This window comes from Ixodes scapularis, unplaced genomic scaffold (genome assembly GCF_016920785.2).
Source record: "Ixodes scapularis isolate PalLabHiFi unplaced genomic scaffold, ASM1692078v2 PGA_scaffold2__306_contigs__length_199485367, whole genome shotgun sequence".
Lineage (NCBI taxonomy): Eukaryota > Metazoa > Arthropoda > Arachnida > Ixodida > Ixodidae > Ixodes > Ixodes scapularis.
This window is the reverse complement of record NW_024609857.1, coordinates 47,675,502-47,747,590: the sequence shown is the minus strand read 5'-3', so window position 1 is coordinate 47,747,590 and position 72,089 is coordinate 47,675,502. Positions and strand designations below refer to the sequence as shown.

At 43.2% G+C, this 72,089-nt stretch overlaps 2 protein-coding genes across 2 annotated transcripts in view; both read right to left on the bottom strand.

Annotated features, from left to right (window-relative positions):
* Nucleotides 1-22,523: 22,523 nt before the first annotated feature.
* Nucleotides 22,524-47,266, bottom strand: LOC120850545. Its single transcript, XM_040223068.3, has 5 exons — nt 47,073-47,266; nt 31,257-31,411; nt 25,564-25,634; nt 24,294-24,371; nt 22,524-23,485 (listed from the first exon to the last, which is right to left on the bottom strand). The coding sequence occupies exons 1-5, from the start codon at nt 47,205-47,207 to the stop codon at nt 23,352-23,354; spliced, it is 573 nt and encodes a 190-aa protein (XP_040079002.1). The 5' UTR covers nt 47,208-47,266; the 3' UTR covers nt 22,524-23,351.
* A 17,660-nt stretch (nt 47,267-64,926) lies between these two features.
* The window catches only part of LOC8038413, an 18,949-nt gene continuing 11,786 nt past the window's right edge, over nt 64,927-72,089 (bottom strand). The window contains exons 4-6 of the mRNA XM_029982138.4: nt 70,498-70,568; nt 69,082-69,159; nt 64,927-65,061 (exon numbers count right to left, since the gene is read on the bottom strand). Of these exons, the coding sequence (XP_029837998.2) occupies nt 64,928-65,061; nt 69,082-69,159; nt 70,498-70,568 (283 nt within the window). The 3' untranslated portion in view covers nt 64,927. The remainder of the gene's footprint in view (nt 65,062-69,081; nt 69,160-70,497; nt 70,569-72,089) is intronic.

Sequence of the window (72,089 nt, the reverse complement as noted above, 5' to 3'; positions counted from 1 at the left end):
AATAAGTAAAAAAATACCACTACCAACTCTGGCATATGTGAGTCGTTGGGTACGTCGACAAGGCCTACGGGTGGGTCACGTAACACCGTAAAGACTGTGGTTCTTCTTGGGGCCACTGCCTTTGGGAGTACCACGTTCGCGGCGAGACACTCTACCGCGAAGCGGGTTCGTACTCGCGTGGCATGCTGCTCGCTGAGCGCAAACAGACACCAGTCACGTTAGTCACGGTGATAATCTTGGTTTATTTACAGTACAAAACAAATAACAAGAAGACAGTGGCTATAAGCTGGTAAACGCCGTCGGTGTGGAGATCGCCCACGGCCGAACGGTCATTCACAAAGATACAAGGGACGGCGTAAACGCTCACTGGTGCACCGGAAGGTTCCCCGTTTTCGCCGCCGCCGAAATTCCAAGAAGAGAGACGAGATCCCGCTGTCCGCTGGTTTCAAGATAACCGCGGGGGCGAAGCGGCCAATCAAGGGGCGACACGTCGACCTCCTCTCTGCGGGGATTCGTAACGAAAATCGCCCCAAAGGGTGAAAGGAGGAAGCCAGCGCCACCTCTCGCTACGTCAGCGCGGCCCCCACGGCGCGCCAAAACGCTGACGCGACAGAATGTCGAGGGATCACAAGACAGACTGGAAGTATTTGTTGAATTATTCCACAATTGCAGAAAAACAGGAGACAACTTCATTATTGAATAACACGAAATTTCTTCCTTCGGAGTAAAGAAAACACCCAAAGTTATGTCGGGATTCCCCCAAGAACCGTGACAGCACATTACCCCAGTAGCTTTCCTTAGCTTGTGTCACAAGATCATTTAACTGTCGTCCTAAATTTGATATCTCAGTGGTGTTTCTAACTTTGTTTTTTCTTCGGCGTTTTATCTTTTGTTTTAGTTGCAGAATTTCCCTCGTTACCCCAAAATGCCTCCTTTTTGCTCTCCCTTTCCTTGAAGGAACAAAATGACATATACAGTAGGATAAAATATTTTGAACTTCCTCCACAGCTTGTTGACATAAGATAAATGGCTGAAATAATAAAAATGCTTTTCTAAGTAGTCAAGAGCAGACACATCATCCGCGTTTTGGAAATCGTGACCTACGTTTAAGGGACGGCTGTTTCGTGATGTTTTTTTCGAGAGTTGCGATAAAAATACCAACATCTTATGGTCTGACACTCCACCTATAATACGAATTTCGTCCACTTCAACCATATTGCTAACCAAAATTAAGTCTAATGTTGTTAGACCAGTATTTGTTTCTCGGGTCGGATTGTTCACTAACGGTCTCAGGTTGAAACAAAAAGCAATATCTAGAAGTAGTTCTGGGGACAATACCTCATTTGTACCCTCTTGGCTAGTTGTCCTATTAATACCAGGCAGGTTAAAGTCCCCTGTAAAAACAATCTTAGCTTTGTTGCTAAATTGTAGAGCCATGGAGTACTATAAATCTTCTAAAAACTTTGGTGGGGTATTTGGGGGCCTATAAACGGCGCCTATAATAAATGTATTTCTGTGGATTGTTAGTTTACACCACAATGCCCCGCCGTTGATAGGGCAATTTATTAAAACCAGATCTACCGTGTTTTAAAAATGATACCCACATCACCGCCTCTTAATCCGGTGTCTTTCCGAATAATTTTATATGGAGGTGGGACAATTTGATTGTCCCCAATACCATTGTGCAGCCATGTCTCCGTAATAGCAAAAAATTTGGAGATCATAAAAAACAAGATCATTTCCAGTGCGTCTACTTTATTTAATATGCTTATAGCATTGAAGCTCAAGATCTTAAATATTTTGAGGGCGTTCTTACCAACTGATTTGTGGCGTCATCTATTGTAATGGTGAGTTCGCTGTTCGTTTGCTTTAGACATGTGCCCAATGATGTCGTCCCAAAAAAAAAAAAAAATATTGTTACCAATCTTTATCTTGTCATGAATCAAGAAATCGTTTTCTTCGTTATCACGATGCCGCTTGCTGCATTCCCACAGCTTCTTGCGCCTTTGAAGTGTCATTCAGAAATAGTAGTGTTCAATTGTTATCTTACTCCCTTTCAGAAGTCTGCGTTTATTTATAAGATTATCTTTTCTGCGGAATCAAAGAATTTTACGATGACGGGTCGATTCCTGTTCGTTCTTCGCCCAACGCGATGCAAGTGTTCGACAGTGCTAAGACGAATTCCCAAGTGTTTCTTCAACCAACACCATCTAGTACCTTTGATTTTAACGTATCTACCGTTTCATTAGACAGTTTTAGTGGATAAGGCAATTTATTAATTCCCTTTCGTACGCAAAGCTATAGCTTTGCGTACGCAAGGGAATCGCGGGTCGCGGCTGCGCATTCGCAGGACGCAATAGGAGGGTTAGCGTATTGCGTACGCACGCAACGCTGGGGATTTTGCGTTGCTGGCTCGCGGGCTTTGCGGGACGCCCTCGAGAGATTTCGGGCTCAGCGCCAGCGCAAATTTCAAGATGGCGGTTACCTCAAATGGCGCAGCAGGGGGGCGACGTGGTGTTCTCGAAGTTCTGTGTTACGTGAAATTGCGTGGTGTTCAGCTCGGCAATTCTTTCTGGGACGTACCGCGGTCGAATCAGATCGCCGTGCAGCTGAAGGAGTGCACAGTGAAAACGTTCACCGCTCGGTATGTGCGTCAACGCTGCGATCTGCTCAACGCTAAGAATATTCGTGCAGTTCATCGCCGACGGACGAACGACTCTAAAAGAAATCGCCGAAGTTCTCGCTATGCCCTGGACATCAGTAGGTCATGGATTTCATTCCGCTATAGCATTGATAAAAGATGCCGTTTCCACGGGACGAGTGACGGAGGCTTCGTGATCGAATTTGGCTACGCACCCGTACTCGCATACCCCGCAGAAAAGCGCGCTGGACGAGCCAGCTGCGGCTTGGTTTAACTTGGAATAAAAGGTTTAGAAACGTTTTATTTTCAATATTTATTTTCAGGAGCATGGTGGCGCTATATGCACGCGGAATTCTGTGGCTCTGGCAAATTTAACCAAAAATCATGCGAGGTGCTCACTCGGAAACGTAACGCACAACTAAAATTGGTCCGAGCGGGCCGTTTTTAGCGTACGCTATACTATTGCGTATTGCGTACGCAAGAACCAGCAACGCTATACTAAAACTGCCTATTGTCGTCTTCCGCAATCACAAAAACCATAAAGCTATTGCGGCTATAATCTTCTAGACTGCGAAGCTTCCTTTGAAATTCAAAAGGTTTTCTTGTATTGAGGTGACACTTTGTTGAAGACCTACGAATTGATTTTTAACCCCTTTAGTTTATTGGCTCATTACTTCAATCTGTTCAACCCTTTTAGCTAAGCTGTTAAATTTGCTTTCAAAGTGTTGTTGGCTAGTTTTTGTTACTCCGAGATAATTTATAATCACGTTTTGTGTAACCAGAATAGCTTTCATTATCTCCTCCATCGCAAGTGGGGTATCAGTGCCCCCCTCATCAGCTCCCGGGCTCCATTCGATGTCTCCGCATAACAATACGCCAAAGGTGACATCAATACACACCTGCAACAGCAACACACACGTCCGAGGGAATGGCAGCAAAAAAAAAAAAAGGGACATGTTGCTTGCACGTATACAATAAAAAGAGCGATCATTACTCACCCGCATGAAAAACGTTAGAGGGTTATCCATCGCTCCCGGTGAAGTGCCACCATGCCCTCTGGCACTGAACAGCCAACGCGGCCTTTTTGTAGTTTCGTAGGCGGGGGCGGGACATGCTGTCGATGTTGCTCCGGTATTTGCGATGCCGCCAAGCACCAGTGGCTTGAACGTGTGGCCAGTGTCTCTGTTGATATGTGAATGAGCAACGCTGATTCTGTGAGGCTGTGACCACAATCGTGACGAGGCGGCTAGGTTATCCGTTGAATCAATCTGCGCTGTCGGCGTTGCGCTGACCAAGAGCTCCGCTGAGTCGAGCTGCCGCATCATGGTTTCGCTGGCCGAGCATTCCGTTGAATCGAGCTGCAGCATCAACGAGCCCGTAAGTCCAGCCAGGAATATTAGACGCTGCAAGAAAAACGTTAGAGGGTTATCCATCGCTTGCGGTGAAGTGCCACCATGCCCATTTTAGTTAAGTGCCCCTTTCACTGTTCCTTTCAGAAGCCACGATGAGAGCAGTGTTTTCCAGAACACACCTTTGTTACCCGTGATTTCAGGCCTTTTTGCTATGCTTGTTGGACGCCAAACAAAACCCTGACAAAATATGATACAATAGACACTACGGCGGTTTTATTTAAGGTTTTCTATCTCACCCAGGCAGCACACGATATTGGGCCAACATTGGAATTGATGGGACAAAGAATGGCCCAACAATGGCCCAACTGAGCCATGTGTTTACCAATATTGGAATTACCTGGGCCAATAATGGACTATCATAGCCAATGTTTTTCCAATATCGGTGATGCACTGGAATAAGCTGTCCAATATTGGACTGTGAAAGCCAATGGCTTGCCAATATTGGATAAATGCTGGCATAACCTGTCCAATATTGGATTGTCAAAGCCAATGGTTTTCCAATATTGGATATATGCTGGCATAAGTTATCCAATATTGGACTGCCAAAGCCAATGGCTTTCCAATATTGGATATATACTGGCATAACCTGTCCAATATTGGACTGTCAAAGTCAATGGTTTTCCAATATTGGATATATGCCGGCATAAGTTATCAAATATTGGACTGTCAAAGCCGATAGGTTTCCGATATTGGATATATGCTGGCATAAACTGTACAATATTGGACTGTCAGAGTCAATGGCTTTCCAATATTGGATACATGCCAGCATTAGCTGTCCAATATTGGACTGTTAGAGCCAATGGCTTTCCAATATCGGATGCATGCTGGCGTAAGCTGGTCAATATTCAACTGTCAAAGCCAACAGCTTTCCAAGATCAACTCATGCTGGCATAAGCTGGTCCAATAGTGGACTGTAAAAGCCAATTTGGATTTCCAATTTTGGAAGTATGCTGACTTGTGCTGGTCATATTGCACTGCCAAGGCCGAGGGCTTTCTAATATTGAATGTATGCTGTCATATGCTGTTCAATATAGGAGCGTTAAAGCCACAATTTCCAGTATTGGAAATACAGGGATGAAACTGGGCAAAGCAGCTTTGGAGAAATTTTGGGAGCAGAAAAAAACTATTTTCATGCAGGCTAGCAGCAAAAACGAGGTCTTGGAGCAAGTTGGGACCAGCACTCGTCAGTTTTAAGAATTAAAATAGAGGCTAAATGTCACCTGGTTTTCAAAACTCAATGAAATATGGCATATAGATAACTTAATCAATGGGAACTCAACAGTGGTTTAATTAACCTTTTATTTGAAACATTTTTCACAAACTTACATGAAAATTAGACAAATCATATAAAGCAAAACTGCACGACAGTGCGACACGTGATGGAACCAACTTGCAAAGTGGTAAAAGTAAGCAAACAGATACATATATACTGCGCCTCGATCTGGCCGGCCGCGCTCGCTCTGCGGAAATGTGAGCGTGGGACTCTCGAGCCCCGTTAGCTTACTGATGCTTCAAGACGCTACTTTGTTGTCGCGAATCATTTGCCCTTTGAACGGTCGCGAAGCCGTTGCGCCCGGCGTACCCTACGCAGCATATTTCAGAAACCGTTCGCGCAGCATCGCAACCTTCTTACTGCGAGCGTCGGTGATTCATCGTGTGTTGAAAGTCGGACGATGTGCTGTTCGAGGTGTCTTTTATGTGCAACTCTTTCGTAAAAAAATTTGAAGTTTAAAAACGCGAACCTAACAGTGTACAAACAGTTTTAAATTTATTGATAAAAAATATATATATTTATAGATATATTTGTGTACATCGTGCGCAAAAAATAGTCGCGCTTAGTTCTTCATTCTAAATTATAATATAAGTTATACGACGCAAAACATACTGTCGTCGCACTTGCCCGGTTTAGAACCACTTTTGGACTGGACAGTTTCTTTAGAAGTTCGAAAGCTGACCTTCAAAGAGCTGTCCTGTTAAATCGGTAATGACAGCAAGGTAGACGCCATGCGTGTTTAAGGCCAATCCTCTCTCCGGTTAGGGTCACGTGACTACTGTCTCAAAGCTGGCGATAAGGCAGAGCACGGAACCTGCCTAAAGCACAAGGTCACGCATAACTTCTACTGCACTATCAACCTTGGGTAGGAGTGACAAATTCTCTCGCTCCGTTCATTGTTGAGATGCCCCTGAAGATAAGCCTTTGTAAGCGCACCCCACCCCCGTTCTGGCCTGCTTGCTTTGTACTCCTTCTCTCTTTTTTCTCTCTCTCCCTAAGCTGAAGGCGCGGTTGCTGTGCGTACTCGCCGGACTTGAATCCGCTCTCTGTGCGCGGGTAACGGCAGAAGTGTGATCATGTGGTTTGACGGATGACACATTACCCGTTGACAAACTCGGAATGCCTGCGTCGCAAGGACCGGACCTAGTTTCGCGCGTGATGCGGCCTGCGGGGTGCAGGCCCGCTGTGGATTTCGCTTCTGTGGCAAATGGTATCTCGTTCGAAAAGTCCTATCCGTGTCGATTTCTTCAAAGAGGCCCAAGACATTCTTGTGAACAGTTTAGTGTCCGGTTCGGCAAATGGCAGCGTGTGCTACATTGTGTTGAATCTTCACGGATCACTTCCTTGTAGTTTTTGTGTTTGAGTGGTTGTTCTGCAGTGCCCGTGTTGACATATAAGTCGGATTACATCTTTCAAGTCCAGTATTTTCAACGTAAGTGTGCTGCAACCTACTTGATGATCATTGTCCGTTCTTGTATGGGCAATCTTCCGGATAACCTCTAGAATTGGGCATTGCCTATCTCCTGGCAGCTGGGAGAATAATTTTCCCGCAATCTTACCGACAGTCGCCTGCCATTATCTGTCTGAAATAATGTCACAACCGCAGGTAGAATACTGACTTTTTTATTCTATCTGCGTTTCGCAAAAACACGTTTCGTTGCCACCTTTCTGGTCGACATTTACGTTTCATCGACATTCGTTACGCGAATGGCGCGCTGTAGGGGCATTTCGTCGCGCGTGTATTCTTGAGGCGCGTGCTCACCGAACCAGCCCACCCTTTCACGCCGCTTCATGCTAATCTGAAGCGGTTCATTGCAACAAAAAAAGAAGAAAATAAAACATATTTTGAATTTTTTTATGAAACATCGCGTGTTGATGAAACGATCTGTCTATGAAATGTAGTTCGATGAACTGATAGCACCGCCAATGAGGGGCGACTAGTGGTAGAATTTTGGCGAAACAATTCTGTCAGCTGCCGGGAGACTGGACACTACCCAAGAATTACCCCGGTTGTTGCTTGCTTTGCAGTCTTTTTAATTGTATCACAGCTGAGTAGTACCTCTTCACATATTACGAATTGCTGAGATTGTGCTTGTCTACAGAATAAGCTGTGCGTAATAAACTGTTAGGAGATTTCAAAACAATCCCTTGTGTCTGTTTACCTTCCTTTTTGCAAACAACTTGGCGAGGGCACTTGCAAAGAGCTGGGCGAGTGCAACGATGGCCAAAAATCAGCATGACGGCCAACATTGGATCGGGTCGCGCTTCCAGTGTTGTCCAATATTACGCCGGTCTTCGCCAATATGGGGGCACCTTGGCTGGAACCATGGTTTAGCGATGGCCCAACATTGGCACCAATGATGGGGCCGACATCGGCTGGAACGATGGCTGAACATTGGCCCAACATTGGCACCGATCACTGGGCCAACATTGGAAAGGGTAGCGCTTCCAATATTGTCCAATATTGAGGCCGGTCTTTGCCAATGTTAGGCCAATGTCGGACCGACATTGGTGTGCTGCCTGGGCAGGTAATAAAGCATCATGTATGATCTTAGCTTAGCTTGCACGCTTTGCAATAGAATGCTTCAAATATTATCGCCCCTGCTTGCCCAGGGTCAATGCCATTGAATTCTTAGGGAGTCACCAAATTTTATACACTTTCAATGCAACAATAAGGACGCGGTTGCCTTTATCGTTTTTCTTCGCAGCCTTCCCTAGTAAACTTGATATTTTGCGGAGGGGGGCCCGCAAGGCAAATGGAAGACAAAATCACAGAAGGTAGTTTTCCCCAGCTGACTCACCGGAACCATGACGCTTCCAGCGGGACCTGCTGTAAAAGCAGAGAAAGAAAAAAATCCAACAAAAACAACACAATTACACTACTAGAATTTCGGATTTGCGCTGATAAAAACAACAGAGGCATTTGCGCTGGTCAATAATTGTCACAAGTACAGTTTACATATTTTGCGACCTTAACGAGTTTGTAATGAAGAGCCCACGTGTAAAAACTAACAGCATGCACTCTTCATAATTATACAACCTTGATCCTGCTGACACGACCTGAGACTGGTAGCACATAATGTGCGAGAGGCCTTCCAGGGAAGAATAGAAGTGCGTCTGTACGGCGGCCCCTACCAAAGATTCCCTTTCATTTCCTACGGCCCGTTCACACACTTGCGACTCCTTAGAACTGAGTGCCTTGAAACCTCTTAAAATTTCTTTGGGCGAAAGTACACATAGGCACGCTCGCACCCTCTATGTGATGACCCTGCAACTGCATTTCACAGGAGCGAAGACTTCGCGGGATTCCCGAAATCAAATGCGCGTAATACCTAAGATAAAGGCTCGTTTATAACGTTGTCAACAGATTTTCGAGCCAAGAAATGAAGGATTATGCGCGAGAGAAATAGAATATATATTGGACCGCCAAGTTTCAACTGCTACGCAATAGATTGCGCCAGTCCGTTTTCTCTCGCAACAGATTTTAAGAGGTTCCAAGTCGCAAGTGTGTGAACGGGCTATTACACACGCCGTGAGATACCGCTAGAGGACTGGAAAGGCAGGGGAACGCACGAGCTGATTACGGGTTCGCTCTTTGCGTGCCCGTACCACTGAGCCTTGATAACTTATACAAAACAAGAAAAAAAGAAAGAGCCTGAATAGCTCAGTCGGTTTTGTTTTTTATTACTTGGGTCCCAATTTTAAGGTAACGAGTTTAAGTTCTGCCGCGAGATTAAAGTATTTTAAATGGTATACTATGGCTGTAACACCTTTCAGTGTCGTTACAGCCAGCTGTTACAGCCGGCTATTAGAGTTGGCTGTTTCAACCAAACTTTACAAAACTCCATGAAATTCGGCTGATAAAACACATTCTTTAAAAGCCTAAATTGTATACTGCATATTGTTCACTTGAACATCAATCATACGTTTTAACGTGAAACGTTGTTTGGTGTGGTTGCGACGTTCCGTGAAGCTACATTTTGTGAAGGCACATTTCGAGACGGCAAATGACGTCACTACGTGGCTTCATTTTCCTTACTAATTTTAGCAGGAAAAGTTGACATCACTTGGTTTTATTTAACGTGACCTATATAGAAAATCAATTTTCCCGCTGAATTTAGCAGAAAAATAGTCCTTACGTGACATATAGTCACGTGACCTGTACGCAAATTTAGTTTCACGCCAGATGTAGCGGGAAAGTTGACGCCACGTAACCTCAACACCACTTCAGTTTTCCTGCTAAATTTAGCGAGGAAAAGGATGTCATATGATTCCATGCCACGTGACCCATATCCAAAATCAATTTCCCCGCCAAAATTTAGCAGAAAAATTTACGTCACGTGACCTATACACAAATTTAAGTTTCCCATTAAATTTAGCGCGAAAATTGACGTCACGTGACCTACGTATAAATTTAGTTAAACCTCTACGCATCATTCCCCCTACTCTGGGGACACGGGCGATCCAACGGGGAAAGCCAATGGGCGAATGAGTGAATGAGTCAATGGGTTGGGGATGAACGGGTGAAGTCAATGAAGCGGAGTAAATAGTGTGAAGGGTAGTGGAGGGACCTGGAGGGCAGAAGGGTGAGGAGGGGCATACCCTCCGCTCCTCCTCCTCAAGAGCTGCGCTCTAATTTCGCATTACAGTAATCTGTAAACGCCTTTCATTTTTTGATGCACTAACGCTTCACGTATCCGACACGATTGCCCAGCAATCTGCCGTACGATGTTTAATAAATCACGTTAATAAATTTGCGATAGGTACCATGCGCCAACGGCCGTGTGATTTTAGATGCAAAAATCAGCGAACACCTTTTGGCCAGTAAATATGCACGTCATTGAGGCGTTATATTGGAAGATCATCTTTCCGGTAAGCGGTTTAGAGCACGACCGATCATTGGTGCTTCCCGGGCAAAGGGCTGCAACGTGCTCGCAGGAGCTCATAAGAGTGAACGGTGAAATTGTACCTCACTCTTATAATGACGTCCCATGCACTCTGGTTTGCGGAGAAGACAACGTTCACGGAAAATTGGCTTGGAATTTCCCTTGGTAGAAATTGAAACGAAAATGGCAAGACACATCATCGTATATTTTTTACACATGAAATAATAAAGAAATAAGACGAAGCACAGAACATTACATTTTTCAGCTAGCAACAAACTAAAAGAGAAATGTCAGATTTGAAAAAAAAAACAGAAAAAACTATGACTAAAATACATGAAATTTATGTTTGAAAAATGAGATCAAAGGATTAAAAACAACGTATCACGTCGGTGTGTGAAGCAGTCTTGAAGGTTCACGTTTAATTCTGTTTTTGTCCGTGAGAGTGAAGGAGCAGGAATATTAGTGCACCCGACACCCATACCAAATGACTCGATGATTCCGCCTCCCCCTCCCCCCCCCCCCTTTCCCCCAAACGTGTTCTTGAGCTTTTTAGAATCCCTGTATCGCGAAAGGAAGGTGTGCAATCATCAGACGTGCGGCCATGAACAACGATGGGATGAAAGAACTCACCGGAGGCCTTTGAAGCCTCCAGGTAATGATCCCTGAGTCGGTGGTTGACACATCGACCTGTTCGACCGAAGTACTGGCTCGCACAGCTCGGGGAATCGAGTAGGCATTCTTGTCTTTAAACTTAATAAACTTGCTAGCGTGTGTGACACTGTGCCTTTTTGAAACGTCACTTATATTGACTGTTTGGCATACCTGTTCGAGGCGCATGCGGCAAGAAAAGACAACACGCGTGCCGAACTTAGCAGCGAGAAATCTTAAACGGTGCGGAGAGTTATGCGTACAGACCGTTCCACTAGGAAGAGCGGAGAGAGAAAAAAGTTCCCTCTCCCTCTCACCCCGCGCGTCGTCTGCTCCGCCGAGTGGGCTGTACCTAATGCCTCGTTCACACTTGGGAACCGGCGGCCGGATGCGCGAGAATTCTGACGCCCGGCGACGAAAGCAGGCAGAATTTCCGGCGGAGAACAAGATTGCTATGGGACCAATTTTGAACGCCGGAAAAACGTTTTCTCTCGCCGCAAGCCAATCAGAACGCACGGGAGAAGTGGCGCTTGCTGACGTCAGATCTCCGCTGACGAGCTGGCGACGACGGCGGCATTGTTTTCGCATCCGGGACCCCGTCGACGGCACCGCATTCCGAAGCGTCGCCTGGACGCGTACCCTGGCGGTGGGGTAAAAGGTGGTGGGGGATAGAGGCATCACCAAATAAACCGCTCCAGCAAGGGTGGTTTATGGCGCGGCCGTCGTTCTGTCTCGTGCAAATGAGGAGAGTGCCCTGTATTCCCCTACTAAAGTATTTCATGTGCGGATCAGTATCCACCATGCCGGAACTGCATGCAACTGGTTATTATGATACATTTTCCTTTAACTCACTTGTGCATGACTCTACTTTTGTTAAAAATGGCAGTATGTCGGTCTTTCATGTAAACGCCAAAAGTCTTAGAACAAATGGCTTGAAACTGAGACGTGTTAGGGTTCACTGGATCACAAATTTGATATATTGGCATTTACAGAAACATGGTTTCTGAGTGATCGTGATATAGTCCATTTTACAGGATATAAATCTTAAGGTTTGTATGGAACAAACCGCAGGGGAGGGGAGTTTCTCTTTATCTTAAGGATAATCTTCAGTATATGATCCTTTCTGAATTTTCACACGTTACTGATCATTATGAATCGATCGTCATGAAATGTCTTGATACACTAATCGCTTCAATTTATCGCCCTCCGTCGAATAAAATTGAAAAAAAAATTCAATATTTTTACGAGGTCCTTGATTACGCGTCATCTTTGAATTTGCCAGCCATTTTAGTCGGTGATTTACACATTGATATGCTATCATCAAACCCTATATGCCGACATTTTCGCGATATCATTGAATCTTTTGGCTGTGCTAATGTGATTCATTCACCAACCAGAATTACTCTAGAAAGTGAGACTCTGATCGACGTATGTATTACCAGCTATGACTCGACTGATATTTTTTCTGGTATTTTGACTTTTGATCTAAGTGATCACCTTCCAGTATTTAGTTTTTTTTCAGCAAGCTAAAAAGGAAAAGAGACGCACTTGGAATACGCCCATATTCCAGCGGAGATTTTGTATGGATACCCCAGCTACTTTCCGTTCTCTAGTTCAAGGAATAAGTTGGGATGATGTTTATAGTGAAGCTATGACAGTGCATTCCCTCTACGTCTTGCAACAAGGCATAAAAGGTCGAGAAAACCATGGACCAGCCGATAGCTTTATAAACGAATTACAGAACGAAATAAATTATTTGACAAGTTCATCCGATCGAAAGACCTGACAATATTAACTGAACATAAACAGAACAAAAAGAAATAAATTAAACGCAGATCTAAGGAAAGCATGGTTAGAATGCTATAAGAACAAGTTCATAGCCGTATCGCACGATCCTAAGAAAATTTGTGAGGAAAAGGGAACGCTTATTGGTAAATCGAACAACAAAATCCCCAATACTCTTATTTTTGAAGGTCATCACTATAGCAATGCTTAATTAGCGGAAAAATTAAACTCTATTTTTTTCGGCTCCGGCGCTGCATTAGGAACAGCCGATTCGATGCACGACTTGGGCAGATATGTTTTTCCTAGAGTCACAAGTTCTATATTTTTGATCCCATGCAGCGAAAGTGAAATATTTGTCTTTCTGAGATCCTCACGGAATAATACTGCGGCAGGAAACGATTATATCAAAGTTGAACCAATCAAACCTGTCGCAGATTTATTGTGTTCCCCTTTACGACATATATGCAATAACGCTTTGGCTACAGAACTTTTCCAGATGGCATGAAGATCGCCAGAGTAGCTATTTTACACAAAGGAGGGATTCTTGATAACATTAACAATTACAGGCCCATATATGTCCTTCCACTGTTTTCAGATGAACTTGAACATGTGATAAAAACTTGACTGAGTAGAGTTCTTGATGAACAACGTATATTTGTAAAAGAACAATACGGATTTCAGAGGGACAAATCTACGGAAATGGCGCTTGTAAATATTAAAGAACAGTTGGTAAATAATTTTGAAATGAAAAAATTCACTGTTGTAGTATTTCTTGACCTTAAAAGGCATTCGATTCAATAAAACACGATATCCTGTTTCACAGACTTCCTTTTTCCGGAATCCGAAGTGTGGCGCTTGAACTGATCCGTAGCTATCTATCGAATGGAATGCAGTATACTTGTCTAAATGGCTACCGATCAATGCCTGAACTAATCACGTGTGGGGTTCCGCAGGGGTCTATTCTGGGGCCATTGTTATTTATTATCTATATAAATGGCATTGTAAACATCCCACAAACTCCGGATATAATTTTATATGCGGACGATACGAGCTTGTTCTTTTCTGGTAATCATTTGCGGGGCCTTGAAACTGTGGCTAACATGTGGCTAAGGGAGCTGTGTTCCTGGCTGGGATCAAATCAGCTACAGTTAAACGTGAGCAAAACCAAATATGTAATTTTCAAGCCACGAAATAAACTTGATGACTGTAATATTATTTTAAAGTTCCAAAACAGCGTAATTGAAGAAGTCTTCGTTTATAAATGTTTAGGTGTTCTTTTTAAAGAAAACTTATCATGGACCGCTTATATAAATAAAATTCTGAAGAAGATCGCTCGATCCATTGGCATCTTATACAAAGTTAGATCTTGGATTCCAAATTGGTTAAAACTGCATTTGTATTACTATTTAGTGCATCCTAATCTTAATTACTGTTTAATAATCTGGGGATTGATAACTAGGACCAACCTCGAAAGGCTTTTTATCATGCAAAAAAAGGCAATACGCTGCATAGATAATCTAATTTTCATGGACCATACTGCCGCGTACTTTTTAAAGCACCATTTGGTTAATGTTAACCAAATGTTTTATCTAAAACTTTTAATTTACATACGAAACGACATAATTAACGACCAAACGACTTTTCTGAGAGATTCCTTTGGAATAATACCCAGTATGATTTAAGGCATGAATCCTATAGGATACATTGGTTAAGAACAACCTATGGAAACCAGAAACTAGAAACCATGATATCTCAATTCCTAAACAAACATCCAGATGTTATGGGAACAATACTAAAAAGTGCTTCACGTTGCAGCTTCAAATACGATTTAAAAAGGTATCTTGTGTCATGCTGTTCGGAATAAATTTGAACGTCAATTTGTCTTTACATACACTGTGTATAGCTTTAGGAACAGGCCTATTTTAGCTACAGCATAAAATATGACGTGTAGTATTCATCCTTGTGGAGCTAATGGGATCAATGATATTGCACTCCTATTTCCTGCCGATGTTGTTTTTTTCTGATGTTTTGTATTTTTTTTTCATTGACTTCTGATGCAGTGTACTGAGGGGACTGGGCCTCGTCAGGCAGAGCTTATCTGCCTTTTGTCCTTCCTCCTTCTGAGCCTGTGTCCGAAATAAAACACACAAACAAACAAACAAAGTAGTAAAGTTATATGAAACACCAACACAAAAGTAAACGTAGTTCTTGATTTTGCGCTGGAAAAAATGTGACACTTATACGCAGTTAAGTTGCTACAGGCAGCCCTTACAGAAATGTCATATCTGGACTTATATTAAAAAATAAAGATATGGATATATAAGGAATTGGGCAGATATGGCCAGATATGCATACTCAGGCCATATCTGGACTGATAAAGCCATATCTGCCCAATTCCTTATATACCCATATCTGCCCAATTCCTTATATGCAATATATGGACTGCTTTATATGATCCCGTGTTTGGGCCTGGCAAATAGGGTATCCACCCCATATAAAGCAATTTTCATGTGATGCTCCTTCTAGCGTCACATGTAAATTATCGCCATGGGGCAGGTACCATACTTTCGAGGTCCACACATGGATCATATAATGCATTTCTATAACTATCCACATAATATACATTTTACTGCTATCCCACACTGCCAAACGTGTGTTTACGTAGATATATCTACAGAATAGGCCACTGACCAGTCCTTATTGGTCTGGTTCGGAATCTGTCATTCCGACAAATATGTATGCTACAAATATAGAATGAAGGTCAATCGCAAGGTAGAAAACATTGTACCGTATTATTCGACGTCGGAAAGTAAATAGCCCTTTGGCGGGATTCGTTGTCGAAGGAGCAGACCGAGAATATGGTTTGCAAAAAAAGTTTTATTTATAAAAGTGCTAAAACTCTAAACAAGTACTTCCCCCATTCAAGAAAAAATGATAAGAAACAAAACTGTAATATAGCACGGACAAACGTTAAAATGGACTAAAAATGTAATAGCACAAAGACACATATTAAAATAAAACAAACGGAAGGCAACAATTAAGCTTTAAACTATACGAAAGTTTCAAAGCCGTTGATTCCTACTCACAGAGTCACAGTCCTGATTCAACTCTCCGGTCGAGCACAGCAGTTTTGAGAAGGGCTTGCTTGCTATCCTCGTCGTTGAAGTCCTTCCTTCCAGCGTGTGATGTTCAAAGCCCCCAGTCGCTCCTCGCTGGCCTTGTTTTTCCGTTTGGTCGCCAAATCTTCCTGTGTGATTAACACGTCACACATGCACACAGACACCGTTGTTCGCCGCGGAAGCAATACAAGATGAAAAGGTCATTACTGCTCCTTGAACACGACGAGGTCACCACTGTTTCCCGGACTAGGAAATGACGAGGGCATCATACTTTAACTAAAACATCATAAAAATAAAAAATAAAACAATGAACACATAAGAAACAAAAACAAAAGGACTAAATCATGAGAGAAAAATGAAATGAACACAGAAGTGAAAAGGATAAAAACACGAAGGATTTACACAGACAGCCACATTTGTTCAGTTAACAATGACGTTTAATTCTGATAAAAAATATTCCTGCTGCGCTAAAGATCACCAATATGGTGTGTAAACTAGGCCACCTTGAGCAAAGCAGGAATATTTGTGATCAAAATCAAATGTCATTGCCAACTCAAAGTGTGGCTGCCTGCGTACGTCCTTCGTATTACTATTCTTCTGAATTCCGTGTTCATTATTGTGACTGTTTGGGACCAGGCGGAACTTGGTGGTGCTTTTTCTATTCTGACCTTAGTTCGGACAGCTTCGTACCCATAGAAAAACCCACTAATTTCTCTACATAATCCCACTCCTCAAAAAAAAAAAATGTGTGTATGTTTATACAGTCAGAAGTTAGCTTGCCTCAGTGGGCGTCTGCTGTCTCAGCTGTAGAGTAATTTAGCCAGCGCGGGACAACCGCTGGCCTGGGGTCTTTAACGGGCACCACGCAGTAGTGATACACAACCGCACGCCGGTATGATGCTCATCCAGATCGAAACGGGCAGGGGCGGGGATCCACTCCTTCTCCTTGCTTCCCTTGAGGCACTGACAAATAAAAATCAAAGGGTGGGTCAATTATGTTAACGCAATATACTTCAAACACGTAGCATGAGTGCTGGCAAGATATTTGCTGCCTTCAATCTAGATAAGCTTGTAAATTTACATGCTAAATAACAAGTAACTTAAAAGCTGAAATATATTTCGATGGAACTACAAAAACCGAAGACTATCTCTGCAAATATAGTGCTATCTAGTATATCATAATTGAGTAGAATCTGATTACAGCGTCCCCCTTACAAAGACTGGAGCAAAACAAGTATAGACTCTGCCGTGCCACTACAACAGAAAAAATGGTATTGTGATCTCGTGGAGATCAGAGTTCGGAAAAATTGTGACAGGCTTTGGCACGGCAAATATGCCAATGTCATTATTCATTTTTGCATATTCTACGGTGACAGTGCAAGGAAACAATCACACACCAGACACTCAGAGAGACAAGCACACGCGCTGAACGTATAACTCTTGTGTATTCGACTACTTCATTCTTCTCTTCAACTTCTAGGTGGACATTCCAGATCGTGATACGCAGAAGTACCACACGAAAAACAGGAATGGGGTGATGTATGTCTAACACTATATACTTACACTGAACAAAATATAGATACCGAAAACTGGCGAGACGCTACCTTAATTGAGGACATGCATGTACATTTCCCTAGAAGCTTGTAATTAATACTTGAAAGCCTCTAAAAAAACACCAGTAGGAAGAGAATAAATGCTTCACCATTTGAAGGAGCCTGAGTGTTTCTGGAGGTGTGAAATTTGTTACACGTGCGTTGTATCATACGAAACACGTCTACAGCAAATGATCTTTAGAGCTCGACATTTCGCGAGGAATAAATGCCAGCGTCAAAAATTATTTCGCGGGCACAAATTCTTGCGATCGGAAGTGGTATGCTATGCATGAATCCCCATGGGGTGAATTCATCACGGCACCAATTTTTGGCAATTTTTTTCTGGGTACGAACTGCGAAAATGAAGGCGTCTGCAGACGACTGGGGCGGCGAAAGCTACGGACTTGCTCGATCAATCAATCGCTGTTTTTGTCGGGTCCAGCTCTCAGCACGCAAGTACGGAGAGTGGCGTCGGCGATGGAGGGGCACCGCGCTCTTCCAGACATTCTAGCTTAGCAGTAAACAATACGGCGGAGGGAGGAAATCAACCCCCCCCTCCTCTTCCGCCTTTGCACCCCCCCCCCCCCCCACCCCCAATCCGTCTCCCAAAGAGTTCCGCCGCAACTGATCGACCTTAAGCGAGTTGACAGCCTCTGCATCGGGGAAAAAAGAAAAACAGCCTCGCATAACACCATTCGCACACAATTAGTAATACTGGTAAAAGCAAGCGATCTACAGACAATAACAAGCCTTTTGAACGCAGGAAATAATCTAGCCCAAACAAACAAAACACGAACTTACTTCGATCCCGTGCCATAATCTTGGCTGTTGAGCAAATTTGACGTAGTTCCACGTCCCACAGTCGCTTCCGTCTTTGTCGGACACATTTGAAACTAAGGCAAACTCCACGCATCACCACTAATCGGGTAATTGGACCGTTAGCCGGTCGTGAACACAGGCATTCAAACACACACGGCCGGCGAAACGTGCGAAACAGGCCGTTGCTTCGATGAGATTGTGTTCGTATCTTCAACACGTTTGAAATCAAACAATCAGCAAACCGCATTATAAAACTTATAAAAGACAGCAATAATAAATTATTGCAAATGTCAATTTTGCCACAATATTATGAATAAGTCCTGAACATGTTGCAAAATAATAAATACGAAACTAAGCCTACGATGGTAAAAACCATAGAGTTATTATAATGTACGCTAGAGGTTCAACTGGCGCTAGTGTCTATGCGACTTCCGTGACGCAAATTGAAGCAGACAGCAACCAGTCTACTTTTGCGGTGCTCCTGTGCATTACTATGGGAAAACGCGCGTGCATTTGGCCTCTTCGCCGAAAAATAACACGGAACACTTTGGTTATTTGAGTCGTACCGAATAGTATGTACCTTGATTAACACTGTAAAAGTGTAATTGCATTAGTTAGCGCATTTTTCTTCATCAGTGACCGATGTTTAACTTCGCTACATTTCAGTCCCAAACGTGTGTTCCGCAGCAGGTGTGTAAAAACAAGCGACGATTCGAAGCAAAATTACAATCGAAAGCAATGTAGAGTGTGTTCAAGGCTCGCCAGCATTCCGGTGACGTTTGTATATTGATAATAGGCCAGTCCTGTCACTATATAAAAATGACCCCGTCGTGCATGAACGGATGAAAACATTCAAAACGTAGAGAATAAAGTCCGTGGGCTATAAAAGGTGTCTCTTCGTATTGTTTTCAATGCCGGGCAGCTTTTATCGGGCACTAGTTCTCAAAGATTTCGAGCGTGCGAGTGATATTTTGAACGTAGAACAAGCAGCTTCGCTCAGAGCAGAAAGAATAAAGCGGTACTTACTTATTTAAAATAGGAATAGATTACGTGGCCTTCAATTTATTTTGATCGTATATGCACGTGTAGTTACAGATCCTGTGTTACTGCGTAGTTCTTGCCGTCTTTCTTAATTTCCAGATGTTCTTCGTTCGTTTGGCACGTATATCCCCCACGCTGAAAAGCGCCGACGTCGTGTTCGCGCTAACAGTGTCCGACAGTGCACATAAATACACGTACGAAGCCGTTTTAGCACCGTTTTTAATGCGATGAATTTGAAAGAAAAACACCGTAACTGACCAATTATTTCGTAGGCCTGACTGAGAAATGTTTCAAGCTACCTAGTACGTACGAATTATTCGGGATATTTGCTCTTATGATCGAGCGCAGAGAGAAAATGCACTCACTTTTTCCCATAGAAATGCATTACCGGAAGTCAATTTTCGACTGGTTGCTGTCTGCTTCAATTTGCATCAGCACACTAGCGCCACTTGAACCTCTAGCGTACATTATAATAACTCTATGGTAAAAACAAATTCAGCAGACATGCAACCTTCTAGGAAGGGAGCCGAGGTCATCCGGGCGGCGGTGGCGTAGCGTGCTGACGCTCTGGGTTCTAGAGCTTGTAGTTGTTGGTTCGCATCGCGGTAACCGCTATTTGTTTTCTTACACTTTTTTTCATTTTAAATGTTTTTTCTCACTTTTTTGTATTCGTTCTTATTATTTTAAATATTTTTTCTGACCTGTTTGTATTCGTTTTTATTTTTAAATTTTTTTTCTCACCTTTTTGTATTATTTTATATTATTTTGTATTATTTTGTATTATTTTGTATTATTTTGTAATATTTTGTAATATTTTGTATTATTTTTTCTCACCTCTTTGTATCAGTTTTTATTTTAAATATTTTTCTCTCACCTTTTTTAATTCGTTTTCATTCATTAAAACTTTTCTCCCCTTTGTGTATTAGTTTTTATTAATATAAATATTTTCTATGTTTATGCTGTCGTCGGCACCCTTCTTCAGGGTAACAATCACGCAGACGGTGAAAATAAAAAGTGCGAGCCCACGTTTGAATTGATGCAATTCAGAAAACCTGGCCCTCTTGTTTTGCCGAGATGATTCGCTCCCTCCGTGCTAATAGGTGGGTCAGTGTAGTAGGCAAACAGCGCAAGTCCTTTCGACGAAGAAATAAAATTAATAATAATGGGTACATTTAGAGCAAAATGGGAAAATGCAAGTGGTAAAACTGCCACAGTGATGAAGCCAAAGTTTGTCATGAAAGCGGTTTATCTTCACCCAGTATTGAAACAAAAATACCGCAATTTTAAGGCAGTAATTTAGTTGAGCTTATAGCTCATAAGCACATCTCTTAATTTTCTGACTTCCGGAAAGTAGCATTTAATTTTGTTCTGGTAGATCAGCGCTATCCCCCGCGTGCCGCCAGGTCTTCTTATACAGGTTGCGCTCCACAGTTTTACTTATTGTTAGGCCTAAACACTTTTTTATTCCTGAGATTTAAGTACAGCGCGGATAATTAAACTAGCTTTCAGAAATGCTATCGTTCGGCATTGTGACATTTATTTTTCGTAGTGTCAAGGGGTCACATTCACAAACCCATCAGTGTGTACATCCACAACGCATTGGTGTTTCTCGCTTTTTTTACTAACGAAAAAAAGTTTTTATATTCGCGTTCCTCTGGTACGGTATGTCGTATAACATAAGCTATTAAAAAGACAGATATCGTTTGGCTATGTGAACATTTAAAATATTTCTCTTAGATGATCGTAACTACCACATAAAACAGTCGATTCCTGCCCTAAATAGCATATTTTCACACTAGATTGAAATCACCAATAAAATGATCCCTCAGGAGATTTATGTGCCTCTCGTAGCGTCGTAAGCAATAAACACATCTCTTACTTTTCTAGTTTCTGGAAAGTAATGTTTATTATTGTTTTGTAGCTCAAAGCGCGTGCTCAATCATGCCACGTCTTTTTTCTTTTTTCATTCGAGGCTCCGCTATACAGTTTTTATTTTTTATCAGAGCCAAACACGTGTGTATAACGCCAGACCTTAAGAATAGTACATCAAATTAAACTAACTTCCTGAAAAAAGTGTCGTTCGGCGTTGTAATTTCCGTGGCGTAGGGGGTCAGATTCTCAAATCCTGGACTCCAAATTTTCCTCACGGCATTGTTTTTTCTTTCGCGTTTTCGCGATAAAACACGTCAGCCTTGCCATGGTGGGATCAAAAACGCCAGCGTCGGCGGTCATTTACGAAGCATTGATCAACGCAAACATTTCCACTCGCTACATATGAATCGGCGCAGTTCGTCGGAATCTCAATGACGTGACTGCATAGTGAAAAAGGCAAAAAAAATAGAACGCTGCCGGTCAGTAAACAGAAGTTCCCGGGGCTCGTCAGCCTGCGAACAGCAAAGCGCCGATGCCGGCCAGTCACTGAACTTCCATGTAAATACTGCCCATCAAAGAAAGCAAAATACCGATGCCGGCCAGTTACTGAACTTCCGCGTAAATACTGGCCATCAAAGACAGCAAAATACCGGTGCCGGCCAGTTACTGAACTTCCGTAAATACCGGCCATCAAAGACAGCAAAATACCGATGCCGGCCAGTTACTGGAACCTCCATAGAAAGACTAGCCAGCAAAGACAGCAAAACCCGATGCCAGCCAGTCACTGTAACTTCTACGGCTGGACTGGCCAATGAGCAAGACGAAACCCCGACGCCGGCCGGGGCCGGTAGCTCCCCGGTGCCCATGGCCAGGCGCTGCCATCCTGTTACCATGGGCGGGCCGGCGTAGTCCCAATGTCCCGATACCGGCCAACGCGGGGTGCTACCTGCATCTACACGTTGACTGGCACCATATAGTGCCATATACAGGAGTATCAGGAATCGTATACTGTTATATGTGGCAGCCACTGGCACCATATATGACTTTATCTGGCATTATATGTCGTCATATATAGTGTTGCCTTACCATATCTGCCCTGATTTCAGCCCTTATACGGCAATATATGACCGTATATGTCTACTTATTTGCCCATATATGGCCCTATATTAAACATATCTGGGCCATATATGACATTTCTGTAAGGGAGTATAAAATGGTAGTAAAACACATTTGCAACAAGTATCTTGCTTCAAGTTTGGAAAACGGAGTAATATGCACTCAAGCATTACACTTTTTTATTTTCGGTTTTTGCTAAGGCAAGAATAAATTAGAACAAAATACGAATGCTTGTTTTCCTGACGTTTTATTTTATATGTTAGCATGCATGAACAGAATATAGCAGTCAAACAGAACAAGGTATAGAATACAAAGACAATTAAAATACATTAAACAATTCTCAGAAGTTTTAACTATAATGGCTGAAACACGTACGGAAAATCGAACGAAATTTTATTGGAAAACACAAATGGGAAAATGAAAGCGTTCAATGTGCATAAATCTCACCTACCCTCTTAGCAAAAGAGTCTTAGCGGTTTACCGGAAGAAAATACCCTTTTTGCCAGAGTAGAATGCTCTGCCACATGTGTATTAATCCTTGAAGAAACACCGAACTGCAAAAACTATAAATTTGTAATTGCCTACACACATGCCTAAAAATACTATAAAATGTTTTAGAGGAATAGTAACGTCCGGAAATTCACGTGAGCAATTAAAATATGTTCCCCTATTTCTGGCTGACGTGCAAAAAAAAGAGGCATGTTTTTAAATTATTTTTAAGCAAAAGACTCTCAAAATGCTTCAAAAACGTGAGCTAGCCAAGCGTTTCAGCATGTTTATTTAGTTTCCTGCCACTTTAACAGTGACTTTCAGAAACCATGATGAGAACAGTGTTTTTTGGAACCCATATCTATGACTATCAGGCCTTTTTGCTATGCTCATTGGATCCTTGAACCTTATATACGAATAGACTAAGCCCGAGAAAATATGCTCCAATGATATATGATCCATTACACACCACGGCGGTTTAATTTAACGTTTCAATTCTTCAATAAAAAAAGCATGTATCAGCTTAGCGTAGCTTGCCCGCATCGTAATAAAATGCTAAACATATCGCCGCCACTACTTGCCTTTGCTCGCGAAATGTTAAGGGGTCCTGAAATTCTTAATTTACATTTTCAATGCAACAATGAAGACGCGGTTGCCTTTAGCGTTTTTCTTTGCAGCTTTCCTCGTAGACTTGATATTTGGTAGAGGCTCCGCAAAGCAAATCGAAGACAAAATCACAGAAAGTGGACTTTCCCAGATGACTTTCCGGAACCAAAACACTGCAAGCAGGACCTGTAATTCACGCAAAACAAGAAAAGAAAGCACAATTACACTATTATATTTTCGCATTTGGACCGGTAAATAAACGAGGCATTTGCGCTGGTCAATAATTGACACCACCACATATTTCTTGCTTGAATAATGAGTAACAAGGAAGAGCACAGGCGTAAAAAAAAAAGCTTGCAGCAGGCACCATAAATAAGACCTTATTGTGGGGTACACCGTTTGAACTCAACATCAATCACCCATCTTTTAGAAATTATAGAGAAGATGCAAGCGAGCTGGTGAACTTTTAACATTGTAAAACCCGAGACGTTTTACAATGTTGACATCCATCTTTCTTTAATAAATCGAGCTGAAAAAATTGCGACCGGTACCATGCGCCAAAACCATGTGATTTCAGGTGCATAATGGTTTAACACTTCTTTGCCCCTCAATATGCGTGGTCATTGGGGTGCTATATTCCAAGACTATCTTGCTGGTAAGCAAGTTAGAGCACGACCGATCAAGAATGCTTCCAGTGCAAAGCTTTCCAGCGTGCTCATAAGACCTTAAATATGTGAACGGTGGAATTATACCTCACTCGTATGATGAAGTCCCAAACACTCTGATTTGCAAGAATAATAAAAAAAAACATGCACAGCTTATTGATGTGAAATTTGTCTTAGTAAAAATTGAAACAAAATAACAATATACTTCTTAGTGTCAAAGCAAAGTAGGTTTGAAATCAACCAGATGTAAGAATTTTCCGGCTCAACAGTGCAGTGGCACGTAACATTATAAAATCTGTCAAAGCTGGCACAAAAATTGATGCATTCACCTGATGTGATGTAGGGATGCCTGAAAAGACAGCAAGTAGCGCAGTCCACGTAAGCAATGAGCACATTCACTGATCCTTCTGTAAAGAAGAAGTAAGCACACTTAAAAATTTGCGGAACACAAAATCAACGCAAAACCCGGTTGGTGAGTTTAAGGCACAATCTTATTTCGTCATCATCATCGTAAACTTTATTAATCGAAAAAGTGAAAGGACCTTGCGGTCTCTGGTCGGTGCCCTGAGTCCAGGGCTCCATTGGCCACCCAGATTTGGCGGGCTCGCTCAACCAGTCGCTGCTGGTCATCGAGCTCTGTGCCGGATAGGACCACCTCCCAGGAGGAGAGGGTTGGGCAAGGAATGGGGGTGATACCCTCACCGAGCGGGTGGGGTGCGAAATTCGTATTGCAAATCTACAATGACCTGAAACTTCTGATATAAATAGTGAAGTGATGAATATGCCACTTTTGGTTTTAAATATAAAAAAATAATAGCAGTCACTGATTTTGCATTCCGAAAATGATATGACAACGGCAGTGGACGTGTAAAAAACAATGGCCTTATGCATGTCATGGAGGGATTTTTAAACAATGAAAGAAATAAGTTTAGTAGTAGAGCTGTACCGACTTATCAAGAATTATTATTGAAATGACATTAGCAAAAGTTGCGTAGCAATGTGACATAATGCTTCAAATCAGTGAAACGCAGTTCTTATTCTTATTTTATGTGTAGCATTGAATTAAGAACTCGTTCTCTCGAATTAATTAATGTTTTAAAACACACACACACAAACACACGCGCACACACATAAACCAGCCCGCACGCGCACGCACACACACACCCACACAAACACACGTGATAAAAGGATTTTCGGTGATTTTTTATTATGTGAACAATTCTGAGAAACAAGTAGAGAAGTAATTACCTACAATATTGGGAGAGAAGTTTGGAGTAAATAGATTGTTCCAGTTTTTTTATTGCTTTGTATATTGTTGTCTAGTATCTGGAACCCAGTTTAGAAACGCCCAAATGTAGAGTAAGGTTTTGTATAAACGTGTTCCCGTTTGTCTGCTTAGAAATAAGGAAGTTATCCAATAAAGGTAATTCTGAAACAAACAAAAATTCTCATTTTAGGTAAATCGTATATGAATAGAGAAATTAATATTTTTAAATCGATATGCTAGATATCTGTAAGGGAATCAATATTGAAGTGGTGTATCTTAAATACACAAGTTTTTAGTGTGGCATATAAGTATGCAAAATTAGAGCTACTTACGGGATGTCATGAACTCCGCGGCGTTCTTGGCTTGATAACCCTCGGTGGAATTAAGGTTGTAGGTCGCATTTCTAGATTAGAGACATATACACCAAACCTTGCTTTAATACGTATTTTGAAAGTCTTGTAATTCGGATATAGCAATCGCAATTCTCTTTTACAAAAAAAAAAAAAAAATACAGCGCTAAATTAGTACCGGGGACAACTGGAAGACAGGTACAAACACAGCGCTGTCTTTGCCTTCTACAGTCCTCGTGTCCTGCTTGCGCTGCTTTATTTATTCTCATCACGCACCGACTAGTCCTTGCCTTCTTTGCAGCTGGACTTTGTGACTGTCCACAGGTATGTTTTCTGAAGTATGAATTCAGACATTCCCGGTAACACCTTATTGAGCTTAAAAACATTCAATGCCTCCATGAATTTTTTTTCTTGCGGAGATTGTGTATTGTAGCGCAACAGTTGAATGCAAACAACTGCAATTGAATTACGGAAAAGTGTAACACGTTAAATCAATCAAACTTGCGTCCGTAAAAGGCATCACTGCTAAATGCAGCAGGAAACCTGAATTTTCAGGCTATATATGTTTCCAAATTTAGTGAAACTTAGTGCGAGTGCCGAGGTCCAAAAAGCTCATAAATTAACTCCAAGCGCAGCTCGAAGCACGCTGCACATTTTGTGTCTTCTGACGTTATCCGTAAGACTAGGATATACTTTTTAATTCCTAAGGCATTAGAGAGAATCCCAGGAACTGCAAAACATTAACAGATTAATTATGACACAAATCTACCTGTAAATAACGAGACTTGCTATTAAGAAGAAAAAAAGAACTTGCGAGTTACTCGGACGATAGTCAAAACCGCGACCTTTGCTTCGTTTTGTCCAATATTATTCATATAAATACAAAAGCTAGTGCAATCATAATACCGCTGGAGCACTGAAAAAACACGAAGAACGAAGTATTTATTACCAATATTCAAATTTATATTTTTAATACGCGGCAATTTTTCAGATCTGTAATGAAAGCTTCCTTCAGGTACGACTGTAGGGTGACCACCTTCCTGATAGTCAAATGTGGGACACGCTGACCGGGGGTGGGGGGGGGGGGGGGGGGGGTTTACAACTGCGGCATCTAAGAAGGACACATTGGAGTCCGTATTCGTATAGTCCGTATTACCACGCACACCACTAAATGTGGCTGAAAGCATATTATACACCTGCGCACTGTATTGCTGCCATTAAGCTCAAATAACTTTCACACTAATGTTAATGAAAAGTAAGCTATTAAATGTGCCTAAGTTTAAAACATCAAAATTGACTGCAACAAAGTTCAATGCATCAAAAGTAAAGAAGAAACAGTAAACCATTTTTCGACTCATTGTTTCCTGTCGATATATTTTTACCAACATACTCTTACTCAAATTTAGAACCCTTTGTTTTTATTAGAACTTGGGTTTGGGCTAGTTGGCCCACACTGAATTAAAAGGACAAAAGCACGAACAAAACAAGGACAGTAATAAGGCGGAGAACTGGGCCAGCTGGTTGACGTTATACATGTCCGGTCGTGTTTGTTCCTCTTCGTATAGTCCGAGTTTTCTGAACTGTTTTCCCCATCATGTAAAACGAGGACAATGAAGACACGAAGACGACGGGACAGGCGCTACCTCTTCACTAAAAAATAGTTCACATCAACCCTTTCGCATTGACACAGTTTAATTTGAAAATAATTGCAATAATTCATATTTCATGTTTTGGCTAGCAATTTTCTCTTTCAGTGCTTTTCCACCAGGGGGAGAGGCACAACAGCAGATGCGCGTCGAACTCCTGCAAGAACGACGGTCGCTTCCCGCAATGCTAGGATAGTAAATAGCGCACCATCGCAATTTATACGATTAGGGAATTGTAGTAGACCGTTTCCGCAGCCCGCTAAGCACCCGGATAGCGCTCCGTAATCCGCCACAAGACCTTGAAATATACAGACAAGGCTAGCGGCGCGCATGCGCAGCTGCGACGTTTTCTTCGAGGATACCCTAGCGGAGGAGAAAAACGATCTACTACAACTCCCTATTACCAGAGGCCTCCACGCTTCCCTGCGCCCCTTCGTTCGGCAGCGCCATGAGAGAAATTGTGAATTTTACGACAGCGTAAAATGCGGGACATTTTGAACATTTCTGGATTATTTTGCGGGACGCGGGACACAAGCCCTCAATGCGGGACAGTCCCGCGAGTCGCGGGACGGGTGGTCACCCTAGGTACGAGTCTTTCTTTTTTTACCCCTAGATTTGCTTGTTTCTTAGAGGGTGGGTGATTTCTGCGCTGCCTGCAGGTTCGTTATACGGTTCTAGTATGGTGTCTGGAACGCGCCTGCGACCGGTCTGCCTACCGCGTCCAAGAAAGTTGTCCCTCGATTTTCTCCCGATGACGTCACAAGCGTGTCGCGGTGTCGCCGCGGCCGTCATCCCGGCGGCATCACAGCAGCGATGGCGGACATGACAGGCGCCAGTTCTGCTGCACCTCGCTTTCCAGCCCGACAACGACGACAGCTACACCCACATTCGCCCGCGCTAAGTTTCGCCAGCTTTTCTACGACGAACCACCAACCCATGGGATCGCGACATCCGACAGCATGACACTGCGACTTTTGTGATGTCTTTTGTTGTCATTTTGGGACCACTCGTGGATGCAATGGGCGGAATACGGGACGCTAAACACACCAGTCGTTCCAGTTGCACCGTGCAACGTTCTCGGAACGTGTCTTTGACTCGTGCCAAAATGCGTTACCCAACTGCAGGGTGTCACAAAAATAAATTTACAAGGGTTTCTTTTCATCTCAAAAATAAACTAGGCATTGCCGAACGCTCATTCTCCACACAAAGGTAGCTGTAGAGGTCACAACCAGATGCCGAAGTTTCAGCCCGATCTGATACCTTAATCAAAAGTCATAAGTGATTTCCTGAAAATTTCAATGGGAAAATGGAGGCCATTTTTGCCCGTTTTCGGTTTCTGGTGCCCCTAGAGCCCCATTTACTCGAAAACTCCGTCGGCCGCAATTTTCCCATTGAAATTTTCAGAATATCACTTATAACTTTTGATTAAGTAATCGGATCGGGCTGAAACTTTGGCATCTTGTTGTGACGTCTAGCGCTACCTTTTGGCGGAGAATGAGCGTTCGGCGATGCCTAGTTTATTTTTGCGGTAAAAAAAAAAAAACCTGTAATTTTTTTTGTGACACCCTGTATATACGCGTTTCGATTTGTGTGCTTAGCTAGCCATGCCACCAATAGGCACTTAGTGCTCAAGGAACGCGGTGCGTGGTGAGTCCCGTGCATCTCATTATCGCCACGCAGCCAATGAGATGGCAGCATTATTTGATACAAGAGTGACAAGGAATGAATCCCAAAGCAGAGAAACGTGAATGTATAATAAGCCAAGCCCAGCGCCTCTTAAGCTGTCAGTAAACGTACACTAACGCGCATCTGTGACGTTACGCCGCTGCGGTGGCGTTGATATCGTCAGGGCGCATGCGCGAAGCCCTCGGTTTACGCGATCCAGGATTCTGTGCACGCGCAGTGCACACACCTATAGCTGGTGTGGACAGAAGCTACGTTATTTGCAAGTATAGGCTGCCGGTTTATAGAAGACAAAGCCTGTGACTTTTCTTCTCTATTCACATCGCTTGTACAAAGTTCTGGCCCCTTTCTCTCTCCTCCTCCATTTTCCCCTCTCCCTCCCCCCCCCCCCCCCCTAAAAAAATAATTGCAAAAAATATAATGCAGTTGTCGACCGCTCATCCTCCGCCCAAACGTAGCACTACGGCGGTTCGAACCAGTTCAGAACCAATCGTCATCTTAATAAAAAAAGATTTTCTAAAAATTTGAATGGCAACAAAGGGCCCGTCCTTGGTATCAATGCGACATTCAGCTCCACGTATTCGACAGCTCCGTCCGCCACCACTTTCCCATTGAAAGTTTTTGGAAAATCACTTCCAAGTTTTGAATGAAATAGCGGATAGCCTCCGAAACCTTGGCATCTGGTTTATACCGCTGAATGAGCGTTCGGACGCCGAGCGTTCGGACGCCTTGGCATCTGGTTCGGCAATGTGTAGTTTATTTTTTCGATAAAAAATATAAACAAAACGCAATTTTTTCTTTTCAAGGGGGAGGGGGGGGGGGGCAGTTTGTATATCTACGCAAAACAGGTGCATTGTTTTTAGCATTTTTTTTTCAGCCGCTTTAACTGGCGGATGGTAATGTCACGCCATTGCAATGCGATAGTCTGCCTTTAGCCTAATGATGCCCTCCACCCGTGGAAACGGCACGGCGTGTCTTTCGAACGCCCGGCCTGAAGCACGTGCTCCACGCCATCCACTCTGCTTTGGCTGCGCGCGCGCGCGCTATCGAGGTGCACGAGACCTCGAAACATCAAATGTAGGAAACTCGCGCAGGATGCGGGGCGAGTGAAGCTCCTCCTTGCCGTTCTCACCTTTACAGTTATTATACCCCCGCAGCCAAAAAGCGTAGAATGGGCAGGAGGTGGCGTCCGTATTTTCCATGCATAAAGCGACGCCTAACGGTAGTATTCGTGGCCACGAAATGCCTCCTCAGCCTTTTGGCTAGGGAGACGATCCTTTCTCTGTGTCTTTTTTAATTTATTAGGTTCCCATCTTCCACCACAGTCTCGGGTAATTTTCATCTTGACTAGGGAATTCGATTAACGAACGCTGCCATGAAAATATGGGGCAGACATCTGCGTTGCCATGGCACTGTCGTGTCAACGCGGTGTTCTGCCCCATATTTTCATGGCGGCGTCCACTGAATCGGTATCGAACAAGTGAGACTTGGAGCCCAAGTGAGAGTTTGAGCCCGACCAGAAAAAAATTCGGCGTGTAGCGGATGCTCTCGACATTGCGTCGGGAGCGTCGTCTAGAGCGAGTCGTCATAGCTTGGCTTTAGAAAGCGAGCGTGTCAGTGGTCGTTCGCACGAACGCTGAGAATGGCACCGCAGGTTGAGAGAGCCGTGCAAGCCCTTGTTCCTGTAAATCCTGTCCTATTTTAACGTCCTTGCCCGCAGCGGTTCAGTTAACGGAAGCTTCTGCAGCCACGAGTTGTGACGCCTCAATGTTAGCGACGACCCCACCCTCCCATCATTGCTACTCTAGTCACTGATGTCAGCTTGAGAAATGCCGGGCCTGTGTTCGCTTTTCTTACTTTGTGATTTGGTTTTCGGTGGAGTTATTGGCTGATGCAGCAATCTCATTGGCTGAGTAGCGATAATAAGATGTTTTGAAGTCGTGACGCACGAAGTTTCTGAAGATGTCGGCGATTATTGGCGACCGCAGCCAAATCGACGACACCTGGCGGCTAGAACCAAAAGCCTCGAGGACAGGTTCGCTCACCAGCCTTCTCGAACGAATCAAATATTAACAACGCCCAGCGGTCTAAAGACGAAGTCGTGAAAGTGGGTTCGAAAACTCGCTATCAAATTCGCCAATACCAATTGCCAGGATCGTGGCCAGCCTTTACATGGCGGCTCCTGTACTGTTGTCGCTCTTTCAGTAACACTTCGATGTCTGTGTTGTGTAGGATGCTGTTTACACCACACGGCACCGCGCCCGCCCACAGCACCGTACTAAAAGGACGTGTATCTTTGCATTTATAGTTTCTGGGAAATAGGTAGTAGTCATTTTCCCCACTTACATGTTGGTTCCTCCAATGTGAAGACGAATCGGAGCCGAGCCGTCCACCAATGGTCCAGTTTGGTAACCCTTTACGCACTTCGCTTTTCCTCCAAAGCCTGGGTCGATCTCGTGGCTTCGGTACATCATGTACCACGTCTCTTGTAGGGGGAAACACTGTGGAAGAGAGACACAAATTTAAACTACATCGAAGTTGTGTCTTTACACGTGTAACCTTTGAAAGACGAAATAATTAATCAGTGAAGAGGATAGCATCACTGATTATTAGCACATTCCTGCGTTGGACAAATTGTTTCAACTCGATAGCCTTGATCTGTACAGGTATATCTTAGGGCAGTACCGTTATGGTATTTTGTGGCACAATACCTATTTTTTGTTATTTAATTATAGTGCACGCTCGACCGATTAGTGTTAACCATAGCGTTCATCATTTTTAACTACGCTTTTCATTTATTTAAATGCTACGTCTGAGTGCGGTTGGTATCCGTAAAACACATACGGCGGGCCGAAAACTCGAAGTCACTGGCACACTCCTTTTACCACTATTCTCTTATTCGGTCCGAAATACTTTATATTTTACTGATTTACTGAATACAACATAGGGTGGCATAGCGCACCGCAGCTCAGAACAAACGGAGGGGAAGCTCAAACTGCAAGGTCATTCCTTGGTTCGGTAAACGCGCCTGCCTGTTCCGATATGGACAAGCGTCGTACCGGTGTGCGGTCGTCTAATAGGCTAGTAGAACGTTTTACTGCAGGTAATAATGTTTTTAATTACAGCGTAATCAGTGTTGGCTTTTTACAAAGGCTGGCCGACCTCTCGCTGACTAGACATTCAAAGTATAACCTTTTTTATTGTGGTGAAGAACCGCAAGACCCACAAGTCATCGTAATTCATTATCTGCATACTCGAACCCCTTTAGGACTGCTTGAACAAATGCCTTTTGATAATCTGTGCAGACCCTTACAGTTATCGAGAACAAACACACGTGAAAAAGAAGGCATTTCTGAAGGGTTATACTTTGTTTCCTTTTAAGTCAGCGCTACGAACAGATTGGACCAATCAAACAGCGTTAAAAGGGCAAAGCCATGGTGACTGTCAAGTGTCTGCACGTTTTCTAGTACCACTAAACCACTAATGTACATGAAAGACCCAATGACTTCCGCTTTTCATGCTGTTTGATTGGTCCCGCCAACTCGTAGCGATGGTTGGCGTCTTTTGTTTGATTATGGTGCTATCTACCATAACGTATTTTTTTTTAATCCGCACTGACACTCCCCTCGTCTCCGCAGGTAATGTTTTTGTGTGCGATGCACCTCTTATGTAGGTGTAGGAACTTTTAAATTTACTTTAAAAAAAAAAACAAAAAAAAAAAACAGTTTTTTAAAACCGGGGCTGTTTTTGTGGTTTTTTTATGTATAAAAATTTGCATCGCTTATCAACCGGGCGACAAATGCTGAGTCACTGAGCTGTGGACGCATGCGCAGGGTCTGATATTGTAACGAATGAAGGCGACGAGAGGATGAACAGTGGACTGAAAATAAAGGTTTAATTGGCGAACTTGCGCTAAACAAAATAAAGAACGAGGGTCGAGGCAGCAGAAAGCGGGCGACGGCTTGGCGGCGTAACAGCAAGCGAGAGCGAGACTGACTAGACAAGGCCACGGGCAGCTCCTTACCTATACTCCGTCTCACTAAAACCGTGCAGTACAGCCAAAGCTACAGGGATGAGAGCGTATGCCAACCTGCTCAAGAGGAGGGAAAGGAGGACCGTGAGAGAAGGGCTGGGATTCCCCTTCTCTCCTTTCCTTTCTCTTGAACAGGTCGGGAAAAACTCTTCCCCCTGTAGCTTTGACTGTCTTGCACAGTTTTAGTGAGACGGAGTTCTAGTCTGCGTCGGCAACAAAAAAATTCGGTCCAGAGGTTGGAGCATGAAGCGGTCGGAGTGAGAAAGAACAGGAACTTTTGAAAACAAGAAACTAAGACGAAATGACAAAAGTTACACCCTGGGTAGGAATAAATGCGAATCTTCTAGAATTTCGTGACCGGGCACTGCTTGCTGGGCACTGCGGCCGGCATTGTCCCCCTCATCTAAAGATACACTTCAAGGACATTTGAAATATACCTTTTGTGTTCAGAAATAGGCTGAATATGATCCACAATATCCGTAAATGTCAATCGCACATTTCTGTTTTTAGCCTGATGGCTGTATTTTTTGTTCCGAGCGCTTGCCACTCTGGCAAGCGCTCGGAGTGCAGCAAGCGGAGAGCACGTCACATCTGGTGCAATCGTGATGTAGTCTGTCTTAGTATGAGCAAAGCTGCGGCGAGGCTGACGTCGTAAGGATACCCTTGGGACTTGCCGTTCCAGCAACTGAAGCGGTCGAAGCATGCCACAAATTGGGCCACCGCAACTAACCAGAAAGCTGCTTTTGTGTGAATTTTTGAGTGACGGGTTAATCTATAATCTTGAAAAGGGAGAACAGCGATGCCTGGGACTCACAAAAAAGAGTCCTGTTGAGTGGGGAGTGCCTCCCTCTTTTCTTGTGCTGGCTGTAGATCAGTCGGGATGACGTCAGGTTCAAAGCATGTATAGTTCTAGGCGAGAGAGTTACCGTTCCTTCCTGTCAAGGTTCCTAGACGGGCGTTACAAACGAGACTTCAGCGACATCCACCAAGTGCTCTTTGCTAATCGTTTTAAAATTACTTTTCGTGTTTTTTTAACAATACATTGGTGTGTCCTATGTGATACTGCTCCTTTAAACACGCATAGACCTAAAAATAAGCGTCGAAATTTCGTTGTGGTACCCCTTTAAGAGCGCATCGTCCAGATGCAACGCGAAAAGAAAACGAAAATGGCTAAACAATTGCGGTGAGACGAAATAAACATGCAGTGTCACAATCTCAACGCGCGTAGAACGGCTTAAGTCGAACTACGTGGACCACTTCGGGTTGTGGCTGGCTACACCCTGATGGTCGGGTTCCGTCGGAGAGCACATCCTATTTCAAGTCGCCAAGGCGGCGAATGACCTTGTAGGGTCCGAAGTAACATTTTAATAGTTTCTCGCTGAGGCCGCGGCGACGAATGTGCACTGCACCACACCCTGTCCCTGGGCTGGAACGGCACATCGCGGTGACGAAGGTTGTACCGGCCAGCGTGGACAGGTTGTTGGTGCTTTATGCGAAGGTGGGCTAGCTGGCGTACTTCTTCTGCCCGTTGGGTGACCAGCTGGGCGTCGTGGGTGCCGTCATCCGTCGGGTCGTGGGGCAGCACGGCGTCGAGCATCGTCGTTACCTTTCTGCCGTGCACCAGCTGAGAGGGTGTAATCTCAGTGGTTTCTTGAACGGTTGTGTTGTACGCAAACGTTACATGGGCAACACCTCATTCCACGTCTTTTGTTCTACGTTCACGTACATCGAGATCCTTTTCGACAATAATCTTGTTTAGTCGCTCCGTCAGCCCATTGCTCTGCGGGTGATATGTCGTGGCTCGACGGTGGTCAGTGTGTCTCAGGCGGAGTATCTCTTGTGTCAGCTGTGTCACGAACGAGGAACCTCGGTCCGTAGTCAGGAGTTAGGGAGCGCGGTGTCGGAAGACGATAGACTCGACGAAGAACTTGGCTACTTCCACAATGGTTCCTGACGGGAGTGCTTTCGTCTTGGTGCACTGGGTGAGATAATCAGTTGCCACCATTATCCAACGGTTTCCTGCGTTGATGGCGGGAATGGTTCAAGTAGATCCATTCCAGCCTGCTGGAACGGTGCAGTAGGGGGCGCAATCAGCTGCAGGAGACCTGCCGGCTTTGTCGGCGGTTTACTTCGTCGCTACCACTCGTGGCAGAATCGTGTATAGAGGTGGACACTCTTCGGAAGCTTGGGCCAGTAGCACTTCTTTCGGATCATTGCGGAAGTCCTGCTGTACCCAAGGTGGCCCGATGTCGGTTCGTCGTAGCAGGCTTGGAAGATCTCTTCTTGAAGACTAGCAGGAATTAACAGAAGCCACGTCGAGTTGCTGTCCCTGAAGTTCTCCTCGTAGAGAGTACATCTCTGGACGGCAGATCGTCTCAGCGAACGTGACAAGGCTCGGGGAATAGTACCCCCTCATCCCATCAAATAGTCGATCAGTGCGTGCAGCTCAGGATCATCCCGGTGGAGCGCTGCCATACCGTTAACGCTCACTGCGCCAAGAAAGTGATTTTCGTCGTCGTCGTCTGTGGCACAGCCGATAGCTGACTCAGCGTTGGCTCTGGACAGGCAGGGGGTGTCGCTGTGCTTTCGGCCTTACTTGTAGACCACGGTCACGTCATACTCTTGAAGTCGTAGGCTCCATCGAGCGAGGTGTCCCTATGGGTCCCTCAGGCACGCTAACCAGCATAGCGAGTGCGGTCGGTGACCACTCGAAAAGGGCTTCCGTATAAGTGTGGGTGGAATTTTGTGATGGCCCAACAAACCGCCTGTAGTACACGCAGAGTCCCAGAAATGTTCGAACGACCTTCTCGTAGGTGGGCAGTAAATGCCGGTACGGCGCCAGTCTTTTCAGGGTCAGGACAAACACCTTCGTTGCTTACAACGTGGCCTAGGAGCTTGAGTCCGCCGTAAGCGAACCGGCACTTTGTTGGCATGAGAGTGAGTCCGGCGGTCCTGATTGCTTGAAGAATAGCCCGAAGGCGTCGCAAGTGCACGTAGAAATTGACTGAGAATACCATGACGACGTCGAGGTAAATGAGACAGCCCTGCCATTTGAGGCCTGCCAGTACGGTGTCCATGACTCGCTGGAAAGTTGCCGGTGCCGTGCACAGTCCGAACGGCATCACCTTGAACTTGTACAGTCCATCGAGCGTGACGAAGCCAGTCTTCTCTCGGTCTCGTTCGTCGACTTCGATCTGCCAGTAGTCAGTCACTCTTCAGGTCCATCGACGAGAAATATCGGGAGTGGCGCAGCCAGTCCAGTATGTCGTCCATGCGGGGTAGCGGATACACGCCCTTTGTTACCGCGTTGAGCCGCCTGTAATCTACGCAGAATCGAAGCGTTCCGTCCTCATTTTTCCCCAGTAGTACTGGAGATGCCCACGGTCTGCTTGACGGCTGGATGATGTCGTCGTTGAGCATTTCTTGCACTTGTTTATGAATGGCCTCTATCTCCTTTGGGGAGACCCGGTACGGCAGCCGACGCATGGGGAGCGCATCCTCGTTGGTGACAAGTCGATGTTTCGCAACTCTCGTTTCGCAACCTTCGACGTCGTCGCAAAGCAGTCGCTGAATTTGGTGAGTAGGTATTTGAGCTGTCGTCGTTCCGCGGCACTGAGCTTGGGGTTAACGTCAAGCTGCGGCGGTGGCTTACTACAGTTCGGCTGAGTTGGCGGGGCTCATCGGAGATCGCGGCGATTTCGGCGGCGTTTCGAAGTTCCTTGAAGTGGCCTACAGCGGCACATTTTGTGAGGTGCTGCGCCTCCTGTCAAAAGTTCGTCACGTGGACCACAGTGCGTCCATCCTGCAGCTCTGTTACGCCACTTCCGACGCCTATTACCCTCCCTAGGGGCATTCGGACGTTGCCTTCCAGAAGAACTTCCCCGCAGGCGACTGCATCGGTCACAACGGGCACAAAAACACTCGACCTTGGCGGCTGGTTCACGCGGTCCGCAATGACTCGGACGGTGGCTGGCGTAGTTTTGGATCCCTCCGGAGGTAGGGCGGGCTTTCGCAGCGTCAACCTGCTCGCTGCAAGATCAATGACGCCATCGTACTCACACAGGAAGTCCATGCCAACAATGACGCCCCTCGAACAGTCCTTGAGGATGACGAATTTCACGGGACAGGTCTCCCCGTTGATGTTCGCGCGGAGCACACCTTCCCACTGGTATGATGAGATGTGCACTGGCGGTTCGTATTTTCGGGCCATCCCACGGCGTCGTCACTTTCCGAAGGCGGAGGCAGAGCTTCCCACTCAAAACGGAATAGTCTGCTTCGGTGTCGACGAGTGCCTTCACGTCGTGGCCGTCGATGGTAATGTCGAGGCTATTCGACACCTTCGCGGAAGCGACGTTCCGATGCGTGTCGTCGCTAGTGTGAGACCCCTCTGACGTTTGTGGAGGGTATTGGTGTCCTTCGTCCTCTGCAGTACCACCTCCCGGTATTGCCTCACTTAGTTTTCTTGGCGGGACATGAGTCACTGGCTTTCTCAGCGGGACCTATGGACAGGTGATGCAAGTCGTCTGAGTGAAGGCGAGCGAGCTCCTCGTGGTGAAGCGGGTGCAGGAGACGGTGGACAGCGAAGATACTTGTCAACGTCTCGTGTGCGCTCGCCGCACAGTGGGCGCTCGCCGCACCGTGGGCGCGAATCGTTCGGGTGTAACCGGCGCAGCTCAAGTTGTCGGTAAGTGCATCGGCGATAAATATGGTCCGTTTCGCCGCAGTGGTAGCACAACTGTGTCGGTCAGCCGTCCTCCACACGTCGGTTTACCAGGTTGCTGGTCGTTACGGACGGACGTACTGAACCCGTTCTTCGAGACGTCGGGAGTCCCGTGGTGGTGGATGCTCGTGATGTGGAGGCACCACATACGGACGAGCAGATGTCGCTAATCGGTGGACCATTCGGGAGTAGGACAGCGCCGGTTCCTCGGGGATGGGCACGTCGATGGGAGTTTCAGGCTGCAAGACCCATTGAACCTCGTCGCGTACGATCTCGGCGGCTGACAGTGACCCCACGCGCTCTGCAGCGGGGGACAGTTTTCGGAGCTCCTCTCAGACGACATCCCAGATGATCTCGCGCAGGTTTTCGATACCGACACCGCCGACGTACAAAGCGAGGTGTTATGGAGGCGCTAACAGTCGATATACCGGTGAGTCTTCAATAATGACCGAATTTGGCGGACAGCGCTCGCCGAATGTTGGTCGCTTCGGCAACAAACCCGTCGACTGTCGCTGGAGGGTTGCGGACAAGGCCGATGAAGATGTCGCTTTTAACTCCTCTGATTGGGACGCGAAGTATCTTTTTCCTTAGTGGCTTGGGGGTCTGCTCGGGTACTCAGCCGCAGGACATCTTCGACAAAGCAGGTGACGGTTTCGTTGGGTGCTTGAATTCTCGCCTGGAGGTATTCGGTCCGCTGCCTCTGATGCTGCTTCATGATGAGAGAAAAGTCTCATGGTTCTCGAAACAGTACCTCGCAGTACCCTCAAGCAAAAACTAGAGATTTTGAAGGTACTGCTCGGCAGTCCATCCGTTATGGCGTTACACGCGCTGATAGTGTTGGATCGAGTCTTCGGCGTCCTCGTGGATCTCGCCGTGGAAGGGCGTCGGCGTACGAGGGGCGGCGGGCAAGTAAACGACTGGGGTGGCGGTACTGGTCTGTGACGATTGCTTGCTCATCGTCGGCTTCGTCGGCTGGTGGGTCCCCTCCGCGAGTAGGCCAAAATCCAGAAGTAAACTTTGAACACGGTGGCTTCCTCAGGTCTCAGTCGTTTCCACGTATCCACCATCATGATGCCTTGCCGTGCAGCCCAATGTTCACGTTTTCAGCTATTATGCATTTCAGTGCATTTTAAGAAAGCGCCGAAGTGGAAAATGCGTTGTCACGCTCCTATCTCCTCGAGGAGGAATGCCTGACGTAGCTGTCTTGGCCCCCAAAAGGAGCCGATCTCAATATCATCGAACACATTCGGAGGCGCATCAAGGTAGCCATGTCACGGTGTCCCCTTCACCGCGCCACTGCCGACAAATTGTGGGAAGCAGTGAGTGGTGAATGAGAGATGCTTTGGGCTGGGCCAGACTTCTTGGCCACGCTCTATGATTCCTTACTAGACAGGATGAGAGCCGTGGACGCGGTATTAACTTATTTCATCAGTTTTACTGCGCCTCAGGACCAATTGAACCGGACTTCTGCCGATTGGAACAATGCTTGTTGCGACACACTGTTTGACGCCTCTAACCAGCGCATATTTTTGTGTGCTGAAACCACGATCCTTTTTTTTCTTGCATAGTGCAGTTGAACTTCCACGCCGACTATTAATCTCTTGTGTCTGACATTGTCTTCTGCGAATATTCTTATTCCAATCAAGGTTACAAAAGCTTCGCAGTAACATGTATGGTCGCCGTTTTTTTGTTTCTTTTTTTAAATCGTGCTCAATTAAAAAGAAAAAGAAGGAAATACTTTGAAGCCGGCCTAAATCAGGTATACAAATTTCGGCCTATACTTTACGGTGTCCTACTTTGTGCATGCACTTAATCAAATAAAAAGAACCTGCTACGTCTTTTGATGTGACTTTCGAAAAGCATAAGCGCAACTGCAATTTAAGATACCTCAATATATTTTCTTCATAGGTCAGCGTTTTTCTACGCGATTCTACGCAATAGAATGAAGTAAATCAACTGCAAAAACAAAAAAAAGGCACCACAACTGTAATCTTCCTTCCCCCCCTGCTAGATGCGCCTCCTCTCAGCCTGCGCAATACCTACCCAGGGTAGTCATGACCATAGCCCACTGAGGTCAACCGCTGCAGCTTCTTTTAAGTGCGGTTCATACACAATGAATGCACGACTCTTTTAGGGCATTAGATATTACAACAGCCTTTAGAGCCCCCAACTCCACTAACTTTAAATGTGCACTGCGTTAAGAAAGAACTGGCTTAGTTGCTTCTTTCCCATGTCGAACATATTCCCTTAAATTTTGACAACTGTAGATCTAAAAATTGCACGATCCCATTGACCTTAGAACGAGATGTCAGCACCTACTCGGGTGCTACCCCAATAATGAAATCTTTAACCTTCTCCGTGAGATGACTTTCCACAGCGCATGTTGAAATATCATTGACAAACCAACGAACCACTAAGTTTGCAACCCCCAAATATTCCAGAAAGCTAGTCACCTTGCTGTCCAGTGTAGTAAGATAGAATTCAGGCAAAACCAGAGCCACAGCTGAATTAATACAGACCTTCTTCTTCTGAATAAAAGCTTCACCACTAAAGCTCACCACAGTCTCCCTTAAATAAGAGTTCGGTAAACTTAACATTACCTCCAGCGATACACCTGCTTCAGCCTGAAAGGAAAACAAATTGCGCTCAAGAATGTCCCCCACCCTACCCCGTAACAAGTCACTATCTAAGGGGTAGTAGATATATTTTATGTCAAGCGTGAGTAACGTGCATTTAATGTCATAAAATGGTAAAAGCGCCTTAAGCAAATCCTCCGAATTCCGGAGGGCTAAACAGTTCTCGAGACGAACGTACATTAAGCATTTCAGTAATAAGATTGTAAGGACTTTCTTCCTCGGCCCATTCTCATTCACTAACACAGGAAGCGGAAACGCCACTTTATGACCTTTTACTAGAAACTTTATCGGAGACGATGACCTTGAGACCGCCCTAACCTTATTTGAAACTGCTGTTAAGGCATCGTCAGCCAATTGTTCGCACACCTCTCGTTTTTTAACAGTAACATCCGCTTTACATTTTTGAATCAGTCCCGAAAATGCATCCAACGCCTTCTCATTAAATGCACGCTGCTGAAACATCGCAAACAACCGATTTTTATCCGTCTGAAGCTAAACTAGTGACTTATTCAAGAGCTCCTTTTTAAAAGGGGGGGGGGGGGGGGGGGGTGCAACGATTTTAAGATAAAACGATTTTCATCTCGTCATTTTTACGTTGTTTATCTTGTCCCAAGGGAAAGAGAAAACATCTCCTTCATTAAAAGATGTCGCGATTCCGCTACATAATCGCAAAGCAAAAGTCGAGCTTTTTCCCCCGTCTGCAGCCGCGAGTGGCAGCCCAAGGAACTACGGCGAGAAGCTTACGCGACCTCGTTCGGCTCTAAGCTGCAGCATAACGGCCGCTAATGTCAGTAGAGAGAGGAAGAGGAAGCGTCCTTCGATAGAGCACGCGGGAACCTACACGGCACCCCGAATTGCGTCACTAGGAGTGCGACCAGGTGTGACCCTGAAGACTGAGAGTCAGTTGAGGGGTGCTAGAAATGCCAATACTCACCTTTTGTTTGACACAACAACTAGGACAAACAGGCGAAATCGGTTTTCTGTTCTTTCCTTCAGAAGTGCCAGAGGGCAACTTCCACGAATTTTTGACCGAAGTCCGGAAATTGTGACACCCCCCTTTAAAGCAGAAACCTTGGCAAAGTTTCTCCGCTCGGTCGGGAAAGAGCCATCGACCAAATTATCCCATATTTTTACTGACTCATTCACAACCGACATACAATCATCCTGATCCGGGACCTTCCCAGCAATCAAATGAACACATGAAATCAGATCCAACCGAGAGGGCTTAATGTCAAGACAAGGTTTTGGACCCTCATATTTGTTTGAATTCTACCTTAACACACTGGACAGCAAGGTGACTAGCTTTCTGGAATTTTTGGTGGTTGGAAACTTAGTGGTTCGTACGCAGAGATGGCAAAATTACTTTCAAGAAGTAATGAAATTACATTACTAATTATTTTCGCAAAAACTGCAAAATGTGCTTGAATTACATTACAAACTACCGCAAAATAAAGGTAATGACATTACATTACAATTACATTCCAAAAGTAATTAAATTACTTTGAAATTACTTTGACATTACTTTTGAATACCTTGAGGCAGTAATTCGCGCTCATTTTATTTACCGTAAACACCAACACAGTGTTTACAAGACAAGGTGCAGGAACCAGATCCGGGAGAAGCGAGGCGCTGCGCATGTGCAGTGCCGTCAGCCGCGCCACCGCAGTGATGTCACGTCAAAGAGCTGAGCCAGTCTTTATGTACCAAAACTCAGATCTCCCTGTTTACGCCGCAACAACCATGTGTGCCTTAAAGTGAACTATACTGAACAGCGGCTTTGCTGGCGCATGGGACATGAGTGTTAAACATGATGAATAGCTTCTTTAGATGTGACTCAGAAAGACAGTCGACTCACCGGTTTCGCTGTTCATTTAGCGGTGAAGGTTTTTACTAAAATGGTGATATGTTTTCGTCTTCCTAATTTAGAGGTTGCAGTCCTTGTCAGTCTGTTAAGTCGAGCTATGGCAGCTCGTTTTTACGAAGAGTCGTCACGTGAAACGTTTCCCTTCCCCCTCGGACGAAATCTAATTCTATTCTCCCGCGAGCACTATACTCGGCGATAACTTTTTTTGGCAATGCAGTGGAAAGGAGGAGAGCCCGCGCACAGCTTTATTCAGCGCTCAAAACGGGAGAGGGAACGCGTGCCTGTACGCTCCACTGCATCGCCAAGAAAAGTTGTCGCCGAGTATAGTTGACCTGCTCTCGGTCATTCCGTTCAAGGAGCATTTTTCCGAAACACCCGAGGAGTCCAAGTTTTTGCGCAATGTTACACAAAGGGCCCGGATAATTGCTAAGCAGAAGGGTCGCCAGTTGAGTAAGGACGCGAGCTTCCTAAATTGTGTACTTTCCCAACAAACGGGAAGCGATATCTCCTTGTAGGCTTATTTCCGAAGAAACCTCGCAAGGGAAGGCAGCGAGGCATACCGCGAGCGGCACCTACTTTGGTCGAGTACGAACGAAACGTTCTGAAGCTTTGACGAGGCATTTGGAATTAACTATTTATTCCGGTCATCTGTTGTTCACAATGGTCGAAGCTTGCGGTTTGTCCTTGCTTGGCGGAAGTACACGGCTGGGGATCCGTTTGTCTTGTCTTGTCAGCTTTTTAATTATGTTTAACTCACTGGTGATGTGCCCGTCGCCTATGAGCCGTTCATCCCTAAGCTGACGCACTGTCAGCTTAGGGATGAACGGTGGAAACTACATATTCGTCGGAGCAGTCACACGTCTATCGTTCGCCACGTAACCACACCCTCGTTCATACCCATGCGCAGAAAAAGGGACGGGTCAGGTGATTAAAAGAAGGTGTTTGATTGGTTCTGGTTAGCTTGCAGCTTCCACGGCACTGTCAGCTTAGGGAGGAACGAAATATATTATCGTCGTCATGACGCGACGCCGTGAATCTGTCATGCCTGGATTTCGTAAGCCGTTGCCTTCCAGCGATGTCTAACAAGCTTTTCTCTTTCACCTTTCCAGCCCTCCTTTGTGCGTCTGCCGAGCTCTTCGTACAAGGCTTTGCGCTCAGGTGGCCGTCGATTATTCCCTCTGATGCTTTTTCACAAAATTTCACCATGCAAAATAATTTTTCTCTTCTTTCTTAAACCTTGCAAACAAATTTTCTAATTTAGGACAAAAGTAATGTCAAAAGTAATTAGTGATTTCCTTGAAATTACTGCTAAAAGTAATTCATTACATTACTAAATTACTTGCCTAGAGAAATAATTAATTGCATTACTCCAAAAAGTAATTTCATTATTGTAATTACATTACAATAATGTCATTAATGCCATATCTGGTTCCCAGGTTCGTCCACGATATTTTATTAGGCACCCCGGAAGGATATCTCGCAGAGAAGATTAAGGATTTCATTATTAGGGCAGCACCAGCGTCGGTGTTCACATCTGGCTCTGCGGTCTATGTGATGATGCAATTTTTAGGTCTAGAGTTGCAAACCGTTAAGGACAGTTATTTTGGACTTATTAAAAAGAATCAACTAAGCCTGTTCTTTCTCGACGCAGTGCACATTCCAAGTTAGTAAAGTTGCGGGTTGTCAAGTCTATTAGGCCACGACCTAGAAAAGGCGTGCATTCATTGAGTTGAGATCGCACTTGGAAGACAGCTGGAGCGGTTGACAACAGCGGGCTATGGTCATGACTACCTTGGGTAGTGATGACCATAGCCTGCGAAATACCTTGGGTGTTGCGCAGGCTAATGGGGGGCACATCTAACAGGTCTGACATTGGTTCAGGGAAACAAGCAGCCATCATTCCATATTTCCGTGGGTTCTCGCATAATTTAAACGCTTTGGCGGAGAGATTCAATATGCGGGTTGTTTTCAAGGCAGATTTTCAGCGTGAAAAAGTCACACTTTTCAGCCAGGACAGGAAACAAGAGTGTGCAAGGCTTTACAGCCAATCCGTCGATTGGCTGTAAAGAGAAGGTTGTGTACAAAATTCCTTTTGATTGTGGTATATGCTATGTAGGCCAGACATGCCACTGCATAAACGACCGCCTGCTTGAACATAAAAGAAATGTGAGAAATGAGTGCCCAAATTTTGAACTGGCTAAATACATTCGTGATTGTAGTTCCTGTTTCCCATTGTGAAAAGGTGCCGCAATTTTGTTTAAAGAAAGAGACAGGAATAAAATGATTATAAAAAGAATCTTGACCAGAGGTGACCACGATAGCCGCGTGAGTCAACCGTCTTTTGTGTTGGTGGAACGCGTAAAAGGCTTTTTCTTGCTCTGATTGTTTTGTGTTGCCTTGTTGTTGTTTCAGAATCTTGGGGGTTTGCAATGAGCGAGGGAATGGTGGAGGGGGGGGGGGGATTATTTAATGTGGGAGCTGGCTCGCACGGCCTTGAAGAAGCTTATCGTACAGGTCCTTGGGAACCGGTGGTGTTCTGTTTATGTCGGGTTGGTGTCTGTTTGTCTAGCTCCGTGGGGGGTGTCTCATTCCTCCTTCCTGTTTTTGTTTTCTCGTAGACGGGTATTTATGGGGGTCCTCCTGTGAATAAACTGAGCTGCATCTGAGATTGTGTGCCGTGTTGTCCGTTTTTTTATTTGTCCGAGGCCCAGGTTGTTTTTTTTTTTTTTTCAATGATGTAAGCGAGATCTTTTCAGTACAACAAATATTTTCGACTTAAAACAATCAAAACGTGACTTATCTCGTCGGTACACTTATTAAAAATTATTAGGGAATCGTATGTGCGCGGTACTTTATTAAGATCTAGACATAAAACTTTAAGGACTCATACTTACTGGCCAAACATGTGCAACATGGCGGCGGCCGGGTGGGGGTCATTTTGAGCTGCCAGTTTAGCACTCTAAGCCCGTCGCCTCGTTGCTTTTATCCTCTAATGAATGAGTCAACAAATGGTATTGACTGTACGCTTTGTATCGGGTGGTAGATTGCGCTATCTAGCCTAAAACATTAAAACACCTCCTATTTAAATTTTCCTATAAATTACGTCCTTCGTGAAATTACGTACCCCAACACTTTTTGTGTACTATAAAGTTTCTCTAGACTCTCCCCTCCAGTCTTGTAGTCTACTTTTTTGTGATTATATTATCTAAATCCTCCGTTCTTCCTTCCTTTCCAGCAAAACCGAGGGCTCTCGCCAAATCCATTACCCTTTTAAGGAGGGCAGGAAGAAACCCCATGCATGAACTTAAAAATTACCTATTCTAACGTTTCATTATCATTATGCCATACGCAACATATGTAGGGTGACCAGATTTCCCGTTTTTGCCGGGCAGGTCCCGTTATCGAGGTTCTTTTTACCGTCCCTCTTTTTTGGTCTAACAAAGCCACATGCGCGTCCCGTCTTTGTGGGAACATGCATAGTAGTTGGGAAATCAGTACGACGCAAATGGAAGAAAACCGAATGAATGTTTACTTGTTAGATACGTTATTTTTTTAAGAATAAACATTGTGAAACACACCGTATAGTTACATCTGCTAATACATTTCATCTAAAAATCTCTGTGTGGGTGACTTCTAGATTACTAAATTTGACATTCTTCGGTTGGCAGTTTTTGTAGCGTTCTCGAAGAACATCAAAAATGTGCGCGTTTAAGTATATAGAAAGCATAACTTTCCTATAATTATGGTTACTCTACACATATGAGTCTTTCTCTTAGAATGCATCCATACCATATATGTATTTGTTCTTAGCACGTTCTCTCCTCAAACAGAAGAGAGCTTCACTCTCAATTATCAAGCACCTGTTTTTTTCTTATGCCCTGTATATGTGATCTTGTACCTGTACATTGCTAAAGTATATTTTCTTGCATTCTCATCTCCCACATTTTAGTTTCTGGTCTTTTTGCTATTTTTTTTTAAATTGAGCTAATGAGTTCAGCCACATCACTAGTGTATAGATATTGAGAAATCAGTTTTCAGGTTCGGTTCGTTCATTTATGTATTTAAACTTTTCATGTATAATTGACTGCGTACTTCCTGTGCCTACCGAGTATTCCCAAGTTCAGGTGACCTTCTTTTAAATCTAAATTTACTAATTTTCCTTCAGCTCTCCAAGGACGACAAGCGCATTTCCCCCTGTATCCATGTATTATGCTCATGCTCCCAGTGTCAACGTTCTCAGGCTCCTTTGCCAATTTTCTTACCCTGATTGAACCTCTGACCTTATTCGCAGTACTTTATTGCGAAAAACGACTCCCGGAACTTTTACTCGTTTTCATATTCCCCTGACCGCTTTATATTTGCAAAATGTTTGAATTCTGCAAAGGGAGATATTTGGAATTCCACATAGCCTCGAGTTGTGTACTACCTGCACTATCATTTTTCATTTTCTAAGTATATATCCTTTGTGTTCTTATAAATATCTTTCTATAAATGACTCATACCTCCACATATGCGTATTTTTCTAAATGTACTATTAAAATATCTTATATCTTTATGGGTTCCCTCTTCTCATCGCTAATTATCATTAGTTCAGACTTGTCACTACCAAAACTCACGTCCAGGATGTGGCCTTCGCTTTAACTTATCCAAGTTAGTTCCAGCAGTGTATTCCGAATATTTACCATAAACACTATGTACTATGAACCCTTTCGAAGATGTACGCCCTGTTGTATAATCCGAGCACAGTTGCGTACAGAAGCGCGCGCTCCTTGCGTGCTTGCCACCTGCACGTTCCGCAGAAAGGCGATTGCATTTATTCCTAGCTCATAAAAAAAAAAAAAAATGCTAAGCGAAAAGAACAATGAAGCCCAGAGCTGAGACGTGAATTATTCAGTATAGAAAGGCTTACCTTCGATTCGTCTTGATATTTCCCGAGCTCTGGCCTTAGCTCCAGGTAAGTTGCGGTCGTATTGTGCACGTGATCGGCGTCAATGACTTCGCCAAGTATCAGCGAGACCGCCAAGGTTACGAGCAGTAGTGACATCGTCGTCAACTTGAAGTATTTACCCTGTTCTGTAAAACGTCCAGAGCAGCAAAAGCCGCCGTTCTTGAGACAGAAAGCAGGAACAAGAACGATAGACTTTTTTTGGTCCAGTGCAAAAGAGCGGAAGAGGTGCGCGCGTATCCCGTGATATTCGACGGGATAGCGGATAGAGGGAAGACTTTGGCGCTTCCAGGTTGGAGACAGCAGAAACAAAGGGTGAGGAGATCACGGCTGCGTCCTTGACGTCGTCTGATAGAATAAAAAATACCAATTTCGAGCAGTCAGTGCCCCTTTAAGCAATTTTCTAGTGTGTTGTCAACTGCATCTATCCCAGTTAAATACTAATTAAAGAGCGGATGACATCAGTTTCAATTCACGTTAAAATATAAACTTCGGAACATTTTGAACACTCGATACTTAGGAACAGAACAGTGGACATTTTTTTATCCCAAGTCTCGGTATTTCAAGATGCTTTGAAAGTTTCACCAGCTAAGGTGCATGTTCTTTGTTGTGTCTTGAAACATTAACTTAATTTTGGTATGGAAGTTTAGTAATGATCTGGTTAAGCCCCTTGAAATCTATATCAGCCTCATTTTTTTCGCTTAGTACTGGCGTTTTTCTATCACTTTGGAATATATCGGTTATAGTTCCGACTTTCAAGAGTAGTGATGCCTCGGTTGTGACGAATTATTGACCTGTTTCCCTGCTTTGTGGAGTGTCTAAGGTCTTCGAAATTTTTGTGCATACCCCGTCGTTATTTTATTTCAGTCAGAAAGTAACATCTTTTTAGCATAGTTTACTGACTGGCCGGTCTGTCCAGGCGAATTTATGCACTTTTATAGATTTTTGCGCTTCAGTTGTTACAAATAGGGGGAAAGCTTATTCAATCTACATTGAAACGACCAAAGCTTTTGACAAGGTCAGTCATAAACTACTCTTGTATAAATAGTTTTAGAGCGCAGCTCTTAGGCGCCCGTTTCCAGCTTGAGCGGCGTCGTTGTCGCCGTCGGCGTAACCGCGCAGTGCATGATGGGTAAATTTCCCCGCTAGATTTAACAAAAAATTTCCCGCTAAATTTAGCACAAAAAATTCCCCGATAAATATAGCGGAAAATTTTCCCCGCTAAATCTAGCGGAAAAGTTTGTCCGCTAAATTCAGCGGAAAAGTTTCCCCGCTAAATCTGGCGGAAAAAATTCCCCGCTGTATCTAGCGGAATATTTCCCCCGCTTAATCTAGCGGAAAATTTTCCCCGCTAAAGTTAGCGGAAACATTTCCCCGCCAAATTTACCGGAAAAATTTCCCCGGTAACTTTTGCGGAAACTTTTCCCCTAAATGGGGGAGAGCTGAATAGGAGGGGCATAGCCCCCTCTTTGTACCTTCCCTTCCTCCTCCTCAAGAGCTGAGCTCTAATTCGGCGCTAAAGGGAATTGTAAACGGCTTTCATTTTTTTATATGCTTTATCTTTTGAGTTATCTACATGGTTCGAGAGTTACCTGTCACTGCGATCGCAATCTGTTCGAGTTGCTGACAGTTATTCCCGTAGTTATTTATTAAGATCTCATGTTCTTCAGAGACCAATCCTCGGCCCTCTTTTTTAATTTTATACATGATATAGTGTCTTGTGTCCAAATTGTTTAGTTGTTACATCTTGCCAATAATATAAATTGGTTTAAAATCATTCCAACTATTGCAGAGTGTGATAACCCACAACGTGATGTGTCTTCCAGTTTTCAGTGGCGTGAACATTATATTTTATTGCTTACCCCGGCAAAATCAAAAGTGCTATATTTGTGCCGACGTCATGTGCCTTTCGACGACCTATTATGTTGATGTCATGACAATTAAATGTGTGTTTTATGTGAACTATCTTGGAGTGTTCTTTGATAGTGCCTTGTGTTTTAGAAATTATGTTTCTTTTGTGGTAGGAAGTTCAGTGAGAATGGTAGGAATGATGTCACGCTTAACGCAGAACTTCAGAAAGCCTTACACGTCTCCTAAACAGTTGATAAGGTCTCGTTTGGAATATTATTCAGTACAATAAAGCTCAATAGCAAAAAACACAGGCCATGACCATCAAACGTGTTCTGAAAGGGCTGATACATATATTGTTAATAATATATATATTTCAAAAGGCGCTTGTATTATTATTATAATTTCATACTGAGAATGTTTTCGCCGACACTTGTGTCTGACAGAAGAAATATTAATGATTTTGTATTTTTACATAAGGTTCTTAACTGTATCATTGAATCGCCGCCATTGCTTTGCAAAGTAAAATTTCAAGTTAACTTCTGTCATACCAGATAACTTCTATGCTTTGACGTTCGTTCACCATGTTTCACTTCACCGCTTACTCGGATTCAGACAACATATAACTGCATCGCTCCTCCTTATTTCTATTTCTGTACATGTATTTCCTTGTACCAACAGCAATTGAATATCCTTGTAATTTACTCATAGCTTTTTTGTGATTATATTATGGTAACAAGCGTTTTCTTTTTTATAATTATAGAGTGCACGAGAGAAGACCACTATGATTGTTTTGGGGCACTGAAAATAAAGAAAATATTATTATTATTATCCCATATGCCAATATGCCGACGATACCCTCCTTGTCGCGCGTCATATTAATTTCTCTGATTCGCTCAAAATACTCCAGGCCAACTCCACGCATTTAATGGATTGGTTTACGAACAACCTTCTAGATATTAACAGTTCTAAAACAAAACTTGTCTGTTTCCACAACCCCCTAAAGAAACATCAGGGTAATGTGCAGTTCTCTCTCCATGCATCAAGCTGTAATCCCTGTAATTGTGTATCCATCGTATCAATTGACCATGTAAAATACCTTGGCGTATATTTTGATTATGATATGTCATGGAACTTACACATGTCTGACCTTTGTGGTAAACTGCGATCTATTGCCTGTATGCTCTTTAACAGTCGAGTTTTTCTGCCTGTCGGTATTCGATTTCTTATTGTACACGCACTGGCTTACAGTTTTCTCCGTTATGGTGTAACGGTGTTCGGTAACTGTTCAGGACGGTGGCAAGGGAAAATTAATATTTTACTTAAAGGTATATTAACAAGCGTTGCATATAATACGGATCTGTCTAACAGCGCTGACATTTTTAAGAGCCTTAAACTACCGAATTTTCGTTCTCTGTTTATTCAGACTGTTGTGCGTCGGTACTTTTGGAATAGCGATTTCAAAACACCAGTTATTCCATCCCGCACATTGCGTCGCACCTCTCGTTTCGAAGTGAAGCTTTGTTCCACTCGATATGGCAAATGTATGCGGGAGTACTATGTCCCGTTTCTGTTCAGCGCCCTCCCGGACTCTGTTTACCAAGTGACATCACTGAAGACGCTGAAACGAGAACTCAAGTGCTTAAACTTGGACACTAGTTAACTGACTTTTCAGGATGTGTGTATAGACTGCTTGTGAGATGGTAGTTGTGTGCTAGTTTAAAATTTTTTTTGTGTGTGAATTTTAATTTATTTTGTACCTAGGCAGACACATATGTCCTTTTTTATGGTGTCATCACACAAGCCTTTATTGGCTTTGATGTACCCGTATTCACATCCTACTTCTCTCGTCTGAATGGGTCAATAAATTTATTATTATTATTATTATTATTATTATCATCATTTTTATTAATTATTTCGAACTCTTTGGACCTTTCTTTAGTTGGTGCTGAATCCATATAGGCATTTGTTTGTGTCTTTATCCGTGTCTATGCTGTAAGTACTGTATATTTGTATATTTGTGTATTCGTGAACGCATCTGTAGATCTAAATTTGTGTATATATGTGTGCCTCTGTGCATCTTTGTGTGATATATGCCTGTATACACATATCCGTTTTTTTTGCAAACATTTACATTTTTTCATTACTTTTTGAAAGTGTACATTGATTTATCCATGTGTTTAAATATTACTCTGTCATGAAGGATGGTATAGTGTAGCGATAGCAATCATCTTTGTGCTTCTTATTTTGCCATTTGTAATTATTTCAAATATCTATACTGACTGCAATTTGTGAACTATTTTTGAACTTCTAAACTGTCTGGTATTAGCATACCAAGAACGCCCGTCTACCACTCGCATTGGCTAACATCATTGCTGGGTAGTGTCGTACAAGCCAACCCTGGCTTCGACAGACCCGAGTCTAACATAATGAAAAAAATCAAATGCTGGAATAAAATATATATTAAAAATATTAAAAAAAATATATAAGAGAGACAAACGTGATCGGGTTCAAAAGTACCGACCAATATCTATTCTTCCGTGTCTTGCTCAAATCTTGGAAAAGTATATTTATATAATTATGTATTCTTATATCGAAAAATATAACATAATATCACAATCCCAATGTGGGTTTGTGCCGGGACATGGGACACAACCTCTTCTTGAAGGACTCCCAGATGATTTAAATTTTGGTTTTGATCACAACTTATTTATCTGCGCATGTTTCCTAGATGTTATAGTCAATTGCAACCTGAGAACAATCTTTTAGCTCCACCCACAAGCGCATTGCGCCCATCTGAAGTGCCTCCGCCGTCGAGGAAGTAGTTCGCTAGCAACGTTGCTTTCTCTTCCTCCAGGAAACGTGTCTTAAACTACTACAATATTTATTTAATTCATTCAGGACATTTAAATAAGTTAGAATACGTTTTTGTCAACGAAACCCTACTGAAAAAAACCATTTGAAATTCAAACGGGTGGCAAACTGGTCGCCCGTTTGAATCAAACCTGTCGATCCGTTTGGATCAAACGTGATTATGGGATACGGGTACCCGTTTGGAAACGGTACCCGTTCGAAACGGTACCCGTTTGAAACAGGTGCCCGTTTGATACGGGTGCCGTATGGTACGAGTACCCGTTCGACATGGCACGTGACCACACGTTTGAACGGGCCCTTCGAAATGGCAAATTATGCGCTAGCCCTAAATGGGTATCGTCTGGGAGGTTGGTTATCTTAAATATATTTAAGACGTCCCGAAACTCATAACCGTATTTATAACATGGAGAAAACACGTAGAACAAATGCACTCGCGTAGGTGCTTGTAAGTGGACAGGAAAACCGACACAAAAGATTGTTTTCAATTCTCCTCGAAGTTTATTACCTCTTCTGTAGACAAGTACAAACGTGCAAGCGATCTGTGAACACTATACAGGTAGACTTTCGGGGAAATTATTCTCCTGGGTGCCGCGCGAATAGGCGCTGCATAATTTTTTAGATAATTTAGAAGAGTACGCGTAGAAGAACGGTCAATCGTTGCCAACACGTAGGTTGCAGTGCACTTACCATAACAATAGCGGACTTGAAAGAGGTAATCCGTGATATTTGTCGACACGGTCAAAGCAGGACAACCACACAAACACAAACGAGAGGGAACGGCTCCTTGGAAGTTTCAACACGATGCGGCGCACAAGCTGTCATTTGCCGAACCCAACCAAACCGCGAGAATTTGCGACTTTGAAAAATCGCTCGTTGCCGACATACACGTGGGTCTTTTCGAACACTGATAGCTTTGATGCACATCCAATACGTTGTCGAGAGACATCCCAATAAGACCGCAGGGTTAGGCGACAGATTGAAGCAGGTAGGACGAGCGAACTTCGAGCAGCAACTGACAACAAGCAGACAAAGAAAAAAGCGGCTGAAAGGCGCGCCCTTCCGGATCTCGATGCTTATCAGCGTGTAGCTCGCGCGCTGCTGTGGGTCACGTGACAGGGGTGACAAGAGAGGAGGGAGGGGGCGAGGTCAAGGCGCTGGGACCACCGGGACAGCCCCTCTCCCTCTCCCCAGGCATTCCAGGGAGATGCGTTTTTGTAGTCCCGAAGAACAAACGCGCGCGCGCGCGCGCGCTCGAACTTTGGAAATGGCGGCGGGGCTGCCAGAAGCTCGGCTTGCGCCCGAGCGAAGAAAGAACTCAGCGCAAGCTCGTAGTTTGAGTGCTGCAACGGCGGGCGTGCTCTCGCAATGCTCGATGTTCTTGCAGCCGCGTGTACGCGTGCTACCTTCGCTGCGTCTTGAATTAAAGTGAAACGGAGTCTAGACGTACATTCTTTCACGCGGTCGCGTCTTCTGCGAAAGAGATTCGAGCTGAATAAGTAAATTGAGGCAACAAAGATGGACAAAGTATTAAAGGTCTGTCAACAATATCGGCTCACCAACGTCGCGCGTTTACGTAAAACAAAAAAAAAACGTGTTAGTTTTAGTTGCAGTATAATCGAAAATCAGCGCAATTGAAATATAAATATAATTACTTGCATTACGCGGACGATCTGAAATCGATGAACCGGCGCTCCCAGCCTTTCGGAAAACATTGGCTGCCACGGCTGAAACGCTAGGCGTGCCCACGCCGCCGATCTGTACGTTCAATATCAAACGGGCTCCGGAGAGCCGTTTGATTAAACCGGTGCAGTTTGCAACATGGTCGCCGGTTTGAGCAAACGTGCGACAACTTTGCCCAAACGAGTCGCCCATTTGCCCAGACGAGCGACCCGTTTGCCAAATAGGTGACCGTTATGGCTCATACGGGGGACCCCTTTGAGCCATACGGGCGACCCCTTTGACAAACTGGCGACCAGTATGGTTAAACGGTTAACGGTATGGACCCGTTTATTTTCATATGGGCGCCAAATGGTTTTTTTCAGTAGGGAATGGCTGTTTAGTAAAGAAAGTCATGTCCAATGTACCGTCTTCCCAATTCATTTTCTGTCCAAGATACTGTCTAACATACCGTCTAACATGCCTCTCAGCAGTGCTAAGCCTCGCGCCCGCTTCGAAATTTTTGTTGGCGATAGCGTCTCTGGATACTCACGTTGTAGCGCAAAAACTGCTGCAAACGCAAGCCGATACCATTAAGATTTCGTGGCGTAGCCTCGGGCACGTAAAACACGGTGCAAAAAAGCAAAATAATTGTCACGAGAAACTAGCCTCGCGTTGCTAAGGCCAGCAGCCATGTTGAGCTTTTTTTTTTTTTTTTCAAAAGGATCGCGATTGGTCCACGGAATCGTGACGTCATGAAAACGATTGGCTGGCGTTTCTCGGCGTAGGATTACATTTTCCTCTGAGAGGCATTTCCGGTTTTTTCTTAGCTTGCAACCGACTATAGTAAGCCATTTGACACGGTGTGCCCATCCTATTTTGCTTCAAAAACTTTCCGCTATCGACTTTCGGGGGCCATTCTTATCTCTGTTAAAGAATTTTCACCAAGGTCACTCGTAGCTTGTTTCCATAAGTGGCATGCAGAGCATCAAAGTTTCCTTAAAAGCGGGGGTTCCCACAAGGTTCAGTTCTCTCACCATTACTTTTCAATATTTATGTTAATGAGATGAGTTTATCTGTTTCAAACTGTACATTTATCAATACGCGGACGATACTCTTTCGCTGACGAGCCATATATCATATGCAAGAGCAAGGAATTTGCTCCAAAACTGTGTCTCAGAGCTAATGAAGTGGTTTGCGAATAATCTAATTAAAATAAGTATTTCGAAAACTAATCTCGTCTGTTTTCACAACCCCCTTAAATTGTTGACCTAAATATTCCTCTCTTACTGCATACGTCTCACTGTGTCCCGTGCCAATGTGTCCCTATTTTTGTTCATACATTGTGAAGTACCTAGGAATCACGTTCGATTCAGATCTCTCCTGAAACTCACACCTATCAAAACTCTGTTCCAAATTAAGAAGTGTTTCCTGCTTATTATATGTCAAGGCATTTCTACCTTTTAATCTCAGAAAGCTTATAGCTCACACGCCAGCTTATGGAACACTCCGATGCGGCGTGACAGTCTTTGGCAAATGCTCTGGATTGTGGCAGGCCAAGATAAAAACAATTCTAAAAGGAATCTTACGAAATGTTCAGTATGAACCTGCATCCTCAGACCATGATCCTTTTTAGGCTTTGTCATCCATGCTAAATCTGCAATCTTTGTTTCTTGAATCAGTCGTGCTTGAACACTACTGGAAGGATAATTTTAAAACTCTTCGTCCTAATACGAAACAATTACGAAAAATATCAAAGTTTCTTGTTCCCGTTTACTATACACGCTATGGTTAGAATATGCGGTCGGTCTATGTGCCTCCAATTTTTAATTCCCTACCTCCCAGCTTATATGATTTCACCTCAAGAAAAAACTCTGCAGAGCGATTTGACATTTTGATATGACCGACGAACCCTTCTGAATATTTCATTAATTTTTATTCCCAGCATTTTGTTTTACAAGTACGTATTTTTTGTAATTGTTTTTGTATTATTATATGGCAACAAAGTCTTCCGTGTCGCAAGAACTGACAAGATTTTCTGCTACCTTCAATGGCGAAAAGTGTCGCTTTTGTTTTTTGTTTTTGATATATATTTTTTTACTTAAAGGTCTTTGTTTTGTTGTGTTTTTTTTTTGGGAGGGGGGAGGGAGGCTGAGCGTCAGTATGCAGTTGGAACTGCAGTAAAAAGTTGGTGATAATTCTGCTTTTTTATCTAGAACTGATTCTTTTATTTTATGCAATTATATAGCTGGTTTTGCCGCACAAGTTCATGATGGCTTTGGCGAACCTGCACAGTGCCTTGGTTATGCTCTTCCTTCACAATATATTATTATTATTATTATTATTCACAATATTGATATATTCACAATATATCAAAAACTAAACTTGTCTGCTTTCATAATCCGCTAAGAAATATAACATTTGATCATCCACATTACATGCATACGTCTGACTGTGCAGACGGCAACTGCTGCCCAGTGTCTTATGCAGACCAAGTTAAATATTTAGGAATTGAGTTTGACAGTGCTTTGTCATGGAATTTTAATATGTCTTATATCTGTAAAAAACTGAAAAAAATTTTATGCTTACTCTATAATACAAGATCATTAATTCCTAAATCAACCAAAAGGATGATAGCTCAAGCTTTAGCTTACAGTGTTTTAAGGTATGGCATAACAATTTTTGGGCATGGGTCTGTAATATGGTGTCAAAAAATTGATTCAATGTTGAAAGGAATGTTTAAGAGTATTGTCTATGGTCCATCGTCAGAAACTGAAGAAGAAAAACTAAAAACTTTAGGTTTGCCGCTCTTCAATGCTTTATTGGTTAAGACTGTTGTACTGAAATATTTTTGGAACGATGACTATAAAAAACCCAATATAGTATCTAGATCACTTCGTCGGACCGAACGTTATAGAGTGCCTTCGATCACCATGAACTATGGAAAAAGAGTTCGCAATTATTATGTGCTTTCAATCTTCAATGACCTGCCGGAAAACATGTATGGTGTGGACTCTAAAAAAACTCAACGAAGTGCTCCAAGATTTCAATGGAACACCATAACCATGCGTGAGTGTGTGCACGTGTGTGTGGTTTTTTTTTGTTGCTTACATGACTATTTATTGCATCACAGTGTTGGTATCGATATTATGTGCATGGTTCTTTTTTCATCATATTTTATTGCATGACAGTGCAGATGCTGCATGGTGAGCTTGACATTGTTTGTGTGGGGGGATATTGTGATTATGACCAGTAGGGTGCTGCCCCACAAGCCTTTACTGGCTTTGACAGACCCGTGCCTCGACCGGAGAAATTATCCGCACAAATAAATATATTATTATTACTATTATTATTATTATTATTATTATTATTATTTTGCTGCAAAATGCTGTGGACTCATTAAAAAAATTGAAAGAATCACTTCAAGGTATTAGGGAAAAGTTTTGACTGTATATTTTTGTGTGCATGTCTTGGAATCACCATCATCACCTACATTGCTCTCCATCTGTAGTTGAGTTTGAGTTTTGAACTTCTTGTTTGTGGGGAGTCTTTCAAGCATGAAGTGTAGGGTGCTGTCCCACAAGCCTCTTCTGCCTTTGACAGGCCCGCATTCGTTTCACATTGCCCTGTTAAATTCGTGTTCAAATAAAAGTATTACTATTAATATTCTTATTCTTATTATCATTATAAAACTTATACCGAAACGGAATTTCAAGTTTCGATGTTTGTATATATCTCGTTTCACATTGCTATAAACCGCAATGGACGCTACGGGCCAGTGTAGCCAATCCAGAGCTCAGCGTTAGTCACGTGACCTTGCTGTTGGGCGGAGCGACGCGCGGATCGGGTTGTTTCGTTGCAGTAGAAGGACTAAAGGACTTCTAGCTTCCACTGGGGTTCAACGCAGGGTGAGGCAAAAAGTAATAATAACACAATTGTAGATTGAACATATGCAGGTTAAAAAAGCAAGTATAGGCGCCAAATGGTTTTTTCAGTAAGGGGGGGGGGGGCGGTACTGCTCGTGCAGGCAGCGTCAATGGACAGTTCCATAGCTGAGCTCATCTAGTAACGTTGGTCAGAGTAAAAAGAAATCAAAAGAAATGGGGAAAAAAAACTTAGGTTAGGGTGATTCTTTGGCAATCTATAACATTGTTCATAGCTTCAAAATAACTCTATCTTTATAAAACGTCAGAACAAAACTTATAATATTTATTTAAAATAAAATGCAATTAGCCTCCCTTCGTGAGGGAGCAACAAGAGGAAGCGATGTTTTGCCTTAACAATGGTAGGTTTTCCAGCAGTTTGCCGAAAAATCAAGTGAGGTGATGTCGCGAAGATGATCGGACCTCTAAAGAATAAACTCTCCATGCTGATATAATGGGGAAGAAGGATAGATGGGTCCCTAATTCGGGCGCGATCTATCCTCATTCAAGAGACAGGCGCGCCGAACATAATCTGGACACTCCATCCGAATGAGTGGCATCGCCTAGGTGTGTTTCTTTAATCGTAGTTTTTCGTTAGGCAAATTTGAGATACATTTCTACTCCCACGAACTGAAGCCGACGAAGTGAGGAACTTCTGAGTGCCTCTCGTGCAATTTGCTCGGACACGCCGCTTCCGCGATCTGCTCCTGACCCTGATCTTGATCAAGTCAGGTTCACACCGTTGTATTGTTTTAAATGAACTCGAACATAATCTCTTATCCCAAATTTTCAGGGATTGTGGTTACTAACACCAATAAATACTAACACTAATACATCCAATTTATTAATCAGACGCACAACCTGGCTGAAACATCTATCAATAAACCGTACGAGCATTTTCAGCTTGTCAAGCTAAAAAACGAGAAAAAAACAATCACAATGGTAATGAAGAGTCGTCAGCGCCGCCCTCGACGATATCCTAAATATTTGAAATAGCAGATTTTCGTCTCTTGCCAGGTGGCGCAATAAAATACCTATATATATATATATATATATGGGTGGTTTCATCTCAAATCGTGCAGGCAAAAAGGGTCGAATTTTTAATTTCGATGAAAAAAATATATGTTATGGCGCCGTTTCTAAAACCGCAGTCGACACAAACCGCATGTTCGTCGGATTTTTTGTTCTCGACTTATGAATTTTTAAAGAGGCCGCGGCGAAAAGCAGTGTTTTACACACCCGTCGTGGGTCGGATGTTTCGCTTGATCTCCTGCCATGGATTTTCAGTCCACATTATATTATCTTTTCTGAAGCACTCTGTGGACACATTTAAAAGGCTCCAATACCATGAAATAATTTTAGGCCTTTTGCTTTTTTTCTGTAAAAATGTCAAAAACGCCTCCTCGGTCAATTGTTGACGAAATTTGACAATTAATTACTGGCGATCTACTTGAGTTACACCGATATTTTGTATGTCCATGGAGAGCCCAAACCACGTTCTTTATATTTATTATAAAATGCCTTGGGTGTGTGAAACATCCTTTGCGGTACGTTTACGTTAATATTATGAAAAAACCAAAAGGTACCATTTTTGAAACTGATTTTCTCAAAAAAACCATTTTTTATTTTTTTAATTTTTTGTTCAAATGTAGATATGATAGTTGTCTACACGAAAATCAAGCCTAGAAAGTGTATATTTTGTTTGTATGTTCTACATTTAAGCATCAATATCATACAAAAACGTGTTTTTACGGCTCGAAATGGACATGCGAATTGCGCGTCTTCACAAGCTTGGAAATAGTTTTTTCTTTTTTTCGACGTTCCCACATAAAAATGAAATACAGTATTCCCACCCTGATATATTTATTGATTATTTAAATTTCATTGTAGTCGGCAAGCTACATCGGAGGAGTTCCAAAAAGAGAAAGCAACACTTTTTAACAGACCAGCAGGTGTCGTAAATTTTTAACGTGTAGGAGTCGGCAGACGTCTTATTGATTCGGGGCCCTCATTGGCCTGCATGAACGTCCCGCCCTTTCGGAGCCAGCAGATGACCACGACCTCTCGCGCTCGTTGTGTTAGATGGGACGGCCCGTGACAGTAAAGCGAGCAGCGCACCCTGTGTCACGAGGAGTGAAATGGTACGATTCTGTCGTTGACGCGGCGAACAGTGACAGCCACCCAGGAGGAGTCTGTCAGAGCATTGCACAAGGGAAAGCAAAGGAATCGTTGCCTGAAAGGATGAGGACACCACGGCCATACAATGTCGACGGTCAACAACTGTTCTGCCAGCCAAAACAACCCCGCGTGCGCGCTAAAACCGGCGGCGCGGGACAGAAATCCCGCAGACGCACACACGAAGATGGGCCGGTTTCGTTAGGGATGTGGGGAAATTTGAAACCAGCCATCCGTGCATGCGTGAAACGATACCGCCTGTTTGCGCTAGCTTCGAGCGCCCTATCCTTACCTTGAAACGGTCGTGCTCTCTCTCTCTCTCTCCGGGGAGATCCGATAGCACCGAAGGGTTATCTATTAAACTTGAGGAAGAAAACTAGAAGGGAGTGTTTAAGTTTAATTATCCCCACCAACCCGCTCGTTCTGTCCTTATAAAGGGTTATCTCTTTTGGAAACAGCAAAGCCCGGAGACTGACATTAAAACGAGCGTGTTGGTAAATATACTTGTGTTTGTATTCTGCCCGGAGACTAGTTGGGTCGAAGTCAGCCTCCTCGTCAACTATAGCCGTTTGTGAAGAGTGGGCTTCTCCCGAGATGAAACGTTAGCGGCAACTGACGTGTTCTTTTGAAAAAGGGAAGGGGAAAGAGAAAGTTTGAGTGACTGCAGAAACTACCTCGAAAGCTCCTCTCCCGATATGAAGCTTGAAGCATAGTCTCGGTTACCTTCTCGCGCATCGCCTGCTCGAATCTATTCTTCACTTTCTTTCGTACAGCCACTGTTCCGCACAGCCGTCGTGGATGTGCGTAATAGAGGGAGGAACAGATTCGAGCATCATCTGGACGCCGTCATCCTGCCAGACTTCAATGTCGTGGGACCGACTCGTGTGTGTTTTTTCGCCCCGCTGAACTTTGTTTCTCGGGTGCGGTTTTTTCTGAACGTTTTTTTTTTTTTTTTCAATGTTTTCTTACTAACTGTTTGTTAGCACTGTTCAGTTGTTGGGTTTATTTCGTCATGGCGTAGCGGCCTGGCGGTGATGTAGAGAGCGTGTTCGCACGCATTTGGTTGCGTCCCGTTCAGGGAATGCCCGGAGGAGTTGGTTTTTGTTCTTGCCATGTGCGGCTGAGTTTTCCCGTCTTTATTAAATTATTGATTTTTTGTTTGTTTTACCTTTACGTGCCGTCGACTTCTTTGTCTGACTCTCCACCAGGCGTGGACCTATCGCCTTGCCACCGCTCGTACTTAAATACTTTTTTTTAAACGCAATTTTAGTTAAGACCGGAGTTGGGCAATTTAATTCCTATTTATTTATTTTTAATTCCTACCCCTCTCCATGACACACTCTCTGTGTGTTTCGGACCGTTTCTGTGTCACCACTTTTGCGTATTACGGAAGTGAAAGGACATTCCCTGGTGACCTGTGGGATGTGCGGTGAACAAGCCCCAGTGTTTAGTTTCGTAAAGAATTGTATATAATATATCGACGATGTGGTGACTTTCTTTGTCTTAGTAATATGACAGCTAATAGCTAGTCGTGCTAGTTTACTTTGAAAGGTTTATAAATCGAAACAATACAACGTCTGTGCCTTTTGGTTATTGAAAGTCTACTAGGCCTGCTGATTTGGTTAGATATGTATCTGATGGTTCCCGCTCTTATCAAAACATACATAAATATTCAATACCACAAAATCCGTTTATAATTGATTACGAGATTCAGAAGAAAATCCAAGAAAACTTTTTTCACAATTCATAGAGACGCATGGGTCTGACTTAGGTCTTGCAAAACAAAGACGTCTTTTTCCGATATTGAGGCCTAAATATAAAGCATGCAAACAAAATATACACTTTCTAGGCTTGATTTTCGTGTAGACAACTATCATATCTACATTTGAACAAAAAATAAAAAAAATAAAAAATGTTTTTTTTTTAGAAAATCAGTTTCAAAATGGTACTTTTTGGTTTTTGCATAATATTAACGTAAACGTACCGCAAAGGATATTCTATACAGTCAAAAAATTTTATAATAAATATAAAGAGCGTGTTTTGGGCTCTCCATGGACATAAAAAATATCGGTTTAACCCAAGTAGATCGCCAGTAATTAATTGTCAAACTTCGTCAACAATTGACCGAGGAGGCGTATTTGACATTTTTACAGAAAAAAAGCAAAAGGCCTAAAATTATTTCATGGTATTGGAGCCTTTTAAATGTGTCCACAGAGTGCTTCAGAAAAGATAGTATAATGTGGACTGAAAAGCCATGGCGGTAGATCAAGCGAAACATCCGACCCACGACGGGTGTGAAAAACACTGCTTTTCGCCGCGGCCTCTTTAAAAATTCATAAGTTGAGAACAAAAAGTCCGACGAACTTGCGGTTTATGTCGACTGCGGTTTTAGAAACGGCGCCATAACATATATTTTTTTCATCGAAATTAAAAATTAGACCCTTTTTGCCTGCACGATTTGAGATGAAACCACCCATATATATATATATATATATATATATATATATATATATATATATATATATATTAATCTAATTTTTATATAAATAAGGAAACCGGGTGGGAATTACAAGGGAAGTCGAATATATATTAATGTAAGTTTATGTATTGTAGTACGCTTCAGTTAAAGTCTGATAGGCTGGTACATCACTATTACTTTAAAAATTATCGAAAGCCCTCATCCATATTGCTGCATGTCTCCTTAGTTTCATACCTCATCAAGTATTTTAGTGTAGTTAAATTGCCCGTCAAGCAAAATAGGAACTCCCATCCTCTAGAACACAAAATATTATGTTCGCGATATTTCACGAACAGCATTACACCTTCATTCGAAAGTTTTCGGGAATATACATAATACCAAGAACTACATGGGTATGTAATTCGAAAACACTAAAAATGTAATAAAAAAGATATTCGTGCTAAAAAATTGTAAGTTAGGGCAATATTTGGCGAGCTGTATAAAAATAAACAATGGAGAATTAAAAAAAACGCTTTCGTCAAATTCTACTCTCATATCTCCTCAAAAAAAAAAAAGAAGGCATCATCTTTATAGTTTAATTTTTAATAGTAGTTTGACAAAACAGGAACTAGCGGAGCAATTGAGAGTTCGCGCCTCTATCCGCGACTCTAGTGAAAAGAGAAAAATATTACTTTTCTAATGAAACCAGTCCACCAAAAAAGTATGGAGAGTGAGACGACTATCGGGCGGCCAAAGAGCACCCAATTGCCAGAATCAGAGGAACAGCGGCCTTAACGTTTGAGGCTTCTCAAAGGGTCCGTGAGCCCGGAGGGCCATGGCTGCACCATGGAGTTGAGCCCAGGCCGCCAGAAAGGTATGGGGCGCTGACGGCCGTACTCCTACTCCTCGACAAGTCTAGGCAGATCCTTACGGCCGTTGGAGATCCGTGTTTCAACGGCCGTTTTACGAAAATTAATGGGTGCGATGCAAGCAAGCGCTTACTTTATTCTAACGCGACAGCGTTAAGGAGCTCGTGAAGCAGAAAAGCCGGCGTCGGTGGCGTGACGAGAAAATCGTAGACGCCAAAATCCTGATTGGTCAATAAGGCCATGACGCAAGAGCCACGTGACCACGCGAGGGAATTTTAAACAACCCGCCACGCTCACGTGACGTGACGTGTGGAATGAAAGTGATTAAAAACATGACATGTACTGCGAATACTACATGACATGTACTGTGGTCACCAGATGTCTCCAATGATTTCAGGTATAAAGTAATTCGTTTGCTTTACAGGAAAAAATGAAGAATTTTAGGTGGGATTCGATTTGACGACCCTATATACGGCGGCGAGCCAGACACGCTACTCAACAGGCCGTGTTCAACGCATTTCCTTCTCACTGGCAGGAAGAGCATGGGAAGCAAGTAAGTAGGCAATACTTACGGGGCCAGATAACGCTATCGCGTTTCACTCTTCAAGGCGAAGCTTTTTAATGCAGTGCTGAGATGCATTACTCCGCCCACGGGGCAATCGAAGCCAAAACGTTGTTTGCTCCTATCCATTGCCGAATAGGTCCCACAATGCAATGCTTGCAGTATTGCGTGCAGAGGTTTCTTGAAAATAATCTATCGCTATTACAAAAAAAAAATGCTTGGACGGCAGCAGGAGCACGTATTGTGCCAGCGGGCTTTTAGCCACACGAGAATGGAAGTCATGCATAGCAGTGGCAACTTGCGCGAGTTGGTGATGCATTGCAACAATCATACCGTTATTTTCACACAGACACTCGAAGCGAATCGCCTTTTAGGATTCTGAGCCGACCTTTCACGTTCGTATCTTGACTGATCTGTCCGGTCATGTCACGGCGGTAAAAAAAAAGCTGGCTTATTTCTGAAAATGTTTATGACAGTGGACGATTGTATGGTGGAAGTTCGATGTTTTGTTTATCCAAAATTTTAAGGGAATAATGCATTTTTATGGCCTAGACCGTTTGCATTAGAAATGCCTAGAGTCCCGGTAAATTATTTTGGAAGGAAAATACGCCAACGTTGAATTTAGGAATTAAAGTGGCCGCTACATTTAGCAGAAAATCCTGCCGGGTACATTTAGCGGGAAAAGAATGCGCCCTTCTATCACAATGTCACGTCTCTTAGCAACCTTCATCGTAAACTTGATATTTGGTAGAGGCTTCGCAATGTAATTCCAAGACAAAATCACGAAAGGTTTGGGTTCAGACTTTGATTGGGTGCGCAAAACTGAACCACAAATGCTCCTCTGCACTGAACTGGAAAATATATTTTTGCAAGTGTGACATATATGCCTCAAAATAAACTCTCCATAAAATAAACTTTAGAGCAATATTAACGTCCGGAGATTCACGTGAGCGATTCCAAAACCTTCGTTTATTTTAAATCAATGTGCAAAAAAATATATATATAGAAGCATGTTTTAGAATTGCATTTAAAGCAAAATTTGTCTGAAAATGTGCTTTGGAAATTCCTTGTCTGAAAAACAAAAGAACATCTGCTATCCGAGCACTTCGGTATGTTTTTAAGTCCAGTTCCCCTCCGACAGAGACTTTCAAATCCATATCTATCGCCCGTGATTTCAGACCTTTTTGCTACGCTCGTTGGATCCCTGAACCTTATATTCGACTAAGCTAAACATGAGCAAATATTCTCTAATGATATAATTCCTTAGACACCGCGCCGGTTTAAGGCTTTGTTTTTCAAGTAATATTGCATGTATCACCTCAGCTTACACGCATTGTAATAAAATGCTTTAAATATCGTTGCCACTACTTGACTAGGGTCATTGCCGTTGAAGTGGTAAGCGAGTCTTCACATCCTTTACACGTTCAATGCAACAAATGATGACACAGTTACGTTTAGCGTTTTTCTTTGCAGCCATCCTCGTAGACCTGATACTTGGCAGTGGCTCCACACAGCAAATCGAAGACAAAATCACAGAAGGTGGCCTTTCCCAGCTGACTTTCCGGAACCAAAACGCTGCAAGCGGAACCTGCAATAAAAGCAGATAAAGACAACAAGGAATGCAAACCATGTTGAATAAACCTGAGAATGGGGCATAAATGAACATATAAGTCGAAGGAACAAAAATGGACAGGACGACGTCTCAAACTCAGTTGAGTTTGAGATGTCGTCCTGTCCTTTTTTGTTCCTTTGACTTATATGTTCACTTCTGCCCCAGTCTCAGGTTTATTCAACATGGTTATCATTCACCAGCTCGCTCGCGCCGATACTATATTATCTCTGAACGATGCAACACAATTACGCTATTAGAATTTCGTGTTTGCACTGGTAAATAAAAAAAGTAAGTTGCGCTGGTCAATAATTGACAGTGGTCATATCTCCAGATATTAAACAAGAGTACAATGAAGAGCATACGCGCATAAAAACTAACAACATGCGACCCAAAAACATTCATAATTTTAGACTCAACTGACCTTTGTACAGCAATTATTGATCTTTCTTCAATAAATTTAGCTAATACTTGAACATTCCGATCGGGACCATCTGCCGACTGCTTTGTGATTTGAGGTGCAAAATGAGAGGACACCTTTCTGACACAGAATATGCATGTCCTTTGGGACACTATATCGCAAGAACATCTTACTGGTAAAAGGGTTAGAGCGCGACCGACCACTGATGCTTCCGTTGCAAAGCGCTGCAACGTGTACACAAGATCTCATAAAAGTGAACGGTGAAATTGTATCTCACTCCTACGATGACGTCCCATTCACGCTGATTCGCGGAGACGAAAACAACACCCACAGCTGATTACTGTGTAATATATTTCTGCAAAAATTTAAGCAAAACATGCAAGACAAATCTTAATATCAAAGCAAACTACGTTCATATTAAGATTTAAAAATTTCCCTGCTCTAGTTTGCAATGGGATCGTCACCATGACAAAATTGGCAAGAAATTGTTGAATTCATATTGTAGGAGAAGCGCTAAGTAGATTCACTCACCCTCAAACTCACACTCACACTCACACCAGAAAAACGGTCATTCACGTCGCGCTGACTTTCAACTCAAATTGTATTTTCGTCTTCTTTCGTTTTTCTTTTACCCGTATTAAAATTGTCATCTCACTTCGTTCTCTTCTGTACAAAACAATTAGCAATGTCTATCGCACATTACCTTCGAGAATCAAGATAAAACAATTCTTTTTCCGTTAGCGTTATGGATGGACTACTAACACATGTGTCACTTCGTTTTATGATGTGAGCTGCCTCTATTATCTCACGTGTTAACTGATGATGGTTCTTTCCGATTATGGTGCTATTTTTGAAGTCCGCGGCGCACCCACAGTCACGGCAGTGAATGCCCAAAAGTCCTGAGTTCGCTAATCGGGTGTTGTTGTTCTTAGCGCTTCCCCTACAATATGAATACCCAACTCGCCCAAGCATACATCCTAAGAAGCTTCATTTCTAGTCCTTCGGGCCCATTCGCAAGAACATCTTTGAGCCCGTCCTTCCTCACCACCATGATTGCCATCTCCACTTGTCAAGCGAGGACCTACGGGTACTGTCTCCGGGTGAAAATATTACCTCCCGAAGCTGTTTGGGGGCTTTACCCCCTCTGTAGGTCACGGGAGGAGAGTATGCAAGATCTTAGAATCCGAGTGGCATAGGCAAACAAGACATTACCGTGATTGCCTTCACTTTAAACTCTGTGACAATGCAAGTCCTTTGGCGGGAAAAAAGAGATGGCGAGAGATTTCTTACACTACTGAAAGAACGACGGAGTTTCTGTGGCGTCTCACCCTAAACCATCTTCGCGCGATCACACCAAAGAAAACCACGAGTCCCTGCAATCTTGTACACATCATCGGAGACGTACAGTTACCGCAACATGTGCAGCACGTTCTCAGTATGGGGCCCAAGTTCGCCGTAGAACCCAGAAAATCGGCACCTGAGCTACTGTCTCTAGTAAGGCAAGTGTCAAGAAGGGCTTCCTTATCTGAGTGCGATAGATGCACTTCAGAGGGCGTAGACATTTTATCACGATATAAACCTTCTGTAAGACATCTGCCAATCAAAAAGGTTGAAGATTACTTGAAGGAGAATTCCTTAACCTTAACACCAGCAGACAAAGAAGGCGGTTTTGTTGTCATGCCCAAAGAGGAGTTTGGGGTAAAAGCCCCTTTAGCAATCGAATCTGTGTTCCAACGTCACGACGGCATCTCATTAGCAAAAGTAAAATGTGAAGCTAAAAGGCTCCTTCAGGACCTAAATATAAAAGAGCCTTGCCCTTCTTTTGAAAAAAGCAAACACCTTAGCTTAGAAATATTTTTCAGCGCCAAGACGCACAAGGTTGAGTGTCCCTTGCGAGTTATTGTGTCAAAAAGAGACACCTGGCAAAAATCTTTGGCTATATTTTTACAAAAAAAGACTTAATTTATTAACAGTTGATGACCCCTTTCTGGTAAAAAAACTCATATGAGGTCATAAGCTTTTTACAAGAACACAGTGCCAACCAATACCAGGCCTTCTCAATTGATATCAAACTTATACTATGCTTTACTTCAAGTACGCCTTTTAGAGTGCATTGAAGACAGCATTGACTCGTATGGTGCCATAGCTTTCCAGAATACCTCAGTACTTTCCCAAAGCAACTTTCTTGATTTGCTCAGGTTTTACCTCAGGTCTACCTTCGTGTCTTGGAACGGTAACACATACCTTCAAAAAAAGGGAGTCTGCACCGGATCCTGCATAGCGCCAATTCTCAGTGATTTATTCCTAGCACACCACGACAGACTGCTTCAAAAGAGCTTAGATTCCTCGACTGCTGTGAAGGTGTTCCGCTACGTTGATGACTGTTTGATACTCGTGGACACCAACGAAAAAGACCTCCCGATTCATGTGCCCAATGTGCTCGTCAAGTTTAAAACATGCTTAAACCCTTTGGAGATTACGCACGAGCTTCCAGAGCTAGGATCCTTAAGATTTTTGGACCTAAGATTGTCTCTTCAGCCCCGTCATGTCTGTTGGTCGTATGAGCTAAGAGGGAAAAAAACACTCCTCAATTATAATTCGGCGCATTCCAAATTGGTAAAGAGAGGCATAGTTAATCAGTGCTTCAAAAACTCTATTTTCAAGTCCTGCCCGCATTCAAGCCTAACAAGCTTCACAGGACAAGTATCTAGGATAGTAAGTGCGGGATATCCTTCACATATATTAACTTCAGTCGCCGAAAGTCTCCTTAAACAGATTAAAAAAGGTCAAATCACATCCCGCAAGCCACGCGAAAGATTCAGTAACCAGAGACCGGTACTCATCCCCTACATTCATAACATTTCTCATAACCTGAAGAAGATTGGGAATCGCGCAAATATCGACGTAGTCTTTTCCGCCCCCATCAAACTATCAAACCTATGTAAAAAAGTTAACGCCACACCAAAAACTAATACCGTCTGCACTAAAAAACATAAAACACCATACATACCTTGCTCAGAAGGAGTGATTTATTCCTTTCCCCTATCATGCGGCAAACAGTACATAGGACAAACTGGAAGATGTATTAACGACAGATTAAGGGAACACAACAACAACACCCGATTAGCAAACTCAGGACTTTTGGGCATTCACTGCCGTGACTGTGGGTGCGCCGCGGACTTCAAAAATAGCACCATAATCGGAAAGAACCATCATCAGTTAACACGTGAGATAATAGAGGCAGCTCACATCATAAAAAGAAGTGACACGTGTGTTAGTTGTCCATCCATAACGCTAACGGAAAAAGAATTGTTTTATCTTGATTCTCGAAGGTAATGTGCGATAGACATTGCTAATTGTTTTGTACAGAAGGGAACGAAGTGAGATGACAATTTTAATACGGGTAAAAGAAAAACGAAAGAAGACGAAAATACAATTTGAGTTGAAAGTTGAATGACCGTTTTTCTGGTGTGAGTGTGAGTGTGAGTTTGAGGGTGAGTGAATCTACTTAGCGCTACTCCTACAATATGAATACCCAACTCGCCCAAGCATACATCCTAAGAAGTTGTTGAATTCACCTGATGTGATGTAGGGATGTCTGAACACCTTGCAAGTCGCGCAGTCCACATAAGGAATGAGCACATTCACTGATCCCTCTGTTAAACAATGAAAAAAAGACCACTTATAGTTGCAAATATTAATTTAAAAAAAAAAACTTCTTCGCAAAACTTAGTAGGCAACTTTAAAGGGCCCTTGAAAAAGAAAAAAACATTTTTTAGACAGTCTGGTTGGAACACGCGTGTCGAGAAATATATTTTACGCGAGAAAAAACATTTTTGAGAGCAATATTGGCGGCGCGAGACGCAATTTAGTCGGCAGTCCCCTCCTTTCCACTTGTTTTCTCTCTCGGCATTTTCAGCGCCTTCACGACCGAGATGGTGACTCCCGATAACCAGCGACTTCATGGACTTCGCGCGCAGAATTTCAATTTAAATTTTTTTCAGAATTTCACCTTTGCCCTCAATATTGCTCTAAAACCTTTCTTTCGGTTAAAATTTATTTTTTGACACGCGTGTCCCAATCAGACTGTTTAAAAAAATTTTTTTTCAAGGGCCCTTTAAGGCACAGTTTTTGCTGCTTTCAGCAAGCGAACTTTGTGTTACAGAAGTAACTTAACACTTTTGTTATGTATATTACACTGATGAATATGCAAGTCTTTTTGTTTTATATATTAAAGAATAATAACAGACACGAATTTTGCAATGTACAAAATACATAATAACGCTGGTGGACATGTCGTAAAAATGATCATATGCAAGTCATCGAGTGATTCTTATCCAAAGGAAGAAATAAGTTCATAAATAAGCTGTACCTTAATCTCCCGTTATTAGGAATTAAACCGATAATAATTAGAGTAGCATAGAAATCTGACCTAAGTTGCAATGCGTAAAACGGTTTGCAAATTTATTTGATGTGTCGTTTGGAATCCAGAACTCGTTTTCTGGAGCGTTTCAATCTTTTTAAGCACACGCACCCGCACATATACGCACATATAATAAAAAAAAAAAAAGAAAAATATCTTTTTGTAAAGGATGTTTCACCATGTAAACTATTTTGAGAAACAAATACGGAAATGACTACTAACAATATTAACAAAGAAAAGACTGGAAGGAGGTGCATAGTTTAAAAAAAAGTTATTCCTTGGTACGATTTCATGTAGAAACCCCTTTTTTAAAAAGCCGAAATGTGCAGTAAAAGATTATATGAAAATAATTCGTGTTTGTCTGTTTAGAAATAAGGAAATTCCAACAAAGGTAATTTTAAAACAAATTACCATTTTAACTAATGCACACAGAAAAAAGTTGAATGATTATTTTGAATAATAATTAATATACGAGGTATGTGTGAGGGCATGCACATGAACGTGGTGTATTTTAGATATACGAGCTTTTGGTGTGGCACATAAGTGTTCGAAATTATTGGCATACACTTACGAGACGTTTTGAACTCCCCAACGTTCTTGGCTTGATGACCGTCGGTGGACCTCAGGATATAAGTTGCATTTCTGGATAAAACACATACACCAACTCGTGCTTAAAAACGTATTTTAAGGGACTAGTAATTTGCACATTTCAGTCTTATTTCTTTATTGAAAATAAACAAAACAGCGCAAACATCATACCGGGAGGCTGTTTGTGTGTCTTCCACCATCCTTTTGTCCTTTTTGAGCTTTTTTTTCCTTTTTTTTTTTTCTTATCATGCACCGACCAGCCCTTGCCTACGTTGCGACCCGGGTTTGTCACTATAAAAAGGCATGCATCTGGAAGCACCTATTTAGACATTCTCGGCTCTGATGCCTTAATGTGAAACTAAACATGCCCTTGAATTCAAGCAAACAGTAAAAGCTGTAATGTAGACACCTTAAAAGTTATGTGTCTTAAGTTTTATTTGAATCTCATTTGTAAGTGCGTCGTAATAGCCAATTAAAGTTTCGACGCAGATCCGCCTGTTGCGGCGCGCCGACGGTAGGAAAGCGCGAGAGTGGAGAGAAAAGCTGGCAAAAGTGACGACATCAGCGGGTTGAGATGACACTTGTTCTCCACTAAACTGGCTCAGGGATGCCGTCAATGGCGTCACTTCTATCTGGACAGATAACGCGCGGCAGAGGGGATACCCGCAGGGGGCAAACGCTACAAGTATTTTTTTAAACAAATGTGGTTAACGTTTACCTTTGCCAAAAATAAGTACTATAACTAAATTTACAGGAAAAAAAAAAGCCCCAGAAGTTCGTTCTTAACTCAGATTAACTGAAAAGTGCTTCAGCTTTTCTTTAAGAAATGTTTTCTGCGGAAAATATGTATGCGGAGCTGAAGTTGGTATGGTTCTTGCACAGGGGTTGCGATGATGTCATAACGAAAAGCTGTTATTGGCTGATTGACAAGAAATAGTGGGTAGGCCTTAAGGCATCTAGCATTAAGGTCTACCTACTATCCTCGCAATCAAAGCCAATCAGAGCTCGACGCTGTTCTGACGTCATCGCAACGCTTGCACAAGAAGCAGACGGCTTGCTCCGCATAGAAATAGGCTGTAATAAAAAGAACCTGTAAATTGTAACGCAAGCGGTAAACGGAAACAAACGCAATAATGTAACGGAAAAGCGTAATATGTTAACTTTATTAACCATACGCCCGGAAGAAATTTAACTGCTAAATTTACCTAGCCGGAAAGCAGGATTTTCACGCGATATTTTTCCAAATTTAGCGAAGCGTCGTATTACTCTCGAGCCCCGAAAATTTCATAAATAAACTCCAAGCGCAGCTCAAAACGTTTTTGGCACATTTTGCGCCTTCTGAATTTATCAGTTTGACTAGGATATACGTTTTAATTCGTGGGGCCTTAGAGGGGATCGCAGAAACTATAATATATTAATAGTTTAATTTTGACTACCTCAAACCCGTAAATAACAAGATTTGCGAGGAATAAAGAAAAAAATAATAGAACCTCAGAACAACTCCGACGATTGTCAAAATCGCGACTTTCACATTATTTTGTCGACTGTTGTAGGCGTTACCCCCCAAAAAAATAA

What these genes read in the sequence shown, in the direction of transcription:
- LOC120850545 (XM_040223068.3), bottom strand. Translation starts at nt 47,207, where the DNA reads ATGTCACTACTGCTCGTAACCTTGGCGGTCTCGCTGATACTTGGCGAA. An exon ending in AATATCAAGACGAATCGAAG is followed by an intron (nt 31,412 to 47,072) that starts GTAAGCCTTTCT and finishes TCTCTTCCACAG; the next exon opens with TGTTTCCCCCTACAAGAGAC. An exon ending in CGCGGAGTTCATGACATCCC is followed by an intron (nt 24,372 to 25,563) that starts GTAAGTAGCTCT and finishes TCTTCTTTACAG; the next exon opens with AAGGATCAGTGAATGTGCTC.